The sequence below is a fragment of the Amblyomma mixtum genome, chromosome 3 (assembly GCF_055824585.1).
Source record: "Amblyomma mixtum isolate Tamu chromosome 3, ASM5582458v1, whole genome shotgun sequence".
NCBI classification, from domain to species: domain Eukaryota; kingdom Metazoa; phylum Arthropoda; class Arachnida; order Ixodida; family Ixodidae; genus Amblyomma; species Amblyomma mixtum.
Window position 1 is genome coordinate 395,804,711 of NC_143014.1, and position 72,089 is coordinate 395,876,799.

The 72,089-nt window shown below is 48.5% G+C and overlaps 1 protein-coding gene across 1 annotated transcript; it reads right to left on the minus strand.

Moving 5' to 3' along the window:
• Window positions 1-20,023: 20,023 nt before the first annotated feature.
• On the minus strand, window positions 20,024-54,190 carry LOC149357265 (aurora kinase C-like). Its single transcript, XM_089576551.1, has 5 exons — window positions 54,172-54,190; window positions 51,692-51,747; window positions 44,850-45,630; window positions 24,678-25,075; window positions 20,024-20,050 (listed from the first exon to the last, which is right to left on the minus strand). The coding sequence occupies exons 1-5, from the start codon at window positions 54,188-54,190 to the stop codon at window positions 20,024-20,026; spliced, it is 1,281 nt and encodes a 426-aa protein (XP_089432677.1).
• Window positions 54,191-72,089: the final 17,899 nt, after the last annotated feature.

Genomic DNA, 72,089 nt, shown 5'->3' on the forward strand with positions numbered 1-72,089 from the left:
TTTACGGTGGGCGTTTAAAGTTTTAGCGTTGCAACTATCTATATTTCAATGTGCAGTGGTCGCACGATCGACCAGCTAGAGTCTCAGATACCGTAGTGTGAATGAGTGAATACGTGATAATTCAAACAATGTGCACACGTCGCCAAAAAACTCAACGGTGTCGACATCTGTCTGTGTTTGGCAACTGATTAAGCTGCGTGAAAAGCTATGCTGCACGTGCGGTCATGGATAAAAGTTTGTGGGATTTGTGTTCACTAAAAAAAAAATTTCTGTCAGGCAAAGCAGGTCAATGAAAACAGTTGAAGCCCCCATCCACTGTTATATCAATTTGCTAGCTACCGAGACAATGCAGAACTTTTGCCCTACAACTGTATGAAAACACAGGCGGCCGACCGCGAGGGCAATAACAGGCCTTAATTGTAAAATTAAGATGCCATGGAGCTGCTTTTGTTGCGTGCATAAGCTGTATTTGCCTGTCTGTTTGATAACCACATATGCAGTGAAAATCGGGTCAAATAACTGCATTTTTTTTCTGCTTGCTAAGGTAATACAAGAAAAATGGGCCATACTGAGGAAGGAATCCTTGTATCCACAATTTCAGCCCGAGCCTCCTAGGCCTAGATGCACGTGATGAATCAAGGAAAAAGGTTAAACCTTGGTCAAAAGTTGAATTCATTGAGTATATAGAGTTGTGAGACGAACCGCGGGTACACTTTTAAGAAGCGGTTCTTAACTGAAATTTTTATAGTTTACTAAGCATGTCCAAATCAAGGTTCACCCCTTCAGAAGTGAATATTACAGAGGAATTTTGTGTCGTTAACAATGCGATGCATACCGTATTTTCCGGTGCATAAGATGCACACTTGTATAAGACGCACCCGCCATATATGCAGGCTGTCACTGAAAAAGTTGGTACATAAGACGCACCCGTGGATAAGACGCACCCCAGTTAGGCTAGTGAGGCTTAATTAAACACGCTGGTGCGACCATCGCGAATGCACCGTACCTGTGAGAAATTCTTAAGCAACGCTAAGTGATAGAAAAAGGCATCACTCACGCCATACCCACCCAGGCTTTAGCAAAAAAGAAAGAAAAACGAAAGAGCTCTCCCATATTTATTTTTTTTATTTTATTTATTACATACTGTTGGCCTCTCTTTGAGGCCGTAACAGGATTGGGTGCACATATGCATGAAAAAGTACACAATAAGAGACTGCAGAGAAGAAACTTTCTCCGCAACAACATTTTATTTCTACTTAAAACCTTCAAAGTCTTCATCTTCAGATGCGCTATAAAAAGGTTCGCCCATTTCTGGAGGCGACGTGGCTGAAACATTCTCTTCGCACTACGTACTCAGAGGAAACACAGTTGTCGGCTTGTCTTGATAATGGTGAGAAGCACGATTGTCGCCATCTTTTGGCATTTCACATTACTTTTGCTTGGAGCCTCCGTAATGGCCACCGGTTTGTGATTCCAGAAGTCGTTATCCCTGCTGTTTCATGATAAAGTTCACCTAAATAGAAGTTGCGCACGGTAGTGTCAGTGGAGCTAGAGAACACCAGATGTCCGGGAGCCCATTCAGTCCCACAATCCAAATGAAACTTTGTGCATTTTTATAATGTTGCAGTATCTAAGAGCCGTAAATATTTTTGCCTGCAATTTATTTTTGCCCCTGTGAAAACATTTCAGACTCTGAAGCAGATGTGGAGAAAAAAGTAAAAAAACAGCGTGTCCGTTTCATGCGAATTGTGGATTCCAGTGCGAGTGAAGAAGAACGTGAGGTGATATGCATCCTCCTTTTTTTTACAGAAACCATTGGGCTCATATTCTGGTCGGTGAGACTGAGTAATCTTTTTCTGTTTTGTCCATTTATAGCAACCTAAGAAGAGGAAACACACCAGCAAAGACAGTGTTTTGCAGGCTATTGAAAAAAAAAAACTTAACAAAACACATTCAGAAACAAGTCAGCAGAGGGCACTCTCGGATGCATTAATGAAAATTGAAAGCCTGAAACAGCAGCTTGAAGAGAAAGATGCAGAAGTTCAAAAGCTGAGATGCCTCAATGAGCGACTTCAGGAGAAAGTGATTTCGAGAATAGATGAGCTTGGTAGGTTGTCTTGATTTTTTAGTACTAATTAGTTTCATTGGTTCTTGCTGTCTAGATGTAACTTCATTCCAATACATTTTAGAAATGAGTGGCTACAAAAGAGTTACTGTTGGGATGCTTTGGTAACATGATTGCAACAAGCGTTACCCACACAGACGAAGCTGTTCCATGGGGTTTGGCACTGCAGCTGTGGTACTGAATGCTTTACGAGTGTAAAAACAAAGGCAGACGTATCTGGCACAAATTTGGAAATGGTGCATGTGGTGGCTCAGTGGTTAAGGCGCTCGTCTGCTGAACTGGAGTGCCGAGGTTCGAACCCGACCACGGCGGCCGCGTTTCGATGGAGAAACACAGAAGGTGCCCATGTGCTGTGCGATATCCCCAGGGGATCGAAATCATTCCGGAGACCTCCCCTGTGGCATCTCTTCGTTTTCACTTCCTCTTTTATATCCCTTGCCTTACAGTGTGGTGCGGGTGTCCATCTGTATAAGTGAGACAGTTACTGTGTCACTTCCTTTCCTAAAAAAACCTATTTTCGATGTGGAGACTGTAATGTATGCAATGAAATCGTAATATATGGCACAAAAGTAACTGATGCCCGACTTAGTGATTAGTATCTTTATGCAAGCTGCCCTTCCTAGAGTTTTTATAAAAAGCGAATAAAATTTTGAAGACAAAGCGAAACTCTTAGTCAGTTGTTCCTGCAGTGAAAACATGTCCGAAAAAAAAACTGCACACTCTCGTCTGATTTCTGTCTGAATGTGAGGTCAACAAATAATGCTCAAGTTTTACTCCCTGGATTCGCATAATGAAGCTGAAAAGCAGTGGCCACCACTGATGTGTATACTGGGCAGCAGAAATATCTATAGATATTTTAAACCTTGTGTGCGGGCTGGTTGTCGATGACAAGCAGTATTTATTGAAGATAGGAAGTGGGCATATGAAGACACAAGGGTGTGGCTTGATACTGCACGATATTAAGTCACTGGGAGTGTGACATCAGAGCTGTTTCACTGTGCTACAAAGCTTACATTTGCTACTTCATGCATGTGATATATTCATATGTGTGCACTATAGTGACTAATGTGTATCCCTGTGCTTGTTTCAATACTTTTCTATAATATCCCAGCCCTGAAAAATCTAACTCCGGCTCCTGAGAGGAAGATCTCAGCAGTCTCAGCAGCAGTCGCCACTCCAGCTACAGAGACTGCTTCCATCTACAATACAGAGGACTCTCCTCTGTTTGAAACTCAAGATGACATGGTATACCTGGATGCTTTCTCAAAAGCCTGAAATAATGGATTAATGAATAATAATAGCTGGGAAAAGTTTAATGCAGTTGTCGACTTAGAAAATAGGCATGAATAGATGTATCTCATTGCTTGGAGGTGGTGTTGTGTGTGCTGAAATAATGCACTTTTCATTTGCTTCTGGAAAGCAATTGCAAACTACTGACATCTTCGTTCATTTTTGAAAATAACTGGCATAATTTGTTTTGCAAATTTATTTTGCATTTAAGACTGCAAAAGTTAACATAAATACTCCTTTTCAAGCACTTTGGATGATAGAGTATAATTAGTGATGTGCATAGAATGCATACAAATCTGCTGTTTTATATCTGCAGGTTGACATCGGGGAGGGGATCCTCATCACTAAAAACACTTGGACCAGAATCAAACAGTTGGAGAAAGACAGCATGTTTGTGCAGGAGCTCCTGGTGGCAATTTGGGGCACAGCAGCACTGAGGGGTCGTTCCCTTCAAGGTAGCAATGTCACTATTTGACTATCGGAAAGATGATGCTTTTAAGAAGCCCTTTCCTGTTTTTTTTTTATATATATATACACACACTGCAATATGTCATTTTCACAGGCGAACATAGCCCTAAGTACCCGGACTGTGAGAGGAAGTGCCCGTTAACGCTACTAAAAGTGACAGTAATGCACGGTGAGTACTTACAGCTGTCTAGGGCAGTTTTAATCTGTTCTCTGTCTTGCTGCACTGCTTGCGCATGTTATGAGCGGTACGTGAGAATCCTTTGAACATTGTCTTCCTCAAAGCTTGTGTTTTTCTGCTTATTGTGGCAGCAAATGAAGCACAAGTGCTGAAGCAGATTTTTCAGTTAGCCAGATTCGATATTTCAAAATGCAAAATGAGGCCAGCATTGTTACTGCACTTAAATTTAGGGGTGTGCGAATATTCGATAATTTCGAATATTCGATCGAATAGCACAGTATTCGATATTCGCTTCGAACCGAGTTCTCGGTATTCGAAATTTCGAAGTATTCGTCTCGCGCGAATAGTGTTACGGGGACGCTTGCCCGCTTGCTTTATGTGGTTTCGGTTACGAGTGTTGCCGCATAGATGGCTTTTTTTATCGCGCTTTCAACGCTCGGGGGTCAGTCAATACGCAAATCACGATCAGGCCGGGGTCCGAACCCAGCGACAAACGAAAGAAAAGTGAGGGCGACGCGCTGTTGCGAAAGATCCTGCGTTCTGGCTGTTTTCGAACCTCCGCACTAAGGCTGCCATAAGCCGCGTCGCTGCCACCGGGTCGAGGCAGACGCAATGAAGGAAGAACACAGCCGACAGTCGTCTAAGCTTCAAAACAAGAAACCTCAGTTTATTGTCAGCGAACCCTTTATATATTCTGGCTGGCGGTGACGCTATCGATGAGCTCGGACGCCGCAAGTATTCGAACGCGGGCATCGCTTGGCCGCGTTCATCCCCCCCCCCCTATTTTTTTTCCAATTGAGCTGCGGAAAAGATTATCTGATAGGACAGATACGAAGATAAACACGCAGCCAAGATAAACACGATGTTCTGATCCTTCAGCTTGATAAGCGAAGCAACGCTCCGGCAAACAGCAGCCGCGAGCTGCTAGTGAAATGCAAAAAAAAATAAAATGCATCGTGCGACAGGCCTTGTCAGAGTGACGGCATAGGCCGGGAAGAGCGCCAGTTTGCCGCACTAAACCCGAGGGAGACAGAGCAGAGCCGACGTTTCCATGCGAGCACCCCTCGGATAGCGAAATAGACGCGCCAATCTCCGGCCGCAAGGTGCATGGCGATGCATTTGAGCCATGGGCGGCGCGTCCTGAACGCTCTGTCCCCGACAGTACGGCCAACCTATCGGTGCTGTGGGAGCTGTGGATACGCGATGGTGCGATGCTGCCAGTGCTGCTAGGAGGTCCGGTCAGCCTATGTTCAATTTTAGCATCTTTGGACGCAGCAGTCCCATCGGCGTAACCGAAAAGAAGGCGCAATCCAAGCCAAGAAGTGAGGATCCTAAACTATAGAAACGCAAGCAACGCAAGTGGCAAGTCGGTGCACCGAACGTGATTGCCTAGCTCAGTGTTGGACATTCGACCCGTTCGACCACTGGTCACCGGTATTGCAGAATTCATTATTGTTCTCAGTGCTCTTGCTGCAGTGTAGTGCAGTTACTCCTATGGTTTCAGTTATTGGTTGTACTACTGGCACCGTTCTGTTATACTGTCATTTTTTGTATTTTATCTGTAGTTCCTTATTAGAAAGCAGGCGGTATTTTTATGTGTTACAACTTTTTATTACCAAACCGGTAAAAATTGTTCTTAACTCACTTTAGGTGCTCTCTTAAAATTTTGAAGCACGGTTTTAAATAAAGCCTCAGTGCAGTATGTAATGGCACCGTGTGTTAAGAAAATAAATTGTTTTGGAAATGCCTACTGTCATTCAGCCTTTTTTTAGTGCCAGAAGTACTATTCGAACTATTCGCTTCGAAATTATTCGAAGAAAACTGCTATTCGCTTCGAATTCGCTTGGAATCAAAAAACCACTTTTCGCACACCCCTACAATTGAAAAGGTGGTTGAAAGAATTGGATAGAATAAGTGCTTGTATTTGTTGGAAATATCATTGTGAGGTTATGTACAAAGGATAAGCACAAGTGTATGGCCAATATGCAATCAAACTGCTTCTTCAAAAATGTGCAGTGCATTCATCAATGTGAGGTATGTACAAAGGATAAGCACAAGTGTATGGCCAATATGCAATCAAACTGCTTCTTCAAAAATGTACAGTGCATTCTACTATGAGAGTTTGGAAGTTTACATACAGCGCTGTAGAAGCAAGGCAGCATACTTGCATTGCCAAACTCTTGAGTCTCCTTTTGCATGTATTGTTCATAATGTGCAGTTTCTCTTTATGGAAACAGAATGCTACAGGGAGCACCTGGCCAAACAGGGAATACCGGCACATATGCTTTTCCTGGCTACGAAGCAGATATGGACGAAGCAGATGAACCATTATGTCGTTGAGAAACTTGCCAACATTGAGAAGGTGGCCAACAAGTGCGTATAATTCATGTTGTACTTTGCGTGGCTTTGTACCTAGACGTCCAGTTTTGTCATTAATGGTGCTAGCATGCTTTTCATGAGTCTATCACAACAGTCTGCCCACCTGGAGGGTGACTGTAAGTGAAGTAGAAGGCTTATAATTAAGTCTGTAATTTTCTATTATGAGTATTGGTCAGGTTTGGTGGTCTCGCTTTTGTGCCAAGTGAAACTGGTGCTTTAATTAATTTTTTGCTTTTTCTTACCGTAATCTTGTTTTGGTTTCATTTTGCAGGCAGGAACATAGAGGAGAGCAGTGAAGGCACCACGGCTTTTTTTTTTCTGCCATGAAGATTGCTTCGCACTCATCATCAGCAGCAGCCTGACTACGCCCACTGCTTGGCAGAGGCATCTCCCATGTCTCTTCAATTAACCCTGTCCTTTGCCAATTGTAGCCACCGTAACTCCGCAAACTTCTTAATCTCATCCGCCCACCTAACTTTCTGCCGCCCCCTGCTGTGTTTGCCTTCTCTTGGAATCCACTCTATTACCCTTAAGGACCACCGGTTATCTTGCCTTCGCATACATGCCCTGCCCAATCCCATTACTTCCTCTTGATTTCAACTAGGATGTCATTAACTCGCGTTTGTTCCCTAACCCACTCCAGCCCCACTGCTTTTGTATATTTGTATGCTGCCATGAATAGATTGTTTCCGACTGTTTTCTTGTGTTTATATTGAATGCAAATGTAAACAGTACACCCTCCATTCTAGAACCTACTGTATTCTGCTAGTCAGGCTCACTGGACACAAATTGGTTAGTAGGACAGACCAGTTAAACTGAATCGGTCAGACCTATTGATCACAGTGTCTCACCAGTTAAATTCTCTCACTGAAGCTAATTCAGTCCAATTGCACTCATGTCTGCCCTATTGGGTCCAACTGTGTGCCCCACTTACCACTGCATACTGTGGGTTCGACCCACTAAATCCAGCTGGTGTGTCCCACTAGACCCATTGTACACTGTGGGTCTGACCCATTGGGTGCAATTGGTATGTCCCACTGGACCCATTGTATACTGTGGGTCCGACCCATTGGGTCCAATTGGTGTGTCCCACTGGACCCTACTTATGCAGTGGGTCAGACCCATTGAATCCAGTTGGTATGTCCCACTGGACTCATTGTGTGTAATGGGTCTCACCTACTGGCTGCAATTGGCGGAGGGCTAAAAACACAATTGGGAAGTCGAAATGGCTACAGTTGGTTCCAATTGGAAATTTCCAATTGGATACATTTTTTTTTTGACTGGGAACTGCTGGTCGCCGTGAAGGAATCTATTGAATAGTCCGGGGAACTTTCTTTTCGGTCCTCAGCAGGTGTGTCTCTTGACGATTTTTTAAAGCTTTTAGAATTTTATTTGAGTGTTACTTTTATCCTTTTTTGGGGGGGACGTTAAACCCCATAAACAAAACCAAACCACTTTTATCCTTTTTGACAAACAGCCGTTTCTGCTGCGCAACGAAATTTGCATACGGTCCTGTGTGGCTCCTATTTTATGTGATATTTTTTTAGCTTATGTTGATCGCCTTTTTCAGCACGCTTTTATCGGAGGCCCGATTTTAAAGGTTTTTAGATATGTCGATGATTTTTAATCTTTTTAAAGCCCCTCTTAACTCAACCATTGAGGATTCCATTGGTGATGTCTTAAGAGCTTTTAACAAGCACGGTAAAGGCCTGACCTTTATACATGAACTTCCCCAGAACGGTGAGATACGCTTTTTAGACCTGAGGTTGAGGTTTGGTGCGGGACACACCTGTTGGGCGTATTTCCCACGCGCGAAGAAGGAACTCTTGCCCTATGATTCGTCTCACTCTAAGACCATTAAGAGAGGAGTAGCAATGCTCTGCCTTGAATCCACGCTTCGGAAATCGTGTCCACACGAGATGCACGGCAGTTTCGACCATCAGGTGCGCAGGCTTTTGGCCGCAGGCTTCCCTTGCTCGGTCCTTACGGCAGTAGCCGAAACCCTCCTGAAGAAGTTTTGCCCTCGACGAAACGTGGCTGCAACTGAACGCGCAAAGCCCAAACCTGAGGTGATGCCTTATATTCATAAGGTGTCACATAATCTCAAAAAAGTGGCCAGCAGGCACTAAGTGCCTCTTGTATTCTCCACGCCAAATAAGTTGGCGAAGCTGTGCCCCCGCATCTGCGGTGATGGTGAGCGCAGTTGCAAAAAGCAACATGAAGAAGCCTTCTTCAAATGTGCTTTAGGAGTTGTTTACAAGATCCTCCTGTCCTGTGGAAAGTGCTATATTGGGCAGACAGGGCGTTGCATCAATGACCGTTTAAGGGAGCATGCTCAAAATTTGATAAATCAAGATAAGCTTGCGAATCTAGTTTCGCAGGTAATGGGGTGCAGCTGCGCGTCACGGTTCAAAGAATCAAAGTTTTAGGCAGAAGTTGGTTTGGTTTGGTTTATGGGGTTTAACGTCCCAAAGCGACTAAGGCTATGAGAGACGCCGTAGTGAAGGGCTCCGGAAATTTCGACCACCTGGGGTTCTTTAACGTGCACTGACATCGCACAGTACACGGGCCTCTAGAATTTCTCCTCCAAAGAAATTCTAGCCGCCGCGGCCGGGATCGAACCCGCGTCTTTCGGGCCAGCAGCCGAGCACCATAACCACTCAGCCACCGCGGCGGCTTTTAGGCAGAAGTAAAAGCACAAAATCAAGAGTTATTTTGGAGGCCTTTCATATTCATAAAAAGTCTAGCCAGTGCATCAGCGACCCTTCCAGAAGTTTGTACTCGGCTGAGCGTATGTTCTGGACGACGTCATATAATGTCATGTAACATCCTGGCCCGTTTCTTTTTCGTCTGTCGATTCTCGAAATGTTTCGGTCATATCCCATCCATTTATTTTCCTTTTGTCATTGTCATTTTCAAAGTTATCTACCTTATCTGGTTCCCGCGCTTTCTTCAGTGACATAATGTGAGCTTAGATAAGTGTTAGCCATCTGAAACTGTTAAAGTAGCCCGGAGCCGCCGGATTGTGCGCATGCGTGTGAAGATATAAATGTGTTTCTTGCATATATCAATAAATCAGTTGTTAGTAGCACTCCGGGTTTGTCGTTTCCTTTCTTTGTGTTCGTCTTTTGAGCTGAACGAAGTTTTAACTATGTCCCACCAACTAGCCCAGCACGAAGTTTTGTTAAAAGTTACCATATTGCGCAAGCTCTGTGTGCAGTTTCATTGCAAGCGAGCTAGCGGTTGAGGTGGGAAAATTTTTGAAAGTCTTCACGATAAAAACACACAATACAGTATATACACATAGTTATTGATATAGCATTTGCTTATGTACACCACACTTCCCTTGACAGTACTGCACCTTTATGCAGCACGCTGCATTTTTTAATCTTGATTTTTTTAGGGTGGCTGTCACTGATACTGCCATACAACTGACACTTAGATTTATCATTTTTGTCGATCCATTGTCAATACTGATGTTTTCTTTAATGAACAGCAATTTGCACAAAATTATTTACGCTTCTGCTTCTCGAGTGAGCGCCGTAAGCGGCTGCTAATCAGTCGCACCGCTCACCACTATGCACCATGCTACCTCAACTATCTATAGCCTCTATACCTCAACAGACTCGTCGAAATACAGGAGTGAATAAGCACATTCCGTAAGTACTCAGAAAGTCATGCGGGAAAGCAGCGCGGGAGCAGGTAGTTACCAGTATGTACGAAGCTTGAATGGAGCTAGCGGCCGCCGCACCGGAACTATAGTGCCTAGAATATACTGGCTAGTGTGCTGAGCGCGGGCGGCGCGGTGGCACCCGAGGTGATGCCTGCGGCGGCGGCCGCATAGCGGCGCTGTGGTGCGAGAGGGTGCAGGGTGAGCGCGCGCGTCGGCGGGGCGAGCCGGTTTCTCGCACGCGTCGCTGCGCGTCGCGCCGCTGAGGGTTGGACAGGGATAACCAAACCAAACGCTAACCAAATGTAAGCACACGCGAGCGTAAGCGGTTGATAGAATTCAAACTAAAAAAAAACACGTTTCACAAAACACATAATTCGGTTTAATAGAATGAATGCAATATGTTTAATCAAAGGGGAAGTGCGAGTGGGGGTAATGCTTTTTGGCCAACAAAAAGTACGAAAAAGCGCGTATTCAATTGTAGTGACAACAGATAGACACTGTCAAAGATAGCCAGCAACAGATAGACACTGTGTAGGCTTCACCTACACAAATTAACTCTGAGTGTGATAGAGTAGCACATTTTATATTAGCCACAGCGGCAGGATATCAAACTTACAGCTTTTGATTATATTAGTACGGAAACAGATAAAACACTACGCTATTATGAATCCATTGTAGCCTATAATTTATATAAATTTTAAAAGTTCAAAGTAAAGAGAACTTGTTACGATTATGGCTGAACATATCCATGCTTTTGGTCTTTTCGCTTAAAGCCTCAAAAACCTTCGTGTTCAGACCAAAGGCACCCTTAAATCGTTGCAGATAGTTTTGCAAGCATTTTCGCCCAGGCAAAATCATAATGCTCTGCTTCCGAAGGTGCTTGTAGAGCCTTGTGCTCCGCATCCTCATTAGCAAACATTCTTCAATCCAGGCATCTTCATAAGGCATGCCTCTCAGAGACTTTCGTCTTGCGGCCAGGAAACAAGCTCTCACAGCTAACTGCTGCTTCTTCGGGAGTGACTGTATTTTTGTCTCGAGTGCTTCTTCGCTCAGTGCATTGTTTTGCTCTTTCATTTGAGTCACATGATGCTGAGCGTTGGCCACGCTTTTCTTTGTCTTTCTCAAAGCACGAGAAAAATTGTTGTTTTTTTTGTCAATGCAAGGATCTTTCGTCTTTTTTTCTTCTGTACATGTTCTGCGAGAGCTTTCGTAAATATTTGCAGTGCAAGCATGACTCTCTTTTTCCATCGGTGGTCAGCAAGCATTTCTCTGCGAAGTACATATTTCTGTATGAAGTGTGCTTGCCTTCAACAGGAGTCATGCCACATCCATTACAGAGGCCACGCAGCGCCATTTCTTTGATTAATGTCTCTGCCTCATGGCGGGCTGTAAGCACGCGCTTTTCCTTTTCTCTTCCTCGGAAGTAAATTGTGGCAATTACAGAACCGTGCTCACGCAAAGTTTTTACAAAAGTCACCATTCTTTCGATGAATTGTTTTGAGAAGTCACCAGTTTCGGTCTCGCAACAGACATAAGTTAAAGCGCCATTTGACGCAGCAGGCAACTTCATCCATGTCACCGGAATCAGAATTCCATCGAACGGGTGCCGAACATCACTTGGGCACGGACACTGCAGTATCGCTTCGCTATCACACACCGGTCCTGTAGCAATGTCTGTCTGCTCGGAATCGGAACGCCTCTGGAGTACCTCTGATGCGCCTCCAGGAGCGACGCAATGAGGGTCAACCCGCGTATCATCACCGTCGACTGCAGAGCACAACTCGGGATCCACCAGCTCAACATTTCCCTTCCGTTATTTAGGTGCCGGTCCTTGGTCGCAAATGTTTCGCACCTTCTTTTTCACCGTCTTTTTAGGCACAAGATGAGGTGGCTAATTTTCGAATACTGTAGGGACAGCATCGGGCTTCAGGCGTGAGTTCATTCACGACGCCGTTCACCGTAATCTTGAAAAGATCTTTCGATGCATTCGTTCTCGAAATGTTTTCATCTTACTTTCCCATTCAGCGCATGCCGTGCTGGGTTCGCCTGTGCAGTGAACAAAGATACCTTTTCTTCACCGATAACCGCTTCGACACAACGGAACAAAACACGTCCTCTCTTTGCATTGCCGCTTAGCCTTTAACATTTCAGGGTGTTTTTGCTCACGTTTAGCGTCTTCCAGCTTCACAATCCAAGAGATGATGTCTGTCAAACATTGATTTCACACGAGCAATCGCGCGAGGCTGCCGTATCGGCGCGACAGCAGACGACAGGAGTCCGGCGGCTTTCGCGCACCCTCCCGACCGCCAGCGCCCCTTGCGGCCTCTCCGCGCGGGCATCGCGGCGGGGGCCTCGCCCTCCCGTACGAAACGCTCACGCTGCGCACACTAGCCAGTATATTCTAGGCACTATACCGGAACGTGTACAGCCATTTTGGATTTTTGGATTGGCTTGTTTCAGCTCGTCTCGAGCTGGCCTAGGAGTGTGAGCAAGGTAAGCCATCATTTGGCTAGAGTGTACACACTAATTTGGCACCACTCCCAGGCACCGCCACCGTTCATGCGCCATTTCCTGTCTCAAGAACCAATATCAAGTTCTAAATCTGTGCAACGGCTTCAGCGGCGATATATAGCGTTTATATTTAGATATTACTAAAAGGTCTACACACACGCAATCCCTTAATATGTCCTTTGCTTCTGCGCCATCCTTCTCAAGTAAATAAGTCACAATCTTGCACAAATTGATGAACTACGTTGTGCACAATTGGTGGTTGAAGGATATGCCGTGTTGGCAGCGGCTGACGGGCGGTCTATGGCTCCCGCTTTCGTGCGAAGCTGTGGACGCCGGTCGACCCAGTCGAACATTCTGGCGGCCGGTGGACATAGCCTCGTACGATTGCTGGAGCCTTGGCATAACTGAATAAAAAAAAAGGACATTCAAGAAGAACGCCACGACTGCTCAAGCGTGTGTAAATTTCACCAAACGCCAGAGGCAACTGCCACGGCCGCTCAATGGAGAGCGCACTGGGCAAGGTATATATACCATGGTAGCGAAGGCTCCATAGACGCCCATTGGTCCAAACAATGGCGGCTCATGGGAGCACCCCAGCGCCACTATTTTGGGGGGCAACCTACGTATGAGTGACGTTGAATGACGTCACGCATTCGTATCTTTTGGCGCGAATTATAAAGTGGCCTTTTTATAGAACCTGCATTTTCGAGCCGGTATCACTTAAAGGTTGCCTTTCAGTGCGCACCAACCTTTGCCAGTCAAATTTTCTCGAGTTCCTGCTAGTTATGGTCTTGTTAATGTGCAATTGGGAACCCAATGAAAGTGACTGGCAAAGAAGGTAGCATAGAAAGGCTGCAACAGTTTCAGACGCTGGCTAAGCATGCATGATTCGTAGTGGAAACCTTGGTGAAAATACTGGTGCTAGTACTGTTGAGTATATCAAGGTATGATGCTCAAAGCACAGGCTCAAGTGCACAGTTTGCAATACGGTGTACAGCAATGGTTTTCATATTCATGGTTTATTACAGCAACCAAAGAAATACAGTGATAAAGCACACCAACAAAAAATGCGCGTCACAGGCAGCTCAAGCAGTGGTTTTTTTAAGCTGGCTATTTATCTCAATGGTCACAGTGCGGATAGGAAAAAGCCCTGAAGTTCCACGAACGTTGCGAGGTAGGAAATTGAAAAGTATACAAAACAATGCTACGACAGCTTCCATTGAGGCAAACATGACATGACATAAGTAGGCGCATCAACACATTGACCATGCAGCACACAGGGATTACTCTTCATATTTCATTTCTTCAACTGAAAGAATATAGCAGCTATGTATACACCTGCATGACAATATTAAAAACAAGTTTTAGCATGAACAAATCTGCTCAACGCTAGAGCATTACACCATACATAGGGCCTGCGCACAACCTCGAGACCTCCTTGTCGCTAACCGAAGAAATTTGAAGCAATTCTAATCAAACTAAAATATACATGAAGCGCAGTTTAAAGAAAAGTGCAAGGACATTCAATACAGCCACTCCTTCCTCGAGTAGGCACAGCATCGAGACGCAGCCATCCTGGCCTCAGATACAGAAACAGGTCGAAGTGCTTGGAAGAAACCCTCAGGCCTCGCAGCTGGCACGGCGTCTTCTCCAGGCTGAGGTTGCGGCAGAACTGCACCCACGTTTTGCACCTGGACATGATGCAGCGTCCACGTTATACAACTGCACCCAAATGAATACCATATACTCCAAACGTCAATACGCCAAGATTCCTTTTACTTAAATGCAGTACGTTATAACTATGCCAGAAAATGCTCGCGCCAAGCCTCCGCGCCTCATAGTGCGGTTACGCTCGCCTGATACTACGCGGCAAGCTGCTTTTATATGCTCAAAGAGTGACGAGAGCGATGCAGCGAAATGAGTTTAAAACTACATTGACGGTCATGTATACGTAGAACGGCAATAACTACTGCTGGTCGAATTCAGTTAAGGCACAGTCAATGCGGCGCACATACACATGGTTGAGTTTCGATACTGTCAGTTGCGAGGGGATCCTCAAATTGGCTTCACGGTGCTGCAAAACCCATTAATGTCATGCTCAGAGCTGTTAGGCAGCGCAGTTGGTTTTAAATTGACCATGCGGCAAGTAGAGGGCACGTGGTTGCTCATGAGAGCCCGGTATCAATTTCACGTTGGTGAGAGTTGGCTGCACGAAACTAGCTATAAATAAGACAAATGATTTGTATCTTTTGCACACTTATGACTGCAAGTGCGTGCCCTGCAATTTACTAAAATATCCCGATAACATGAAGCCAAGTGCGTATGAAACAGTTACAGCTACAATAGGCGCGGAAAGCCCGACAAAAGCATATCTAGAGCAGACGACAACGGCAAGAGCTCACCTGCGAAAGTCCAGAGGGAAGCGGTGTAGTCTTGGTAAGACACCCACGGTACAACCCACGCTGTCACAATGTGCCACGGAGCAAGGCTTCTTCACATGCCGCAACCTCATCTTGAAATGCAGAGCTAAGCGCTTGAAATGATGAGCGCGAAGCCTCTTGAAAAGGTTTTGCATTGGCCGTACACCGAAGGAAACGCTGCAGCGGTGCAGCGGGGTGCAGATCTTGCCAAACGGTGACAGAGAAGCGACGAGAAAGGACGACAAAAACTTCTTAAAGGGGTCATTTTGAGACCGGCGAGCTTAATTTGCACGCTTTCCAAGGCGCGCCATATAGCAGGCAGCTGGAGATAAGAAATCGCTTCGTAAGCTGCGGCCGGGTACCGTAACAAGGCCTGCAAAGTCGCGCTGCAAATGCACCGCACACTCATCAACCGAGGGCGCAACAAGAGCGTTGCAAAAAATTACAAAAATCAGCGTAATGTTTTGTAGAAATAGTTTACCTATTTTATAAACGTGGCAATAAAATATTCATTTCTTTTTGTTGTTTTGTAGCATTTTTATTTGTGCTTTTGAATTTCATTATATAAGTGTTTCGGCCGCCCAAAGTGGCTGTGCTGCAGTCGCGCTAAACCGTTTTTGGGTCCAGCCTTCGCCACCATTCTACATCCACCTTGCACTGGGTGCGGCCCGTCGCGTCGCCCGAAAGAGCCGTATCGCGCCTAGTTCTCATCGCCACCGCTCCGGGACGAGTCCGGGCGGAGAGCTGCGCGCAGCGGCCGAGGCAGTGCTTTCGTTTAGGCGTCCGCGCGGTAGGCGCTTTATAATTTTAGCATTTACAAGCTGCGTTTCACAGATTATGGTGGTGCCACGTGCAAGTTTGCTATTGATAGCGTGACAGCGGCATGTCACCATCACTGCGCTTTTCCGAATCGCCCGTGCGTTTACAGCGAGAATCGAGGCAGAAGTGCGCTTCGCCGAGCGGTCACCCATTCGGTGACAGGCGTTTCAACCACTGTAATAACTTATTACATATTATAATCTTGAACTCGGGACAAGGTTTCGGGCCACTTATTGAACATGCACTTTTTGTAAACTTACGTTTGAGGTCATAACATTCAGCATTATAGTTCAGCCTGTTGCTCCGTTTTCGCTGGAAATAGTTTCAAGTGGGTACCACCCCGTACGAGGGTCATCCCAAAATTAAGGACTGCAGTTTTTTTATAAATCGAAAGACATTTTTATTTTAAGCAAATTACAAATCACTTAAAAGGGACACACACCGACGCGGTGGCTCAGCAGTTACGGCGCTCGGCTGCTGACCCGAAAGACGCGGGTTCGATCCCGGCCGCGGCGGCTGAATTTCGATGAAGGCGAAATTCTAGAGGCCCGTGTGCTGTGCGTTGTCAGTGCACGTTAAAGAATCTCAGGTGAAATTTCCGGAGCCCTTCACTACGGCGTCCCTCATAGCCTCAGTCGCTTTGGGACGTTAAATATCCATAAACCAAACCTTAAAAGGGACACCATTATTCTACTTTTCCACATAATCGCCGTTGGAGTCTATGCATTTTTACAGATGCTGCGGCAGTTTTTGTATGCCCATGTCATACCAGCTCGCCGCTATGCCGTTAAGGAAGCGTTTGACCGCATCTTTCACTTCGTCATCATCAGTGAAGCGCCTTCCAGCGTGGTGTTCTTTTAGCTTTGGAAAGAAGTGGTAGTCAATAGTGCCAAGTCCGGACTGTAGGGTGAGTGGCTGATGACGTCCTATACAAACTGTTCTAGGAGAGCGATGGTTTGACAGGCAACGTGGGGGCGAGCGTTGTTCCTCTTCTGCGATTTTGAATCGCCCCTCTGAGTTTTTTAAGGGTCTCACAATATCTATCCGCGTTTACTGTGGTGCAAGGAGCCAACAAGTCTACCAACAATACCCATTTTCGATCCCAAAACACAGTTGCCATGACTTTGCCGGCAGACTGTGTTCGCTTGAATTTTCGCGGCTTGGGCGAAGATGAGTGCCGCCACTCACGTGATTCTTGTTTGGTCTCAGGCGTGAAGTGGAATGTCTAGGGTTCATCACCCGTAACAACAGAATGCAAATATCTCCATTTAATCTCCAGAACGCGGAAGAAATTCGCAGGAGGAGTCAACGCATTGTTGTTGATGGTCGTCTGTGAGCATTCGCGCAACCTGTCTTGCGCACACCTTCCGATATTTCAACTTTGCTGTTAAACTCCTATGAATAGTGCTTCTAGAAACGCCAAGAACCATAATGCAGAGTTCGTCGAGTGTGATCCTCCGTTATTACTGCATCATTTCTTCGACCTTTGCGACTGTTTCATAAAAGATTGACGGCCTCCCGCTTCTTTCTTCGTCGTAAATTTAAGTGCGACCAGCTGCGAACTTCCTACACCACTTGGGGAAGTTTTTAACATCCATGCAAGACTCTCCGTACACTTCCGTCAACTGGCGATAATTTTCGATTGGTTGAACGCCATTTGCGTGAACTTCGCTCCTGGCTGTAGTGACAAACGGGAGCTCCATTTCAAATGGTTGCCGGGCCAAAACTGACAGTCCCTTTCGCGCTGAGTCATGGCTTGTTTGGAAGACGAGGAACAATGAACACAGCAGTATAGCGAGCAGCCACGCATATAGTTTCCCGGCGGCCGCAGCCCTTTGGAGACCTCACTTTTAAGATTACCCTCGTAAATATACTGCTGTCACAAACAGTTGCAAAAGAAACAACAAAAGACAGCCAGTTCAACCAGACGCCAGCAGGCTCAGCCAATGTTTTTCGTTTTATTTTGAAGCCACGTGATGCACCGAAGGAATTCAAGCCTATTTTACAAGCGAAGAACTTTCCTCGAAAGCGGTTTATGAGCAAGTATGATTTTTTCCACCGTAAGACTGATGTTTTCTACCAAATCGGTCAGCAGTGGTCGCATTAGTTTTGCTTATAGTGAACTAGAATATATTCTAGTTCACTATAGTTTTGCTAGAAAGGCTTTGCAGAGGTCCTCGGTGTGACTGCGGTCTTCTCTCTCGCAAATCAACTCCGGACATTGCTTCTGCGGGAACTCATGGTAACCGATCTTCGGATCTTTTCTTGCGTTTGAGATGCACAGCGGCACGCAGCAGTTGCGTGGCATGGTTTCGCATGCGCTTAGGACGCTGTTGACACAGGCACCGATGAAAAGCACGCAGAACTAGCAGAACCACGCGGTCATGCAGAGTAGTTACAGCGAAAACACGCGCCAGCACAGCCAGCGCACTCCTTGCGCGTCGGCGGCTTGTACCGGAGTGGTGGCGCCCCCGCGGGGAATAGTGGCGGAAACTTCAACTTCTCCCAATACGCGCTTCCCCAGCCATTGAGGCGCGACGCGGCGGGCCGCACCAAGTGCGCCTCCATTGAGCGGCCGTGCAACTGCTTACCTTACGCTTCAATGCCGCTTTTGTTACCTACCCCAGTAAACCACATATTTTAGTACTGTTTATCAAAAATCTACGTACCTGCAACACCAAAATTAGAATCCAGACCGAGGTATAGTACGTTTTGCAGACATCCAGCTGGACATTTACGAGTTATTTCATTGTGGACGGTGTAAGTACGCCCAGTCCACGCAGTCTAGACGTCTATATAAAGAGAATATGACTACACATGGACCAATACCCGGGTTAAAATTTCTAACTGGTTTAAGGAACACATTTCCAGTCTTAAACCAGTTAAGACTGGAACCAGTTGCAATACCAGATGCAGCTGGCGCCTGTTGCAATTCCAGATTCAACGGGGACCTACTGCATCCCAGCCACAGACTTCCCTATGGAGGCATCAGGACCTCCAAGCACTGCAGCTAGCTTTAGCGGCGATATATAGGGTTTATATTTAGATGTTACTAAAAGGTCTACACACACGCAATCCCTTAATATGTCCTTTGCTTCTGCGCGATTCTTCGAACGCAAGTAAGTCAGAGTCTTGCGCAAATTGATGAACTACATTGAATAAAATTGGCGGTTGACGGATATGACGTGTTGGCAGCTTCTTACGGGCGGTCGGGGTTCCTGCATTGGTGTTCTGCATGAGCTGATTTATTGATGAATGACACATTTTATTATAGTACGAGGGTCCCTAAAGATAAGAAAGATAAACACAGAAAGAGAAGTGTAAAAAAGTGCATGATGTGATTAATCTGGTGGTTGGGAGAAGGAACAGGGAAGGGCAGGAGGATGAAACAGATCTGAAACGAAAAAGAAAGCACAAGCAGAGAAGTAGAAAGTAATATAAAAAATGTGAAAGATCCCTTCCCTTAGGTGACTAGAAAAAGGAAAGTTATGTTTGTAAACAGAAGGTGTAAAGAAAAAAAGGAAAAGTAGGGACAAAGAAAAACACAGAAAGAGAAGTGAAGAAAAAGTGCATGATGTGATTAATCTGGTGGTTGGGAGAAGGAACAGGGAAGGGCAGGAGGACGAAGCAGATCTGAAACGAAAAAGAAAGCAGAAACAGAAGCAGAGCAGTAATAGAAAAAGTGTGAATGAGATCCCTTTCCTTAAGTTACTAGAAAAAGAAAATTTATATTTACAAACAAACGATGGAAAAAAGAACAGTAAGGGACCGTTATATATACATATAAAAAATGGTAGAAAAGGGGAAATTAGTAATAAAAAGTAAACATGTATTAAAGAGATAAAAGAATAAATAAAGAAGGTAATGCTTGAGTATGTACTGAAAAAGGGTATGTACAATAAACATGTTTCTGTATAAAAATAAAATAAAAAGAGAAAAAAGAAAACACACAAAAGAAAAAGAACCAAACACACTCATTCACACACACAAGCCACAGCGCGCGCCTGCCGAAGGGGCGGACACGAAGATGGTGGTTAGAAAGGTTTGATTGGGTGAAAATAAAACCTTCATGATAATGTCCTTGCCGCATTCCATGCGCCAAACACGATATGAGCCGACAACCAAACACCACGACTCAAATACAGTGCGCGGAAAACAGGTCAACCTGTTTGGATGTGCGGCGGTGTCTGCAAACCGCAAAGAAGAGAGGCCAGATGAAGTGTTGAAACAATAAAGTTCAAGAAACGGTTAGAAAGAAAACGAAAATAACAGGTATGGGACGAAAAAGAAAAAGATAAAAGGTAGACAGTCAGAGGCACACTGGAAAAATTTTGTTGTAAAACTACCAATAGAAGGCAACAAAAGAAAACGAAACATAAAATTAGAAAAGCTCCTGGCCTCTCTTCCTGCAATGATTTGCATCGCGATGTCGTGTGTGGTACCTGCGCGCCGAACCCGCACACAAGTACTCTCAGGTTGAACATTCGTTCGGCGCATTACCTACCGCCCAGGCGGCCCGGAACGTGCGGGAACGCGACGGAATCAAGCACGGACCCTGGGCGAAGACTAGCGGACGGTCCGGTATTATCGCGGTGACTAAAAGAAGATCTCAAGACCTCCCAAGCGGTCAAAACGAGCAGGCGGGGGAACCGCAGCCGAAAAAAGCTAGAATTGGCGGCAGATTTGAAAGCGGTAAACAAAGACGAGAAACGCAAAGAACAGACGATCGCCGGCGCTCCGAAGAAGCGCAGCGCGAGGACCAAAAGAAGAAGATGAAGAGTTGATGGAAAATTTCGCCGCCATCGAAAAGACAGGCGCAGTGAAGAATAAGAAGTACGATCGCATCGCGGCCTGAGCGGCGGCGCCCTGAGGCGCAACGCCGGCCGCGACTTGAAAGAAAAAGAAAAAGCGCGGCTCCCCGCCCGCTCAGCGCCAAAGATCGCGTTTGGCTTGTGTCTTGGCCAATCCCCCGCAGTGGGTACGCGCCATTATTTAGAGGACAACAACAACAACAACAAGGCGCGCCATAATCAGTGCGAGAGCTCAGTCTCGATCGCCACCCGTTCCATAAGAATGGGGCAAGACAGCGCTCCCGCAGGATGCGGCGGACCCTCGCGACCCGCCCTGCGACACTCAGCGCAGGCCACCGCCGCGTCGCCCGCGCGAACCGAGCACGTCACAGCGACGTGGCTTCCAGCACATTTCGTTCAAACAGCTCGCTCGGTGTGCGCCGACTGCCTGCAGCCGCGGCGCGAATGGCCGTAGGCTCCACAAAACGTGCGCATGGGTACGTGCAAGTCCTCTGCGACCGATGCAGAGGACCACCGAACTGCGGAGCGACTGACAAAACGTGTTTTGGCTCCGTCGCGCTGTCTAAAGGTATATCGCCGCGTCGTCTCGCGCGGGTCCACGTCCAGCCCCGGGTTCTTCGCGTTCAGCTGGTCGATTACGGCTCCGTCCGCGACGTCAGGATGTAGGGCGCGTTCACACTACACCAAAGTTCCGGCGAGCGAAGCGGATTCGCTTCGCTGGAAAAAAAGGGGGCTGTTCTCATTACCCCACCCGCGACGGCGGATCCGACGCGGAACTGCGGCTGCTTCTCGCTTTTTCACGAATGCAGCGAGACCTCATGGCAGTTTCTTTTCCGGTATCGGGAATTCGCGAACGAAGCGAGAGCGCGCGTGAGCCCCGCAGAAAGTTCGCGCGCTTTTGTCGCTGGTTGTTCGGCTGCACACTGTCCTGCGCCGTTTTATCGCAGAATGGTGAGAATTTCAGAGGAGGAGGAGATTGTTTCGATTCTTCTCTGCAACTCTGTAATGGCTATGCTGGAAGAGTTGCGGAAGGCAGAAGAAAGACCAGCTTCGCGGCGGAGGCGGTGGTGGTTGCGCTCGTAAGAGCAATATAAAATTTCCACCTCACCTGACAACCTGCGCCAGGCGCTGATCTACGGGTATCGCCTTACGTAATCTCGTGTCTTTTTTTCTGAATACGAGCGCGAATACTGGAGATTTTATAAAAGAATGTTTATAGAAATGAAGTGTTGGCATTTATTTCATTAGTGCGCCTTTCGAGAATATGACCCCATGTATCTACGAAACGACATCAGTAGGCCCAAAGGAAAATTGAAACTCCTTTGCTTGGTCCTTTCCTACAAGGTAATTAGGAAATTTTTTTATGAGCTTTACCTCCCACGAGCAGGGACCAAGTTTCATCTCTAAAACTTCGAAGAACTGACCGTAATTGGTTTCCACATAACCGGCGTGGAACTATAAATCACATCTGTTCCGCTTAAAACCAACCAGTTCCACTAAACGAGATGAAAGGAAGCTGCCTGTTTCGCATAAATTAAGCTGGTCCATCTAACATGAAGTTCAACTCAAATTTAGATGTGTGTATCACAGGACACGCGCGCGTTACTAAAATTGTACAAAATTGAATATTCATCACATGTCACTATGTCAATACAAACATGCATGCTAACTGCAGGGAATAAAAAGTTAATTACTCCATTGGTTAAAGATAAGGAGCTCTGGGAAAAGATCGGCAAAGAACTGGGAGTGAGCGGTACGTACAATTGCTTTTATATCTTGCTTCACGCCGATACACGCGAGAATCGTTTTTTTTTTTTCGGATGCCAGTGTAGTACGTTTCGCGTTGTTCTTTTTTGGGTGCGCCTCCTAGCATCACATGATGTTTAAATAAAGGCATTTTGTATTTGTATTGGTACAGTTCAGATGTGGTAACTGGGCGCTCACATTTTCCTCGGTGTTATGAAGGTACACGCTCGTAAGCGCACACAACCAAGCTGGTACAGGAATCAAACTGATTATTGAGAGGATCCCCCGGCGGAGCCACATCAAGATCCTTGGCTTCACTTTTCAACAATATTTGGGATTCGCCTTTCGCCACACGAAATAAATCGCTAAAAATGCATCGCGCTCACGGTCCGCCCCAGAGCTTGTCACGCAACGCCCAGCGCTGCTACCGTGATGATATACACTCCAAGATATTCGTACGAGCTGAACCTGCATGGGACAGGAGCTGGCAGTGGCACAAGCAAAGTAACGAAAGTACGTCGCGCGTGCTCGCACGAGCTGTGCGTGCATGCGATAGATGCAAACAGCGGCATAAGCAAAATAAGTGCGCCGGTTTTTCAGTGCGTAATGCATGCGTCGTACGATCGCGCGAGTCTGAATGCGTGGTATAAAAGCTAGCAGCGGCGCGAAAACAACCATCCTTCCCGTAGGCTCAAAACGGTAAGACCACGCGAAACGTATACTGTATACGCCAAAACGTATACTCTACTGGCACTCGAAAACAGAGTTCTCAACAGCGGCATGAGCATGCGTCGTACACGATCGCGCAAGGTCCGCATGCAAGGGATAAAAGTTCACAGCATAACGAGAACGCGAAACGTACTACACTGGCATCCGAAAAAAAAAAAAAACGATTCTCGCGTGTATCGGCGTGAAGCAAGATACAAAAGCAATTGTACCTACCGCTCACTCCCAGTTCTTTGCCGATCTTTTCCCAGAGCTCCTCCTTATGTGCCACGTCTTTATAAAGTTCAGCTGCCGCATATATCGTAAAGGATTGGGTGTTCCTTTATAGCGTCTAGTAGCATCTCCACCGGGAAAGCGCTAGCCCGGCCCGCTGCCATGCTTGCCGCCATGCTAGAACTTGTCCGGACATGACGTCAACGGCCCGTCGTCGCTTCCGCGGCGAAGGCGGAAAAATCGGTCCCGCACCGATCACCCTCTCCGCGCCGCTTTCCGCCTTCGTCGGCGTCAAAAGCGGCCGAATCTGGCCGAATCCGCTTCGCTCGCCGGAACTTTGGTGTAGTGTGAACGCGCCCGTACACCAGAAATCCTAACGTGCGGCATGCGGCGCTCGGCCACTCGCACAGTCATGACCGCGCGAGTGACCTAGTTGGTCTGGACCGCGCAGCGCAGGTTTTCCACTGTCGCCCCATCCCGCGCAAAAACAGTTACGCCCGTCGCGGTGGGCCGCAAAACGACCGGGCCGATGCCCGCTTCCTCCGGATTTATATTTTCTTTTAAGGAGGTTACGAGGTCGCTTGGCGCGACCTGCGACTGCGCCGATGAGGTCAGAAAGGCGACGTGGTTTGGGACTTGCCGTGAATGTTGGTTTGCGGCCGCAGGCGACTGCACCTCCGCGGCGTCCAGTGCCGCAGAAGGAGGCGCCCGCCCGCGCAAGACGTCCGCGAAGAAAGGAGCGGGATCCCGGGGAGACAGCTCGAGGCGGGCCTCGGCCCGCGCCAGCCGCTCGCGCATGACCGCGTTCTCCCGTTGGCTGGCGGCCCACATGTCATGGACGGACGGACGGACGGACGGACGGACGGACGGACGGACGGACGGATGGACGGACGGATGGACGGACGGACGGATGGACGGACGGACGGATGGACGGATGGACGGATGGACGGATGGACGGATGGACGGATGGACGGATGGATGGATGGACGGATGGATGGATGGATGGATGGATAGGGGCGGCCCCTTTGAAACGGGGTGGTGACAATTGACACCATGCTCAGCTTTTCTTCTTTATTTTTTCTTTGTTTACTGTGTTGGCAATTCTCATTAAGAATGGCCACCATCTTTACCTACGGTTTCCTACAATTCTAACCCTATGCCACATCTCTGCTTTTCAGCCACCAATCCTCCAATCGCTTTTTGCTGACTTCCAGTGCAGATTTATTTACATGACCATTGTTATCTTTAAACCCTAGGGCCTCAGGAAGAGTGACTGCGCCTGCATCGACATCCGGATGGATACCGTCACATTGGATACCGGATGGATACCGTCACGGAGGACCTCCGCACGACCCCTGGCGTCGGCAGCCAAGGCGCGGAAGTCCGCGCAGTACTTTGCCAGAACAGCCACGAGGTTGACGACCTCGGGCCGCGTGTGGGCCGCGAGATTGTTCGATGTGTCGTTAATCATCAGCGAGAGTCGCTGCTGGATAAACAGCGCGTCGCTGGGATCAGGTAAAGGGTCAAAGCCGAGACCCAGGTGCTGAGCCTGGTCCTCGGCAGTCGCCGCAAGATCGGCAGGCGTCCCAGAGAGCGCCGCCGCGTCTGAAGTCAGGGGTCCATCACTTGTGAACCGGGGAAGGCCAGAGAACAACGCCGCACCATCTGAGGACGGATCGTGCGACTGGGCATAGAAGGCGTCCCTCAGCGTGAATTCTGTCGCCGTACCGGAAGGACAAGAACAGCGGTGAGCCGTATTATTAGAGCATGCAGGGACGAACACAGTGGACGCCCAAGGAGTACTACGCTTGAAGATCAGTTAATCGTTGCTGCAGTAGTTGTAGACCCCTTCTTGAACGCCAGGGAGGTTCGTGACGAACTTGGGATGAGCTGCTCCTGCGACAACATTAGATCCAGGTGGCGAGAAGCAGGTCTAATGAACTGCGTTGCAGCTCAAAAGCCGCACCTCACAAGAAACCAGAGAGGAGAGACTCAGCTGCGCCAGAGCCTTCCAGCAGTGGTCTCCAGAGGAGTTGCGGGAAGTGATTTTCTCGGATGAGTCCACATTCTGCACGCGCTGGGACCAGCAGCAACGTGCGTGGCGCCCGCTCAACAGCAGGTATGACCTGCCATTCTTACAGCTAATGAAGTATGCTTTGCAACACATCGTAGTATTGAGAATATAGCGCAGCCTCGTTTTTTCCTTTTGTCCGATTTGGCGTAGATTCAGTATCGAATACGAAGTAGGTTATTCTCTCCTGCCGAACAGAAGCTTCAGCAGAGTGTTGGATTTGTTATGTTAGCGCTACTTGATTTAAGTTTGGGAGCCGACATATGCTAATGTTTGTTGGAACATCTTTGCTGTCCTATGCACAGGTATCTCCCTGACTACACCCACAACGTGCTCAGCAGTGGCCGGTGTTCAGTCAGCGTCTGGGGCGCCATCAGTAGGTTCGGCCTCGGCGCACTCGTGCGGATCGAGGGCTCTTTCACCGGGCCGAGGTAGTGCGAGATCCTTAGCGGTCACATGATTCCCTACGTCCTGGACGGACTGTTCCCGGATGGCTGCTGCGTGTTCCAGCACGACCGCAGACCCGTGCACAAGGCGCGTGCTGTAAGCGACCTTCTTGAGCGCGGCGCCGTGCGTCAGCTCCCGTGGCCGCCTAACGGGGCTGACCTCAACCCCATCGAAAACATCTGGGGAGTCATGAAAAAGGAACTTTCCTCAAGGCGCCTTTGTGGTGGCAAAGCTGACCATGCAGCTCTGGCATGCCGTCAAAGAGGAATGGGAAACCCTGCGCCGACGTCCAGATCTAGTGGCGGCACTATATGACTCTATGCCAAGACGACTAAGTCAAGTCATCGCGGCAGACGGCAACTTTTCGTCTCACTAAGGTCACTCTGAAGAATGCCAGTGAGATATTTAATCTGCTTTCGCAAATAAATTTCATCACTGACAATAACTTTTGTGATTCGTCTTCCTAAGAAACTGTTCGGGACTGAACTATTGTAAAGAAATTATCGTGAAAGACTACGTATTGTCGACCCCAATTAAAAAAAAATTTGCAGATGTTTTGCTGAACAGAATATCAAGCTTATTGCGAGGACAGTGCCAATACGACAGCTTCGAAAGAGAAGCAGCACCCGTAGAGAAGTTCGCAGTCTGTTATCTCACTGGCGTGAAAAAGCGCCCGTCACGGTGGCTGCTGATGCGGCGTCTTGGACCGCGTTGCCTAAAATCCGGCTATGGTGGATGCAGGGAATTAGCAGTAACATCTAACATGAGGGCAATATAAAAGGACAACCAAAAACAAAACTCCCGACTCGTTTCTTCACCAAGCCGCGGTTTGACGGACTGCGGCTGTCCAACTGATCTGCCACAGCCCGATGTGCTCGATGAATAGGCGATGCGCGCTCCCCTTCGTCGGGACCGTCAACAGCAGAGCACTGAACGCAACACTAGATATTTATCAAGCGCGACAAGCCTCCACGCGTGGGCGAAGTTTGTCATCGCTCGGGGCACACTGACTGCCAGCGAGCGGCGCGAGATAACAGCGCCCCTGTGCTGCCCCGCAGCCGCTCCGCTACCCTGAGCGGTGGTCCATTTTATTTTCCGGCCGATAGTACATGTGAGGTCTACAAACAATTATTGCCATCATACTTAAATACAATCTTTGACTAACGTATAGGCTAGGTCTAAACGACAGCTGTATCAGGGCCGAAGAAGTAAGATAACCCTGCTGAAAAAAAGTTGTATGATGCAATAAACTCAATTTGTCGTATAGGTATCATACAGTTATTATACAAATAATACGCAATTATCATACAAATGTCACACATTTCTGCAATATCATACAGCCATCCTACAGATGTCATAGAATATCAGTAAAATTATAAGATCTTTGTGTGATGAAGCCTCTATGATGTTATTGCATCATACAACTTTTTTCAGCAGGGAACACCTGATAACAAGAAGCGGCGTGGGGGTGGGGGGGGGGAGGAGGGAAATTCAAGTAACAGAGCCAGATAACGCCTGAAAACAAAAGAATGGGTGGGGGAGCGCGCCACTGCTACTGCGTAGGCAATAACCATCCTCCCAGGCCGGCGTAGTCGCTGACCTCATGAACGCTGCCGACAGCTTTGGGAGGCGAGGGTTCCGTTTCAAAACTCGCCTCGTCCCCAAGCGTGCACGCACACACAAAAAAATTCGAGCAAACGAATTATAGCGGGCTGACTTTGCCCGCCAAAAGGTCGGCCGTTTGAAGAGATAGCGTCGCTTTTCGCGGTGAAAACCAAGAGTGGGGCTTAAGCCGCAACGGAAGGATTATGGGTCGCAGCCCATATAGACGCGGACGCTTTATCAGCCCATTGGCCTTCGAAATCATCGGCTATACATAAACGAAAAGCGACGACGCTCTCCGGAAACGACGCAACTAAAGGAATTGTTTTACAGAGCACCACAGGAAAGAGCGTTCGTTTGAGAGCTTGGTGGCTTTCATTGACGCGTCATTCAGTGCAGTTGCCGACATGCAGAGGAGGCAGACGTACGCTGCTCGCTCATGCTCAGTGTAGTAAAATGATTATGATAGATAAAACTGGTTTCGCAACGATATGACACCATGTCCTTTGCAAACAAGAGTGTCTGGGAACTAGCGTATTCGTGCACTGACAGAGCGGATAGATGGTGTTGTATAGATTTTAAGCTGGGCGCTATAAATGGGAATGACAGCTCGTAGTGCGCAATATGTCATGGCATTGCCACGAACGGTAGTTGGCAGAACTCGTCCCGGCTGGTGTCAGGTGGTATCGCGATAGTTCGGAACGTGCTGTACACAGTGCAATGAAATTGTGCTAATGCATTGCAGTCGCGCATGTTGTAGAAGCATTCACTCTCACTGAAATATTAGGGCGACTTAGCACGCAAAGATTCCGTCATGCAGTTATGCCGACAGTCAGAAAGTAGCTAAAGACCCCAGTTGTTAATTAATAATGGTATACACGCATGTGGCCTACTGAAGTAAGCGACAGCGATGGCGCAGCACTTTCTGTCATCCGGCGAAGGTCGCGTGTCGAAGCCTTGAAGTCCTCTGCACGAAAATGCAGGGAGCATACAACGCTCCATTTCGTCGGTAACCAATTATCCGAACGTTGCAGAGCGCCAGTCCACCGTTTTCTGGCTGCAGGGCCATTCAAAAACCTGCCGGGCAATATTAAAAAAAAAAAAACCCATTCGGCTCTTTTCTATCAGCGCATGCTGTCACCGCTGGCACTATTGAACAAATATTCACTCACCGGTGGAACGAAACCTCCGAAGAAATGATTTCTGTGCGTCTCCTGCACCCGGGCACACAGCACTTCATAATGCGGCGCACGCCTGAGCGCGTTCAGCGTTTCGAGAGATGGTTTGTTTACAAGCGCTGGTCCGCGCATGCGCGCGCGCGGTGCTGATAATTATCACAGCACGCCATCACGTGATATGGTCACGAGGGGGGCGGGGGGGCGGGGTTGTCTTCTTTTTACATGCTTTTTACTTTTTATGACTAGGCTTCAAGGTTCTCGCGGACGCTTCTTCAGTTTTTTTTTCTCCATGCGTGTGAGGGCCGCGTCTCCCATCGGGCTATGCTCGCGGTCTACGGGGCGCCGGGTGTAATCCCAGACAGCGTTACGGCCCTCTTGTAGCTTCTGCTGTTCGAATTCCTTTTCATCGCGCTTTTACCGGAGTGGTAAGGGAAACTCTAGTGTCGTCCTATGATGTTTCACGGGCGACTCGCGCGTCTTTTTCCTTCGACCAATGTAAAAGCGTGATGAAAAGAAATGCGAAAAGTGGAGCGCCTAGGCTGCGCTCTGTTCACGTTTCTTTCCATCGCCCCTGTGCGTGAGATTCGGATTTTTGCGTTGCGTTCTTTGTATTGCTTGCGTACTATCGCGCTCAATATGACTTGCAACCTTAAGCAGCGTGGCCGGAACGCTCACCGGAATCATGGTGAAGCCGACAAGCGACGTGCTTGAAAACAAAACGAAAATAATTTTGCTGTTCCACAACTTAGTCTTCTCCTCTGTGCCGTCTGGTCTTGGCCGTATTGATTTTGTTTCATTCATTTTGCCTTCACCTGTCATGCCCGATAAAACCGAGGCCCAAATCGCGCTTCAATCACAGTACGGCTGGAGCGGTTTTGACGATTTCTGCCGGCGTTGGAGGAGCAGTGCACATTGCAGTTGCAAAACTCGGTGCTTCAGCTCATATTTACGCCCCGGCCTTAGCATAAAGACGTCGGCCCCAGCATGAAACAACGCCTGCGCAAGGCTACACGCAAAGGCGCCTGTGAGAATTAAGCAGCTCAGATTTCGATGAGCAGACGACGCGGGGGATGCGCCTGGCTGCTGGAACAGCAGAATCCTTTCCACTTAGCTTTCAGGCGCGCCGCTTGTCGGCCCCACCATGCTTCCGAAAACCCTGCGGCCACACGCTCGCGGGTTGCAAGCCCTTTCGAGCGCGATAGTACGTAGCGCTGACGCTGACAACATGGCGGCGCCCTGCCCGCCCGCTTCACAGCGATAATAGCTTCGTCTCTAATCCCTCGATGCGATATCGCCCTTTAAACTGTTGTATTCGCCTTCATTTTGCCCATTCTTGGCCTCGCATAAAGTTTCAAGTGACAAATATATTTTGTTTTCAGATAGAAGGGCGATATTCCAGCTGTTAAGCCTGACAAAGTAGCGTTTTGTGCAAGAATAGCAGTGTTGTCGGTAACGCGTTACCAGTAACGGCGTTACCGGTAACGCGTTACTTTTTTCGGTAACTTAGTAACGTACTCGTTACCTTTTCGGAATTGTAACGCGTAACGTACTTGCGTTAACATTTTCCGCTAACGTGAGGTGTCACGCTACTAGTTACTTTTTATTTCAATTGTCCCCCTTCGCCTCTTTTTCAGAAAAAAAAAATGCCGACACTGATGTTGAAAATAAACGAAACCTACGGGTGCTCTCGACGACCCTTGTTGCGGCTCGCATGAATGCCAGAAAACACCTGCCCTTGACGACGCACTCAACTAAAAAAAAAAAAGCACGAACACGCATTCACACACTTGTCTTCACCCCCAAACCACACACACACACAACTCTCTAATCAGTGGACGCTTGCCCAGCCACCAATGGACCATTTGCAGAAATCTGTAAGTCAGTTTCTCGGTAAGCTTGTTTTCCAGCCAAAAGGTCTCGTTCCCAGGCGACACTCTCGCATTCTTTGTGGAAGAAGTTCCCTCTTCTGTGTAAACTCAGGAATGTCGTCACTTTACTTCAAGATGGCCCCAAGAGAGCCGTCGAAAGAGTACAATGGTACAGCACAGAAAAAGGGATTGCAGTCGACCGGCTGTAGCACCGAAGTAGAGGAAAAAAGGAAATGGGCCATTGTTAATTTCTGTGCCGGCAGCAGTGAGCTACCTCACACTAAACTTTCTAAAAATATTCTGCTGAACAACACTGTCGCTCCAACTTTCTCCCGTCATAGTAATACCCCCCCCCTTTCTGCCCTAGCCAGAACAAGGAACAACGCACGCCCCACAGCACTGGGACTAAGGACGGCCTCCCTCCTTTTCCTGCCTAGACTCTGTTGCAAGCAGAGTGCGACCATCCGGAGTTTCCATTCGCTTGAAGAATATGAGCGTGTCGTCAGGGTTTGAGACCTTTTATTTGGAAAACAAGCCTTGCAGAGAAGACGAGTTATAGGTTACAGTTACAGCGAAGACGCACTGATTAAAATTTATGGCCATGGAGTAACGGCAAAGTAACGTGCGATACTGTTTTTCGGTATCGGTAACGGTAACGTGTTACCTTTTTTTGTAGGTAACGTAGGGCGGTAACGCGTTCTTTTTTTCTTAGCGTAACGAGTAACGTATTCAGTTACTTTTTTTTTGGTAACGCCTACAACACTGAATTATAGTGCCTAACAATGCGCTGACACCGTTAGACTGGCTTCGTTCTGACTCGTCTTGTACTAGAGTGGCTAAAGCAGCGTCTGTATCTGTTGGTAGGCGTCGCTAGGGAACAACGCGCGGCGTGCGTCGCGTACGTGTAACTATAAAGGTTCCAAACGAGATGCGCGTTGGCTAGGTAGACTTCTCACGTTTGCGGACGTGAAGTCGTGAAACTAAAACAGCCTAATATTCGTGCGCGCCTCTGCGTGCGTGTGCTTGGTTTGTTTTGTGGGGGTTTAACGTCCCAAAGCGACTCGGGCTATGAGGGACGCCGTAGTGGGGGGCTCCGCAAATTTTGATCACCTGGGGATCTTTAACGGGCACTGACATCGCACAGTACGCGGGCCTCTAGAATTGTGTGTGTGTCTGTGTGTGTGTGTGTGTGTGTGTGTGTTGTGTGTGTCTGTGTGTGTGTGTGTGCGCGTCCGTGCGTGTGTGTGCGCGCGCGCGTCCGTGTCTGCCAGAACTGGAAAGCTTTTTCGTCTGTGATGCTTCAAGTAGTCCCCTACTTTGTACGTTCGCCGTGTTAGCGGCTGTCTTATATCACATCTTTTTTGTACAATTCTACGTTCTACTGGTTCGTATTGTCGAGGTATCGAGGTCCTGCCGTGCTCCCACCGTTGTATTGCCGTAGCGCCGGCGCGGCGACGACGGCAGTGCATTCACCTGCGGTTGCTGTGGCCAGCAATCCTGTCAAGGCGGCAAGCAGCCAAACACTCAATCTTTACCCCACCTTGGAACACAGCTGCACCAGCGAGGGGATGAGCCCCGGTACTCGGCTTCTGACCCGAAAGACGCGGGTTAGACCCCGGCCGAGTCGGTCGAATTTCGATGAAGGCAAAACTCTATAGCGGCAGCAGGCGCTAGCAGTGAAATCGGCAAAGCGGACTTTCTGCGCTGCTATTAGCTTTCGTTAGTTGCTCTACCAGTCTCACCAGGTTCCACAAGTCAATATCTTGTGGGACCCATTAGGCGGCAGCGAGCGCATTTTTTCACCGCCATGCATCGAGTGCGAACGTCGGGCGATAATCGCCGACCTGCACTCATTGTTTTAGTGGCAGAAGCTGTGACTCTGATTCCCTGCAGTATCTTGGGGTTACTTTTATCAGGACCGGATTTATGGGTTTTACTGGGAGTCACAAATTCTCTGTGTGGGCCGCCAAACGCAGGGGTGAATGGGTCGGGAGCTCTCGAGTTTCGCTCGGGCACAAGTTTGCAACATATTGGTTGCAAAGCATGTCTGTGCTTTGCAAGAGATGCACTGTGCGAGGAACAAGCTACAAGCGCTGCACAGACTTTTCGCGACCTTTGCTTTTCGCTCTCAATAGGAGCCTATGCGTGGAGGCAATTCGTGTCTTTCGAGTCTGGAGGAGTTGACCTTGTTGACTTGTTTGTACAGCAGCTCGTTTCACAGTTTTCCTTCTTCAAAGCTTCAAGCCAACCCTTTCTGCTATGCTTAGAAGGCGACTCAGTTGTCGTCTGCCTTATCTGTTTGATTCGACTGGTCACGCCCGTGAGGCAGCTGTGTGGAGTTTCCCGTGGGTGGTTGCTGATACCTTTGATTTCCTGACTGTTCGCTACCCGTTGCAATATTTATTCCACCAGTCAAGAAGGCAGATGACAAAAGTGCTAATTGAATCTCTCTTCTCTGTGCTCGTATATCGGAAGCCTACCTTGGCTTTATGGATTCCTGTGCATTGAAGCAAGTTCAGCGAATGCATATTGAGTCAGTTGCAAAAACCTTTTTTTTTTCTTAAACACCATACTTCGACTCTACCCGTCAAGTCCTCGCTTCGCGCCAAGGGGACTTTTGTGCCGTGGTCGAAGAACTGCCGCCTGTGCGGCCAACCAGAGACGAACTATCGTTGCTTTGCGTGGTGGCGTTATGGAGTGTTACTCCGGGACATACTTCAGCGGACAATCTAGAGGGACATTGAGATATCGCCTTACACTATAAGGTTCTTGGCTGTCCTGAGAGACTCCGGGATTAAGTGTGATCTGTTAATGCTGACTAGACTCAAGAACCACCTCGTTCATCTACGTCTCTGTTCACTGAACAATGCGCCCTGGTGCGGGGAGTTTATGCGGCGCATGGCCGGCCGCCTGAATGGTTGGTGGCTCTTGACGCAAGTGTATGTCTCCCACAGTTTTGATGTGCAGATGGAGTGCAGTGTGCGCTGACATGTGAATGTGCGTCTGCATTGTGGAATAGTATGTGCGTTCTTAAAGCATTTGCTAGCTCGGCGGAAATGGTTTCCGTTGCAATAAAGAAAAAAAGGGGATGGTTTCCGTTGCAATAACGAAAGAAAAGTGTTGGCGTTGTGTAATGGTTGGCGCGGTGAGTTGGGGAGTTGAAGGTGAGCGGGTCGAATCGTCTGGCGTCTGGGAAATTATGTTTTTTTTTGCTTTTGCTTTACTTTATTTATTTGGGCTCTTACTAGGCACTACTGATTCCAATATTTGCGTTGGTTTTTGCAACGGGCAGTGCCACATCACAGAGTCAAGAACTCTCGTCAAAAAAAAAAAAACATTCACACAAGGACACAGAAAACACACAAGAACCACGCTGGCAAATTTGTTTCAGAAAGCCACTAGGAATGCATAAGGAAAGTCCACCAGAAAGTCATGAGAAAGGGATATTAGCCTAATATCGAAAGTCAGTTGAGTTTCTAAAAACAGTCATTAGATGTCTTTTTAAGGGTGTGCCTCCAGAGCAGCTCAAAAAAGTGACCAACACAGTACACGTCGAGTTCAACGTCCGACGTCACGCTCGAATCAAAAATGTGGCAAGCAAATGCATCGCAAGAGGTAGTATGTTTCGTCCGCATGAGAGACGCCATACTGAAAACCGTGTCGGCCGGCCAAAAATCGCGGCAGCTCGAAAAAATTTTTTAACCGAAATGAAACATCCGTAATAAACTAATGACGATTTACATGAAATAGAACCGCGAATAAGATTCAACCCTCGGGGCCAGGGGAGCTCAAGCCTTGGAGAGGGCGCGCCTCCTATCCGGAAACCCGGGGCAGCAGTTTTGGGAAGTTGCCAGGACTAACCAGCGAACTGTATCGGAGGTTGTGAACTCAGCCGGTGGACACGTCCCCCGGTACCTCAGGGCCCATACGATCCGTGTTGCTGGTGAGGCGATTGTGGGCTCGTCCGAAACTAGTTTTTATTTATTTTTTCAAGCGCGTTTACAGTGACAGATGTCTGCTCCCTTCCGATCACAACACTGATTTCAACAATGTTTCGAAGTATCGAATATAGAGTGTCTAGTATGTGTATCAAAATCAGTTCCTGAAATGTGTCTTGCCTGCATTGCATTTTCAGGCTATTGGATGTCGGTACTGAACATACTTTTTTGAAGTATCGTGTCCATCCGTGCTCAGTGTGGACTTTAATGCCGAATGACGCGGCGCCCTGGTTTCATTTCCCACTCGCGCTTCTGCGGCTGTTCTTTGAGCGCGCGCTCCCGCCGTGTCGTCGTTCGTTGCTTCGTTTCGTTTCGTAACACGGCATGGCCGCTGTCTATGCACGTGACCATAGGAGATAAATAAAGAGGCGCACTTACAGCTGTGCTTGTTGCCACGTGTCATCAAAAATGAGTGTTGTGCCTTTTGTCTTTTGTTTTGTGCTGTGCATATACGTAAGCAGGCGGGAAATCCAACGCGCCCTGATTTTTAAAATCTCGCTCCGGTCATCCACGAAAATGGCCGTCCGAAATTCTGGCATTCTACTCTAAACAGGATGTGCCCTCGCGATGCACGCCAACGTGTTCAGGCAGCCCTTCATGCCCCCGCCGCTCTTATCAGTGGTCGTAGTGTGTCGGGAACAGCAGGTGGAGCAGGCGACACGTGATCGCCGGCATGGAATGCATAAGCTTGTCTAACAATCGTAGCCGCGGGAACCCCGCACTTGACGTCACTCGCATCGCACTCTAGGCGGCGCTGTTTGTAGGGCGACTCATGTTCCTGTGTTCACAGTCCTGTCTTATGACTGTGCCATCTAATGATGGTGACCGACGGGAAACGCAATGCTGCTGCTTACAAAGCAACATTGGCTAAATAACATCATTTTACGTCAAACATCATCAGGCCTGATGCCCTTTGAGCTGTAAATCCATTTTTATTGGTGAGTGGTGAATGCATGAATTTGACCATTTGATTTGGCTATTGGCTGCAGGCTAATTTCACGGGAGGAGCTAATCAGCAACTCTTTGTCAATTGCTGCTCATAAATATCATGAATACACTTGATGCTGCTCCAATGTTTGCTGCACCTGTGTTGATGTATCGCAAGAAGGCTGGAATTCTGATATTGTGTGCTTGTTACAACCAGAACACCACAATTACCCAAGAAATATAATGATGAAATATTAATTTATTTGTTATGTGCATTGCAAGAAAGTGTGGTAATTATGCATCATGAAGTCCACACAGTAGAAGTAAAGTTACCAGTGATTCAATTCTTAGTAGGTAAAAGATCTGGCCGATTGTGTTTAGACGTTGTATTTGATCTGCCCACCCACTCATTGCCACCCTCGATCCGCCTTCCTACCCCTCTGCATCCTCCAAAAGCTCCACCCGCCACTCATATAACCGCCTCCGCCCATTTTCACTCTGCAGAAGAATTCTCTCCTGTGTGTCAAGCCTCGGCCTAGAGTAAGCATTGATAAGAGTAAAAGCATCAAAGTAACCATAGAGGGAAAATCCAGCAGCTTTCTAATTGTCGCATCATATGACGGGTCGTGCCGCATTTTTTCCTTTTTTTTTTCCCGTGTTGGTCACAGTGACAAAAAAGCTCTGCAAACATTTCAATAATTTTACAGAAAGTACACGTAAATCCAACCACAGGCTGGCTGGGGCTTCCAAACAAAAGGCCTCCGTAAGTCCCGTATTAATCGCAACCACCAGTATTACACCAAAAGCAAAGAAAAAACAAAAAATAAAAAAAAAACAAGAAAAAAAACTTTTGGCTTCCATATGTGCGATGTGACCAGTTCCTTGATTCCGTAAGCATTTCTGCTCACTAGCGCTTTTAGGCTCTCGATTCTGATAGAATTGGCACCTGTCTTGACAGGTGTAGCATGAGAGGGCCCTCACGCAGCTGTCCCCGACTGATGGTTCATTCGTTGTACATTCTCAATTTTCAAGGTGCTTTGCAGTGTAAATGTGTGCCTAAAGGGAAACGGCCCAAACGACATAGCAGTTCTTGGTAATCATTGCCGTGCTTGTTTCATTTCCTTCCCTAATGAAGTGAACTATGAGCAAATAAAGCCTGCACTTGAATTTAAACAACTTCTTTAAACACGTAACCTTAGGAGCCGGTGGCGGCAATAGCAAAAGACGTCTATATTGGTTAAACAGTTTGATTTATTAAGAAACAACATTTTTTTTGGGCCCCTCAATTCAAACGCGTGATTTCAAAAAGAAAACTCTGTAATCGCAGTTTGCAAGCGTGCGGAGAGTATGCGCCAGCCTCAGAAATCAGTGTTAAATTTTTTGTTCCATAATCTATAATGTTCTATTTTTTGTGAGAAAGGCCCTTGACGACGATACCACTGGTAAACGTTGAAGAACGTACCTTAATTTCTGGACTACAGTCCGCGGACTATACATGTTTAAAATGTTAAATTTTGCGTCACCGGGGCGGACTATGGTCTAGAAATTACGGTACTTTGTGCTCGCCCACCGTGCTGAATTAGAGAAGCTTCACCATTTCTTTTTTAGTTCATCACATCATCTTTTTGAATAAAATCTCCGCTATTAAATAACCTTTGCAAACAACGTTCGCCAATCGTGTCCATGCATGCTTCACTCCACGGAAAGGGATGGGACTGACCACCCTCCGTCAAACTTGCTCCGTGCTCTCGGCGTTGACCAAAAATCGTAGCCAGACGCAGATTGTCACTGCCCCATCTTACGCGACTCCTTTGAAATGATCCAAGCGTTCTCCAGCGAGCGGTGCAGTTTAAACAGAATTCGTCAAAAGTTTCCGCTTCCCTTATGCGATCGCGTATGGTTCTTAGACCGCGAAGTGCGAGCTGAAGATAAAAAAAATTGGCAGTGGTTTAGCTCTGCTTAAACCTGGAGGATTGCGAAAGCAACGAGGAGATAGAGAGAGAGGCGATGGAGAGCGCGCGGCGGCGGCGGCACGCAACTCCACTGGAATTTTGCAGCCGCTCTGGCCTGCTCACTCGTTCCGCAGGCTCGAGCGGCTGCCAATGCCAGTGGAGTATATTTCTGCTCGAGTCTTTTGTTTTCCTTGTCAATGAAGTTTTCTTTTACTACGACCGGCACGCTAGCTATGCGCCGCTACTGCGCATGCGCAACTGGCGAGCGCGGCGGCGGCATCTCTGAGTCACCCGCGCAGCGACGGCGGCGGCGCGCCAGCTGTGCGCCGTGCGGCGTCACTGCTCCTCGCGCATGCGCAGTATGGCCTTGCCTCAGCTCCGCGAAATGCCTCGGCGACTCGCGTAGCGTTGCTTTCGCAACAAAAATGGACGGTCGGCGGTTGAGTCCGCCGCTTGGTTCTTCATCTGCATCCGACTATATTCTAAAATCATTCAGTTCTGCAGCCGATGTTTCGATTCTCTTGTTCACGTTTCATTCGTCGGTGACAGGACATTAAAGAACCCCAAGTAGCCGAAATTTATCTTGAGCCCTGCACTTCGACGCGTTTCTCTCTTCTTACATTCTCTCCTTGATTGCAGCCCTCACATAGCGGTTGAGGTGTCCACCGAACGCTTGGTGCTGAGTCCCAACTTCTACGCTGCGAAAGGAAAGACGCATAACTGCCTCAATTTGTAGGTGGACTGCACCGCCTAATCGCACAGCGATTCTGGTGTCCACTGAATGGATTGGAAAAGCTTTACTGAACTCAAAGATCAATGGGGTGGGATTAATGTCCCCCTAACGGAGGGCGACCTTTCCCACCCAGTCCGCAAGATTGGCTTGCGGGTTCCTGTCCCGCTCCTTCAGAAGAATAAGCCAGGCTTCCCGGAAGGGAGCCGGCAGAAGGTCTTTTGGAGGTGGATTTTACTCACAGTCCCATTGGATGCGTTCGTCTGTTGCTATGTTGCCGCAGTGTAAGCAGTTGGGATCGATGGGCTGTGTGGTAATTCTGGAGAGAACATGGGGGTCGTGAGAGTCTTAGCTTGAGCTCTACGTAGGTTTCTGCCCTGTTGTCTGGTAAGGTCCGGGTGAGGTGTCGGGTAAAGTTTCCGCGCCTCGCGGGGTTGATTGGTCATTTCCGGGTAAGTGAAATATTCGTTGATGTGGGACTCCGACACACCCCCGCGCCCCTCCCGGTTTGCTAGAGCCCGGGCATATCGGTTCACCTTCCCGTTTCCCGCATTTCCCTCGTGTGCAGGGACCAAATTATTTTCTACGAGGCTTATCCATCGCCTGTGTTTGATCAGTCCTGCGGCTGCAGAGCAAATCAGGCCTTTGTTGGAATTTTGGGTCGCAATCTTAGAGATGCTAATTATAGTGTCCGCGCTGTCGTCCTTGAGAGCGAAGGCAATGGCTACTTGTTCAGCCTATGTTGCTGAAGTTACGACTGGTCCAGTCATCCAGTTAAAGTTCTTAATCAGAGGCTTCGCTCAAACGGACACCGCTGAAACCCGAGGAGTGCGGCTAGATGTCCTATCGCATAAAATTTTGGCGCCTGGGAAGAAGACAGAGGCGTCGGTTATTAACACTTCAAAAAGCGCTCGTCACTCCTTGGATACGAAAACCAACCGGTCTAGAATTTTGCCTGCCTAGTGCAGCTTTCCAGTTTGTTTCGGTTGTCTTGTCCGCCTTTCATTTGACGCTGATAGTGCGTTAAAACGCCCTTGGTAATCGGAATTGATCCTGACCTCTGCACTACGGCGCGCTTATCTCTTCTCTCATTCCTTCCTTCACTGCGGTTGAGGTGTCCACCGAACGCTTTGTGCTGAGCCCTGACCACTGCTCATACATCGTGCATCTTCGCGTTAAGATCAAGGGATCAAAAGTCAAGCATTTTTGTACTTCGAAACGATTTGTAGGGTTTGTACTCAAAAGGTCTTTTTGCTGATAACTACTGAATAACCTGCTTTCATGCGGGCTTTGTAAATTATACTAGTAAAATTAGCACATGAGTTTTTGTGCGCTTAATAAGCAAATTAATGAGTAGCACGGAAATCGCGTAAAGAAAAATTGTTTGCGCTTCCCTCCTTGACGATCTACTTCTAGGTTCCACCAAACTTTTAATTTATTCTATTCTTAGCTCTATAATTACAGAATAAAAAAACGAGCATTTTTGTTCAATAATGACTGACCACATTCAAAGAGGGCGCACTCCTTTCAAACCGACTAAGAATCTCCTATGACTGGCTACAAATCCAATCTTGGAGCCCTCCACCACACTGGCACAGAAGCGTTGAATTTCTCGAATAACTTTAACCCATTCAGCACGCGAAAATTTATTCTGTGTTCTTCCTGCATTGTTCCAGCGCTGCGATTAGCAATGTTGAACGCTTAACAGACAAATGCTATCATGCCGCCGCAGCGAAGACGTGTTTAGGTGCACAAAAACAACTCCACTTAATAACAGGCGCCTTCACGGCCGGAAAGGTCGTAATGGGAATGAACGTTAATGCTGAAGATTCAAGCGGGGCATTCGTCCTCTGTGTCGAAGTTAGGAGTGTCGTGAGTTTGGCTCTGCGTTCCATCGCAAATGTCTACTCTATTCGCAGGAGAAATGCTTTCCGATTGCCCGTGGCTCCCGTAGCACCCGCAGTCACGAAAGTTGCATTCTAAATAAGAAAAAAAAGTAATCGTGGTCCCTCTGTTTTAGAGGTGAGTAGCTATTTAGATTAATGAACATGATACATCGGCGGAGTGCCAGTGGTGAAGGCGCGAGCTGGGTGTTTTGAACTGTCTTAAACAGGCACTTTAGATATGCGGCTGAGTCTTTTTATTATTAATTTATTTTCAACACCTCAAATGGCCACGTGCAGGGGTTTTACATGAGGGGTGGGCGTTCGTCATGAGAGATTAGTTTTCAATGACGCGCTTGAAGTGCAGCTTGGTAGCTTAGTAGATGCGTGAATTGACTGTGATGGAATTTAGGTTCCCTACTATGCTCTATACATTAAGTGTTTAACGTTCTTTCGATTTTTCCTCCAAAACTCCAAACTTATATGGTATGCATGAGTCATCACCTAGAATGTTTGAGTATTTCGCATAAGATTACTACCTGGGATTATACTACTCTTAGCCTCTGATCCACCTTACTGCCCTACGAAACCGATTTAAAGAGCAACAGCAGTGTTTTTTCTACCTCCTCTGATTTTACTGAAGCCTTTTCATTCCGCTCTACGCAGTTTTCTGATATTTGTGCCGAATTTCGCTGCGGGGAGGACAACTTTTTAAATTTCCCGCTTCGTGGCCTCAATCGGGGAGATTTTGCGGGCAACCTTGTGTGTGTGACGTCACTGGATGCATATACTGGACAGAGTTTCGAGCTGGTTTTTCGTCATTTCGTCAAACTAGTGATCTAACCTCTCACCTACAGTCGCCAGTATGGCCAATCAACGCGGACACGACAGGTTCTATGATAGTATCCCTGACGTCCATGATACAGTCAGTCGTGACGTAATCTTTTTTTGGAAACCCAGTTCCGATTTCGGTTCCCTGGTTTTTGCTCTTTTTAACACTCCACTTGGTATTTTGAAAAACGGTTTTCTCCACCGGAGTGAGGGCACTCTATGGTCTGGGCTGTGATTAGCAACTCAATTTATTAAAAAAAAAACGGAGTTGACCTTTAATCTATTTTCTAGGGTTAGCCGACTTGAATACAACTTTCAAGTTTGGCTGCTTGGCTGTGCCCTGTGATTATTAGTCTATCCGTTAATGACATCACGACCCTCTCGATCGCATTCATAGGACGCAGGGAGTCCTCATACCACTGCTTCCGCGGTGGTGCAGCGGTTATGCGATGAGCCACTGCCCGGCAGGTGAGTGCTTCAAGCACAGCCACCCGCCGGGTTGAGAGACCCAGGTTTCTCTTTCCCAGCTCCCGCACGGCTCATGCACAGGCCACACGAGCATTAGCCAATTGCATCGAATTTATTTCAATTGACTTCGCAGCCACATACCACGGGCGGCAGGTAACCCACAACCCGGCAGGTAGCGTGCCTCGTGCCATAGACGCCAGGTGTGGATGACGTCACTAGGTCACGTGACCTCTCTCGACCAGTCAGAGAATTTCGTGACAGAGAAGCCGTAACTTCTTGGCGAGATGAGAACCTGAATTCTGTCGCATTAAGATTTGTTTTATTGTTTTGTTTTATTGGGGTTTAACGTCCCGAAGCAACTCAGGCTATGAGGGACGCCGTAGTGAAGGGCTCCGGAAATTTCGACCACCTGGGGTTCTTTAACGTGCACTGACATCGCACAGTACACGGGCCTCTAGAATTTCGCCTCCATCGAAATTCAGCCGCCGCAGCCGGGATCGAACCCCCGTCTTTCGGGTCAGGATATCGCATTAAGAGTATCGAACGTTAAAAGTGTTTTGAAACTTAGCGATGGTGTTCTGTTGTTTGCACAACAGCTTCAGTGGGCACCTCTTACTTACGCAAAGTTACTGAGACTCCGGGCACATGTCAGAGTCAGTCAAGCACCTCTCTGAGAGAGAGAATGATGACATAGAGGAAGCGCTGCGTGTGGATGAATGAGTGCTTAAAGATGGTAACATGTACTAAATAAAAAATTACATCATGTAAAAAGTATTACACACGGTCTAAACCGAATGATCACCTGCACAAGTGTGCGCTCAACACTGACATATGCACTCACCGGGGAAATGTTTATGAATTGCAGGGGTTTACCGTCCCAAATGGACTCAGGCTATGAGGGACACCGTAGTCAAGGGCTCCGGAAATTTCGATCACCTGGGCATCGCAGCACAATGCACGGGTCTCTGGAATTTCGCCAGCACCGAAATTCAAATGCCGCGGCACGGTTCGAATCCACGGTTTTCAGGTCAGCAGCTGAGCGCCATTACCCCTGCGCAACTGCGGCAGCCTGAAGGGGAAACCGCAGCGGCTAAGACATTCGGCCCAGTTGTAAAAATATGAACTGTAGTAAAATGGCAGTTTGGGCGAGCTGGTTAAGCATGTTGTAATAAAAACAGCGCAAGGACACAGGACGAGAACGGAGAGTAGACACACACGGCGCTGAACTTGCAACTGCGTTTATTGGAAAAACACGCCGCTTTTCAAGGCAGGGCGTCAAGAAAGCGCGCGCATGCGCTTTCTTCAAAGCCTTTCTTAGTTTGCTCGTTGAACTGAGATGTCAACTGAAGCACTCCAGTGGCTGGAGCCTTGCAATATTAGTCAGGAAATAGCTTCACACAAATTCAAAGACCTCAGCTATTTTTGAAGCGTGGCAACGTCATGTTCGTGTTAGCTGTTCGTATGACCGTAATCTACGCTGGAAGCTCATCTCTTTTATCGTGGATGGAAGAAATCCTTCAAGAGAGCCATTGCCGGATTGTCGTCAAGGCGAGATCTGGTCGTAGTCACTTCTTCGAGGAGTGAAATTGAGTTCCATGGACGGCGCCTTTCCAAAGCTTCATCCGTAGTGGCGAACGGTTATCAGTGCTGCGAGCCCCTTTCTAAGGCAATGGAGGTGAGCAAGGTGCCAGAAAAAATGCGCAGGGAAGTTAAAACCATCACTGCACACTCGATGTCCCCACTTTTTTCCCGCAGTGTGGCCACACTGTCCCCAGTGCAATTGGTCGGTGCTCCTAGAATCACCAGATAAGGTACGCATCTTGGTACAGGAGGTGTCATTGCTCGCGAATTGTTGCTGCTTCCTACCACAGACCACAGCAGGGTGTTTTATGGTCGTTCTCACGCTACAGTAAACAAAATTACCTTACATGGCATGCCACAGAATTTGTTACATACGTGCATCAAATTTAGTCTAATTTCATGCACAAGTTGGTAAACAGGTTTTCACCCACATCTTCTAGCTGCTTGACTATTGACTCGTAGGAAAATTTTGTTAAAAACAAAAGTCAGACATGACGGCGACATTTAAAATACAACGAAAAACATCTGCACTAATACCATGCAGCCATGTCCCTGCCTCTCCTAAGCTGAGCATCAACCGCATCGCTCATCTCTTGTAAAATGTATTTGCGTCTAGTGCGATCACTGCAACACGCCTGTACGTTCACAAAAACACCAACACTGAGGGCTTCTCGTCAAGATTCGATGGGACGCAAAAATCGTCACAAAATGCTGCTTCGGTGTGACAAGCACTGATAACAAAATAATGTAAGATTACCTTTCTGGCGCAACCACTCATCGCAAGTACTGCAGGCAGACATCAGTGGCACACAAACGCAAACAACTTCGTAACGAAAGGTGGCGCAACGAACAAGGACAGTGTTACCGACGACAAGAGAAGCACTTATCGTTGTTTCTAGCGCTCATCTGTCCTTCAAAGAAAAATGGAGGAACGTCTAACCCTGAGCACAGCTTCTTTGGCACACGCTGGGATGACATTCAGTGCCACGCCTAAAGAAATTGATGCCCCAGATGTACGCCTGATGCGGTCTACTTCCCGTCCGAGGGGGAATTCTCCACAGCTCACTCATCGGCCGTGGAAAATGGGATGAAACAAACATGGGAAAGTTTGTCGCACTACCGCTATGTTCGGCACCATTGTAGTCCTGAAGCCGATGTCTAAAACGGCGAAACCCAGCAGTCACTGAGCCTGCCACATTCTAGCGAGGCACAATTGCCGAAGCTACAATCTGACGCACGCATTTCCCTCACAAATACAGTGCATCAATTGCTCAAGTTTTCTTTGCTGATCAGGAGTTATGTAGTGCTTAGAAGTTGTTTTTACAAATAACAAATTCGGCACAAATAGCCAAAAACTGCGCAGAAAGTGCCAGAAGAGCTTTAAAAAAATTCATAAGAGATAGAAAAACTTTGTACTTGCCGTTTAAACATGCATGCGATATGTTTGGCGTTTTCGCTGGAAAAATGCAATAACATTAGACACTTATTGTATAGGGCATAGCAGGCAACCTCTATGCTACCGAACTTTGTTCATTAAGAATGAGGTAAAGAAGGTCTCCAAGTGTTTCGGCCCTTTGGATCATTTTAAATATAGAAGTATATATCAGTGCACGCTCCCAAAGAAGGGTTGCATAAAACACGCTGAAATTTTAGTGAATAACTGAATACAGATTTTGTTAAAAATTACATATGTATCAATTACAAACCTATATTAAAAACATTGCTTTCGATATGTATCGTCGACGAGTGTCCACGATTGGAACGAAGCTAAAAGTCACTCTGTGTGATACAGATTCGTCTTCAATACATCCTTTTTTTTGTCTTAGTATGTTCGTTTTAAATGCTTTGCCTCCTTGTCGCCAGATGCCTTATCCCCAGGCGCATGCAGCATATAGGAGTCTTCTGGGCAAGCACTCATGTACAAGTCCACTAGAAAGGTTCATCTATAAGGCACTACACTCTACATTCTTTGTGATCCATGGATGTGACATCACTTCCTCTAGGCTTGCCCTTCCTTTACGCTCGTTCCGCAGCAGCCTAGAAATGAGATCCTTGGCTTCATTGGAGATATGAGCAGGGAACTGGAGGTCCAGACGTCGGATCCTGTCATAGGTAGTTCTTGCGGAGATCGATTGAAAAGGAGGTTTTCCGACTAGGAACCCATAGATCACAACACTTAGAGCGCAGAGATCCACTTTCTCGTCGTAGACGCTGTTCTCAAGCATTTCGGGCTGCAAGGAATCCATGGTACCGCACAGGGTTTCACGCCTCGAAGACGGAGCATGGACGGGCCAGCCAAAGTCTGCTGACTTGAGCACACCGTTGTAACCTACCAGGATATTCTCTGGTTTTATGTCACGGTGCATGACTTTCTTGGTGTGGAAGGACTGGAGTGCCTTCCAAACTTGGTGGATATAAGTCGCGAATTTTTTGCAGTCAAACATTTTTTCTTTGGTGAGCTCCTTGTATAGATCTCCCTTGGGTGCGCAATCTAGAATAAGGTAAACCCTAGTCTCATCGTGGAAGTAACAATATAGCCTCAGGATATGAGGATGACTGACATGTGACCGAATTTCGATCTCTCTTCGAAGCTGGTGCTCACCATTCTTGCTCTTCAACTGGGACTTGAACGTAATCTTCAATGCAATGACGTATTTACTTTTCTCCTCTTGCACCAGGTATACGTTTCCAAACTTTCCTTTGCCTAAGGGTGTCCCAAACTCGAAGTTGTGGAGGGCGATGCACGGGTAGGCCAGGCAGCCGTCGCTCACCCGGTGGTCTGGGAGCACCCCGGACCGCAGCAGGAGCAGCACCGGCAGGTGGCCGAAGACCAGGCCCGCCACGTCGTGCCACACTGCCGCTAGCACTGAGATGGGCATCTGCACGCCCCGGGCTCCCGCCAGCAGCTGGTGCAAGATGCGTGGATCCTCGAGGTGAGTCAGGATGCGCTTGCCGGTCGTCTCCTCGTCCTGACCAGAGCAGCCAAGCAGCGGCCCAGAATGTTCCGTAGCAGCGCCACCCCTGGACGTTGGGAGCGCGCGATGAAGAGGAAGCGTCCCGAGCCGCGTGGAAGAAAGGCTCGGTCTTCGGGTTGTTGTCGTTGTTGTTGCTCCTGAAGCGGTAGCACATACCCATGGTGGGGGATTGGTCGAGGTTTAACGCAGACCCAAACAGGATAAAATTTCATTCAGATTTGTCTCAAGCGGCCCACAAATAAAAATGGAAGAATCTCTGGAAGTGAACAACGAATTTTGAGAGATGTTGAGGGGATTGGAATGAAAATTGAGATATCAAAAAGGTGAGGGTAAAACAAAATATTTAAAAATAAGCATAACTAAATAAATTTGAGAGAAAAGTAAAGCGAAAGGGTCGTTTCGAGTTTAGAATGAAAAAAATGGCTGAGGCTTAACTTGGTTAAGTCTGGAGAATGCGAAGCATCATCGTGTCGCGTAATATGGAGGCGCACAACCACAGCGACGGCGCGAGGTGGGCCCCCGTTTCTCCACTGTCGTGACGTCATCGTGTCACGTGGTGTGACGTCATGTATCACGTGATTTGGAGGCGCACAACCACAGCGACGGCGCGAGGTGGGCCCCCGTGTCTCCACTGTCGTGACGTCATCGTGTCACGTGGTGTGACGTCATGTATCACGTGATTTGGAGGCACACAACCACAGCGACGGCGCGAGGTGGGCCCCCGTTTCTCCACTGCCGTGACGTCATCGTGTCACGTGGTGTGGCATCATCGTGTCACGTGATTTGGAGGCGCACAACCACAGCGACAGCGCAAGGTGGGCCCCCGTTTCTCTACTGTCGTGACGTCATCGTGTCACGTGGTGTGACGTCATGTATCACGTGATTTGGAGGCGCATAACCACGGTGAAGGGCTGAAGTGGTAGCTAAAGTAGTATGCTTCGCATAAAAACAACTTATTTTCTTCAACGCGGCGCACGCCTTGATATCGTCCGCCTGTATCTACTCGCACCACTTGCGCCCTGCAAGGCCACTGTTACTTACACACCTGCGTAGGTACATCCGCAGGCCAGAAGCTACACCACTCCACGGTATTGCTGCCTCCGCCGCCGCATCTGCCTTCCTTTCTACCTTCTTGGCCCTTATTGGATGTCCGTGTACAATCGTCAGGGTGCTCGACATGCTGTTCAAGTGATCTGCCTTTGATGAGATTCTGCCCCTTCTCGGCATGACTCGCCTGCGCACCACCGCGTACCACACCAGGTTGCAGCGCTCAAATAAACATGAAAACGAAAGGATATTCAGACACAATGCAATGCAATAAACGAAACGCAAAGTGATTGTTTCATGCCTTCCGGCGTTGCCTCGGCTTATGTAATCGAATTAAATCAACTGAATTGGCTATAGCTATTCGCAGGGACTGAATAACAATCTGCAGGGCTTCTCATCATCGCAACATAGTAGGCGACGGCATAGCTCTTCGCGATGCAGCATCAGCTGCTCTTTCAGACACGGTAGATATTGAACATGCTTCATTTGAGAACCTGGACGGACAGACACAGGAAACTCGTGATGCACATGCACAAGCGGAAGCCCTGTTAGCCTGACTCAGAATGAACAGGAAACTCTGAAGACTGAGAATAGGCCATACGTATTGCACGTACAGTCGCGGGTAAAAAAGATTAACACATGTGACGGAACACCAGAGCGCCGGAAAGACAACGCGTGGCGCTGCGGGTGGCGAAGAGGCTGATAACGAAAGTGCCGGGCCGTTCGAATTCTACAGTATTAGGGGGGTTCAGCGGACTGCCACGGACAGCAAAATTACTGGCTAAAAGCAGCGCTATCATCTCTTGTTCCCGCGAGTTCCTTTTGCCAACCATCGCGGACATAAAAAACAGTAATAAAAAGAAGCCATCTTTGCTCATGATAACCGAGCCAAAATAAATGCCGCAAGCACAGTCACGTAGGGTCGGCACTTCAACGCTCGGGCGGTGCACGCTTGATAAAGCTTACTTCCTGCCGTCCCCCCCTAGGCTGCAAACATGGAAACGGCCCGTTAGGCAGGTCTGCGTACCGCAGCGCCGCGTGGTGAGATATACGAATTCTGATCGCCAATGATCTGTGCTAATATTTTTCGCTGGCGACTGTACATGAGCCTCCTTCTACTCGTGCTAGAACCGCAGGTTGCGGACCTTCCCTTTCGGGTCCTACACGCCCGTCTGGAGTTCCCTGTGCTATGCAACATTACATTATTCCCAAGTGCATTCCCGAGTGAAAAGTACATTCCCAAATGCAACGTAATCGGCCCAATATTGCAAATGGATGGTTTCACTCTGTTCTTTTGTAGGACCGCCCTTTGCCAACATATTTCCAGCATTGGGCCGATTGCCTTAGCCGCTGGGGTTTCCCCTTGTTGAGACGCGGGCTCTCAGTTGCCGTCGGGACGCGGGTCCGCTGTCGCCGACCAGCCGGAGCAATGAAGAGACGGGGGGTTTAAGGAGCAGCGTGGAAAAAAAGGTATATGTATTTACATATTTACAAGTAGCGAGAAGCACGATACATGGCACGATGTATCTCAACAGGAAAAAGACACAGACACAGGAGACGGGAGCCCTTAAATAGAGTCGGCACAGACTCCCGCCCCTTTTCGTCCAATCAGGAGTGTCCTGTTGGCTGATTGGCCGGCAAGGCTTGAACGCCAACCCGGGTAGCGTTCCCGTAGCTGTCCGGCCCGAACGCACAACGCGCTCCACGATGACGACGCGCAGGCTCGGAGAGACGCCGGCTTGGACGCCGTCCTTGGGGAGCGTCTCTGTAGCTCACCGGCCGAACGCGCAACACTGGGAGCGTTCCGGTGTTAGAAATTCACGTTCACAACAGCTCGACCCCGCCCGGAAAATCGTGCACGAAGGGAAGAGGTCCGCAGCCACTTCGCGAAGTGCCGAAGTCGGGGCTTGTCTTTGTCCGCCGGCCGTCATCTGCTCGCCAACCGGTCTCTTCAGGTCTGGAAGGGAGGTGGTCTGGACCGGACACAACAGCAGCCAGCAAATGCCCTTCCATCTCCCCAGGGATCTGCCAGGCTTCTATCTTACCAACAATTTCGCTGACAGGCGACAGGTTCAATCGCGAGTGCACTGTCGCATCACAGACTTCTTCGCGAGTAGAAAAAAAGAAGACTACAAAACAGAAGTAACAGCCCGTCCAAATCCCTTCTATTCCTTCCCCTTTTCAGAAGCATCGGCTTAAGCCATCTGCGTTGGCGTTTGCCTTTCCTTTTTTGTACTGAACCTCGAAGCTGAATTGCTGCAGAGCAAGGCTCCAGCGCAGGAGGCGACCATTTTTGCCCGACATGCGTTCTAGCCAGGTTGAGGACAGTGGTCCGTTTGTACGATGAACTTCGTACCAGACACGTAGCAGGCAAGTTTTTGTATCGCCCACACCAGGCACGCGCATTCCTTTTCAGAAGCGCTGTGTGCTTCTTCCCTGGCAGTGAGCTTCCTGCTTACATAAAGGATTGGGTGTTCGTTCCCTTGATCATCGGTCTGGCAAAGCACAGCACCCATTCCCCTGTTGCTCGCGTCACACTGGATTATGAACTGTTTTGTATAATCCGGGGACTTTAACACGGGATCCTTCCTCAGGGATTCCTTTAGAGTTAGAAAGGACTTTTCTTTCACGCGGTTCCAGGCGACGCGCTCTGGTTCAGTTTTGCGCAAAGCGTTGGTGAGAGCGCTAGCGATGTCCGAGTACCGCGGGATGTATTGCGGGTAGTGCCCTACAAGACTGAGAAAGGCTCTCACATCATCCTTTGTTTTCGGTGGAGGGCACGTTGAAATGGCGAGCAGCCTTACCTTAGAGCTACGCATGTCTGTCTCCCTGCGATTGTCTCTCCATTTTCTACGGGAGGAACAAGACGAGAACGATTTGCTTTCTCTTGCTGTCTTGTCCCTTTCCTTACGCCTTGCGCGCCAGACGCGACTTTCCATTTCGCGTGCGTAACGCTTCCGGTGGAACCGTCCTTTCTTTTTCTTTGTTCGTGGTGGCAAGTGACACCTTTCAGAAGTGTTTAATTTCTTGCGCACCCTTCCTTTTCGCTCGGTGTGAGGTTCGCACCTATCCGGTCTTTTGATTTTGCGTCTACTAAATGGAGCTATCTTAGCTCGGGGCTTTCTATCGCGATACCTATGCTTGTCCTGATAACGACAAAACAACAGCCCCTTTCTTTTTAGCACCGTGACACTCTTCAGCCGCGCCCTGCGCGGTCGCAGACCGACAGTAGCTTTAGCAAAACCGAAGGTCTTAAGTGCGCGTTGACCCCTGCGAGCTCCAGACGCCGCGCAACAATGATTCGTACCGCCCTCGGCCGCGCGTCTCCGACAACTGAGCAGTACTTTAAAAGTTGAATGCGAAGGGGGAAAGATCGAATACGAAAAAAAATGCCTGGGTGCCTTCCTTTCTCAGTTCCTGAACACCCTTCCTTTCCTTTTTTTCCCAGGCGCGCGTTCTGCTGCGTTCTTTCACGCGGTGGCAGTGCGCGCTTGTTAGTGGCCCACTGCGCGTTTCACTCCTCGTGCAAAAACTTCTGCAGTGTCGCCACAATGGGGCAGGTGGCTTTTGCGTTCTTTGAAACCATCTAGTCAATTTGGCCTGCGTGCGGTGCCTATCGCATCTGGAGTGCCGTGGTGAAAGTCTTGCACGATTACATTGTCGACGTGCCTTCACCCTTATGACGTTTTTGGCCCGTCCTTTGTCCTTTCTCTGTGGACTACAACTTGGCTTGGCTCTCCTTGCACGCAGCCGCTTTTCGGAAACTGCCCTAGCAGTTCTTTCTTGCACACCTCCCTTTCTCGTGGTGCCCTCACCCTTCACATCCGCTTTTTGACTCAGCATCGAGCCGCCTTTCCCATCTGAATTTAAACTATCGGCTCGCGCTTTCGAAGAGTCACTGCACGTCGTAGCCACAAATTGTTCCGACTGCACTTTACTTTCCGCTGAGTCTAGCAGCCTGCTCTCCTGAGGATTGCTATCCGACCCCATGAAACTAACTACCTGGCCCGCAACTCTATCTGAACCACACTCTTTGGCTAACGTTGCGTTCTGGCCTGGGGTTTCAGCGAAGCACTCAGGTGACTCACGGTCACTCAGATTACAGCAAAGCGTCTCCAATAAATGGCTACTATTGCTCACCAGCCGCATCGAAGGAGCGTCTCCTTTGAATCCTTCACTGCGTTGGCCTGTGAGCTCACTACTCTCTTCCTGAGAGATAACAACTGACTCACTTATAAAAGCAACATCTACTTCTGGGCTTAAACCTTCCCTGCCGTTACTTCCCTGAGCAACGGTTGTGTCCCCAGCTGACCAAGCGGGGTTCCTAGGCTGGTCGCTGACATACAGATGGGAGCGCTGCCCCCTTTTATCACTTCGGACTTTAGCGTCCGCCTCTCCTTTTGGACGGTCGTCCCCTTTTACTGCTCCGGCATTCTTAAAAACTGGCTTCGCGCCTGTTTCGTCTGCTCTATGCCTAGCGGGGTACCGTTGCTTGTACCTGTTGCTTGTACCACGACTTTCAAGCAACACGCGGCGTGACGCATACTCTTCCGCGAGTTCCGCAGCCTTCTCGACAGTGTTTACCTCGGCCCTGTCGAGAATACACCAACGCATTCGATCCGGAATTGTGTCATAAAACTGCTCTAGACACATGCATTCCACGACCTTCCCTGCGTCCCCGTGAACGCCTGCACTCTTTAACCATTCCACTAAGTTTGTTTTCAAGTTATAACCAAACTCGAGGTAAGATTCTTCTTTAGACTTAGTGGCGTTTCTGAAACGCTGGCGAAAAGCCTCGGCAGACAGGCGGTACTTCTTTAGGAGGCTTGCCTTCACGGTCTCATAGTCCTCCGATTCTTCTGCACTCAGTCTCCCGATCGCGTCCGCTACCTTACACGGCAACAGGGTCAATAGTTGCTGTGGCCACCCATCTTTCCCAAGATTGTTTTTTTCGCATGTCCTTTCAAAGTTCACCAAAAAAATACCAATGTCCTCGCCTAGCTGGAAGGGTTGCATGAAATCTTTAATTTTGATTGTTTCCCTTCCTCCTGGGCTGGGGGATGGTGGCTGAGCGACGCCGGCTTCGGCTCTTTTCGACTCCGCGTCCAGTTTCCTTTGATCAATTTCCTGCTGTCGGCGTGCTAACTCGAGCTCCTTCTCTCGAAGCTGAAGCTCGCGATCGCGTTGCTTCTGTTCCAGCTCGCGCTGTTCCTTCTCAGCTGCTTCCCTTTCCTTCTCAGCCGCTTCCCGTTTCTCTTCAGCTGCTTTCCTTTCCTTAATCAATTCCCATGTCTCGATAAGCTCTTCATCGTCCGCACCGCAAGATATTATTGCCTCTATGATTTGCGGTTTCCGCGCGGCCTTCCCAAGTTCAACCCCTAATTCTTTGCTGATCAAAATTAGATCCGGCTTTTGCAAAGATTTCAGGTCCATGATGCGCTCAGACACTCGACCGGTCCCCTATCTCTTCTTAGCAATGCGTACAACAATCAGTACTCACAGCACTGCCAAAGAAAGCCTGCCAGCATTGACGCTAAATTCAAAAGCCTGGCAAAATACCTCAGGGAAGGAAGGTCGGACACTCACAGAGCCGCGATCATGGGGTCCACCAACGTGGGAGCTCTTGCAACTGCGAACGCTGCTAGGCGATGCGAAGAGCTGACTTCGATCCCAGCGCTGCCATCCAGTTGTTGAGACGCGGGCTCTCAGTTGCCGTCGGGACGCGGGTCCGCTGTCGCCGACCAGCCGGAGCAATGAAGAGACGGGGGGTTTAAGGAGCAGCGTGGAAAAAAAGGTATATGTATTTACATATTTACAAGTAGCGAGAAGCACGATACATGGCACGATGTATCTCAACAGGAAAAAGACGCAGACACAGGAGACGGGAGCCCTTAAATAGAGTCGGCACAGACTCCCGCCCCTTTTCGTCCAATCAGGAGCGTCCTGTTGGCTGATTGGCCGGCAAGGCTTGAACGCCAACCCGGGTAGCGTTCCCGTAGCTGTCCGGCCCGAACGCACAACGCGCTCCACGATGACGACGCGCAGGCTCGGAGAGACGCCGGCTTGGACGCCGTCCTTGGGGAGCGTCTCTGTAGCTCACCGGCCGAACGCGCAACACTGGGAGCGTTCCGGTGTTAGAAATTCACGTTCACAACACCCTCCAGGCCGCCGTAGTTGCTCAGTGGTAATGGCGCTCAGCTGCTAACCCGAAACCCGCGGATTCGATCCCTGCCCCGGCGTTTGAATTTCGGTGCAGGCGAAATTCCAGAGACCCGTGCATTGTGCTGCGATGTCAGTGGATGTTAAACATTCCCAGGTGATGGAAATTTCCGGAGCCCTTGACTACGGTGTCCCTCATAGCCTTAGTCCCTTTGGGACGTTAAACTCCTGCAATCCACAAACATTTCACCGGTGGGGGCATATGGCAGTGTTGAGCGCACACTTGTGCAGGTGATCATTCGGTTTAGACCGTGTGTAAATCTTTTTACGTGATGTAAATTTTTTTATTTAGTACAGGTTACCATCTTTAAGCACTTATCCATCCACACGCAGCGCTTCATCAATGTCATCATTCTCTCTCTCAGAAAGGTGCTTGACTGACTCTGACATGTGCCCGGAGTCTCAGTAACTTTGCGTAAGTAAGAGGTGCCCACTGAAGCTGTTGGGCAAACAACAGAACACTATCGCTAAGTTTCAAAAATCTTTTAACGTTCGATACTCTTAATGCGATATGCTGACCCGAAAGACGCGGGTTCGATCCCGGCTGCGGCGGCTGAATTTCTATGGAGGCGAAATTCTAGAGGCCCGTGTGCTTTGTGACGTCAGTGCACGTTAAAGAACCCCAGGTGGTCGAACTTTCCGGAGCCCTTCACTACGGCGTCCCTCATAGCCTGAGTTGCTTCGGGACGTTAAACCCCAATAAAACAAAACAACAAAACAAAAATTAATGCGACAGCATTCAGGTTCTCATCTCGCAAAGAAGTTACGGCTTCTCTCTCACGAAATTCTACGACTGGTCGAGAGAGGTCACGTGACCTCGTGACGTCATCCACACCTGGCCACTATGGCACGTGGCACCCTCCTGCTGGGTTGTGGGTCACCTGCCCGCCGTGGTACGTGGCTGTGAAGTCAATTGAAATAAATTCGATGCAATTGGCTAATGCTCGTGTGGCCTGTGCATGAGCCGTGCGGGAGCTGGGAAAGAGAAACCTGGGTCTCTCAAGCCCGGCGGGTGGCTGTGCTTGAAGCACTCACCTGCCGGGTAGTGGCTCATCGCATAACCGCTGCACCACCGCGGAAGCAGTGGTATGAGGACTCCCTGCGTCCTATGAATGCGATCGAGAGGGTCGTGACGTCATTAACGGATAGACTAATAATCACAGGACACAGCCAAACAGCCAAACTTGAAAGTTGTATTCAAGTCGGCTAACCCTGGAAAATATATTAAAGGTCAACTCCGTTTTTTTTTTAATAAATTGAGTTGATAATCACAGCCCATACCATAGAGTGCCCTCACTCCGGTGGAGAAAACCGTTTTTCAAAATACCAAGTAGGAGTGTTAAAAAGAGCAAAAACCAGGGAACCGAAATCGGAACTGGGTTTCCATAAAAAGATTACGTGACGACTGACTGTATCATGGACGTCAGGGATACTGTCATAGAACCTGTCGTGTCCGCGTTGATTGGCCAAACTGGCGACTGTAGGTGAGAGGTTAGATCACTAGTTTGACGAAATGACGAAAAACCAGCTCGAAATTCTGTCCAGCATATGCATCCAGTGACGTCACACACACAAGGTTGCCCGCAAAATCTCCCCGATTGAGGCCACGAAGCGGGAAATTTAAAAAGTTGTCCTCCCCGCAGCGAAATTCGGCACAAATATCAGAAAACTGCCTAGAGCGGAATGAAAAGGCTTCAGTAAAATCAGAGGAGGTAGAAAAAACGCGGCTCTTGCTCTTTAAATCGGTTTCGTAGGGGAGTAAGGTGGATCAGAGGCTAAGAGTAGTATAATCCCAGGTAGTAATCTTATGCGAAATACTCAAACATTCTATAGGTGATGACTCATGCATGCCATATAAGTTTGGAGGAAAAATCGGAAGAATGTTAGACACTTAATGTATAGAGTATAGTCGGGAACCTAAATTCCATCACAGCAATTCACACATCTACTAAGCTACCAAGCTACACTTCAAGCGTTTCATTGAAAACTAATCTCTCATGACGAACGCCCACCCCTCATGTAAAACCCCTGCAGAGGGCCATTTGAGGTGTTGAAAATAAATTAATAATAAAAAGGCTCAGCCGCATATCTAAAGTGCCTGTTTAAGACAGTTCAAAACACCCAGCTCGCGCCTTCACCACTGGCACTCCGCCGATGTATCATGTTCATTAATCTAAATAGCTACTCACCTCTAAAACAGAGGGACCACGATTACTTTTTTTTCTTATTTAGAATGCAACTTTCGTGACTGCGGGTGCTACGGGAGCCACGGGCAATCGGAAAGCATTTCTCCTGCGAATAGAGTAGACATTTGCGATGGAACGCAGAGCCAAACTCACGACACTCCTAACTTCGACACAGAGGACGAATGCCCCGCTTGAATCTTCAGCATTAACGTTCATTCCCATTAAGACCTTTCCGGCCGTGAAGGCGCCTGTTATTAAGTGGAGTTGTTTTTGTGCACGTAAACACGTCTTCGCTGCGGCGGCATGATAGCATTTGTCTGTTAAGCGTTCAACATTGCTAATCGCAGCGCTGGAACAATGCAGGAAGAACACGGAATAAATTTTCGCGTGCTGAATGGGTTAAAGTTATTCGAGAAATTCAGCGCTTCTGTGCCAGTGTGATGGAGGGCTCTAAGATTGGATTTGTAGCCAGTCATAGGGGATTCTTAGTCGGTTTTGAAAAGAGTGCTCCCTGTTTGAATGTGGTCAGTCATTATCGAATAAAAATGCTCGTTTTTTTATTCTGTAATTATAGAGCTAAGAATAGAATCAATTAAAAGTTTGATGGAACCTAGAAGTGAATTGTCAAGGAAAGAAGCGCAAACAATTTTTCTTTACGCGCTTTCCGTGGTACTCATTAATTTGTTTATTAAGCGCACAGAAACTCATGTGCTAATTTTACTAGTATGATTGACAAAGCTCGTATGAAAGCAGGTTATTCAGTAGTTATCAGCAAAAATATCTCATGAGTGCAAACCCTACAATGCGTTTCGAAGTACAAAATGTTTGACTTTTGATCCCTTGATCTTAACGCGAAGATGCACGATGTATGAGCAGTGGTCAGGGCTCCGCAAAAAGCGTTCGGTGGACACCTCAATCGCAGTGAAGGAAGGAATAAGAGAAGAGATAAGCGCGCCGTAGTGCAGACAACCGAAATAAACTGGAAAGCTGCACTAGGCAGGCAAAATTCTAGACCGGTTGGTTTTCGTATCGAAGGAGTGACGAGTGCTTTTGCAAGAGTTAATAACCGACGTCTCTATTTCCTTCCCTGGCGATAAACTTTTACTGTGTTAGGACATCTAGCCGCTCTACTCGGGTGTCAGCGGTGTCCGTCTGTGCGAATCCTCTGATTAGGAATTGTAACTGGATGACTGGACCAGTAGTAACTTCAGCAACGTAGGCCGAAGAAGTAGCCATTGCCTTCGCTCTCAAGGACGACAGCGCAGACACAACAATTAGCAACTCTAAGATTGCGACCCAAAATTACAACAAAGGACTGATTTGCTCTGCAGCCGCAGGACTAATCAACACAGGCGAACGATTAGCCTCATAGAAAATAATTTGGTCCCTGCACACGAGGAAAATGCGGGAAACGGGAAGGTGAACCGATATGCCCGAGCTCTAGCAAACCGATAGGGACGCGGGTGTGTGTCGGAGTCCCACATCAACGAATATTTCACTCACCCGGAAATGACGAATCAACTCCGTGAGACGCGGAAATTTTACCCTGCACCTCACCCGGAACTTACCAGACAACAGGGCAGAAATTTACGTAGAGCTCAAGCTAATACAGTCACGACCCCCAGCTTCTCTCCAAAATTACCACACAACCCATCGATCCCAACTGCTTACATTGCGGCAATATAGCAACAGACGAACGCATCCAATGAGTCTGTGAGTAAAATCCACCTGCAAAAGACCTTCTGCCGGCTCCCTTCCGGGAAGCCTGGCTTAGGCTCCTGAAGGAGTGGGACAGGAACCATCAAGCCAAACTTGCGGACCGGGTGGGAAAGGTCGCCCTCCGTTAGGGGGACATTAATCCCACCTCATTGATCTTTGAAATCAGTAAAGCTTCTCCAATCCATTCAGTGGACACCAGAATCGCTCTGCGATTAGGCGGTGCCGTCCACCTACAAATTGAGGCAGTTATGCGTCTTTGCTTTCGCAGCGTAGAAGTTGGGACTCAGCACCAAGCGTTCGGTGGACACCTCAGCCGCTATGTGAGGGCTGCAATCAAGCAGAGAATGAAAGGAGAGAGAAATGCGTCGAAGTGCAGGGCTCAAGATAAATTTCGGCTACTTGGGGTTCTTTAACGTCCTATCACCGACGAATGAAACGTGAACAAGAGAATCGAAACATCGGCTGCAGAACTGAATGATTTTACAATAGTCGGATGCAGAGGAAGAACCAAGCGGCGGACTCAACCGCCGACCGTCCATTTTTGTTGCGAAAGCAACGCTACGCGAGTCGCCGAGGCATTTCGCGGAGCTTAGGCAAGGCCATACTGCGCATGCGCGAGGAGCAGTGTCTCCACACGGCGCACAGCTGGCGCGCCGCCGCCGTCGCTGCACGGGTGACTCAGAGGTGCCGCCGCCGTGCTCGCCAGTTGCGCATGCGCAGTACGGCGCATAGCTAGCGTGCCGGTTGTAGTAGTAGAAGACTTCATTGACAAGGAAAACAAAAGACTCGAGGAGAAATATACTCCACTGGCCTTGGCAGCCGCTCTAGCCTGCGGAACGAGTGAGCAGGCCAGAGCGGCTGCAAAGGCCAGTGGAGTTGCGTGCCGGGGCCGCCGCCGCCGCCGCGCGCTCTCCATCGCCTCTCTCTCTATCTCCTCGTTGCTTTCGCAATCCTCCAGGTTTAAGCAGAGCTAAACCACTGCCAATTTTTTTATCTTCAGCTCGCACTTCGCGGTCTAAGAACCATAAGCGATCGCACAAGGGAAGCGGAAACTTTTGACGAATTCCGTTTAAACTGTACCGCTCGCTGGAGAACGCTTGGATCATTTCAAAGGAGTCGCTTTAGATGAGGCAGGGACAATCTGCGTCTGGCTACGATTTTTGGTCAACGCCGAGAGCAAGGAGCAACTTTGACGGAGAGTGGTCAGTCCCATCCCTTTCCATGGAGTGAACCATGGACACGATTGGCGAACGTTGTTTGCAAAGGTTATTTAATAGCGGAGATTTTATTCAAAAAGATGATATGATGTACTAAAAAAGAAATGGTGAAGCTTCTCTAAATCAGCACGGTGGGCGAGCACAAAGTACCGCAATTTCTAGACCATAGTCCGCACCGGTGACGCAAAATTTAACCTTTTAAACATGTGTAGTCCGCGGACTGTTGTGCAGAAATTAAGGTACCTTCTTCAACGTTTACTAGTGGTAACGTCGTCAGGGGCCTTTGTCAGAAACAAATAGCGATTACAGAAAAATTATTAATCGCGGATCTCTGAGGCTGGAGCATACTCTCCGTACGCTTGCAAACTGCGATCACAGTTTTCTTTCTGACATCCCGCGTTTGAATCAAGTGGCCAAAAAAAATGTTGTTTCTTGAAAAATCAACCTGTTTCACCAATAAAGACGTCTTTTGCTATTGCCGCCACCGGTTTCTAAGGTTACGTGTTTAAAGAAGTTGTTTAAAGTCAAGTGCAGGCTTTATTTACTCATAATGCAGTTCATAAGGGAAGGAAATGAAACAATCACAGCAATGATTACCAAGAACTGCTATGTCGTTTCAGCCGTTTCCCTTTAGGCACGCATTTACACTGCAAATCACTTTGAAAAAGTGAGAATGAACAACTAATGAACCATCACTCGGGGACAGCTGCGTGGAGGCCCTCTCATGCTACACCTGTGAAGGCATGTGCCAATACCACCAGAACCGAGAGCCTAAAAGTGCTAGTGAGCAGAAATGCTTAGGTAAACAAGGAACTGGTCACATCGCAAACATGGAAGCCAAAAGTCATACAAACCAAGGAAAGGATAGGGGAATTTTTTTTTGTTTCTTTTGGTGTAGTACTGGTGGTGGCGATTAATACGGGACTTACGGAGGCCTTGTGTTTTTAAGCCACCCGCAGCTTGTGGCAGGATTTACTTGAACTTTCTGTAAAATTATTTAAATGTTTGGAGAGCTATTTTGTCACTGTGACCAACACGAGAAAAAAAAGGGAAAAAAATGCGGCATGACCCGACATATGATGCGAGAATTAAAAAGCTGCTGGATTTTCCCTCGATGGTTACTTTGATGCTTTTACTCTTAACAATGCTTACTCTAAGCTGAGGCTTGAGACACATGAGAGAATTCTTCTGCAGAGCGAAAATGGGCGGAGGCGGTTATATGAGTGGCGGGTGGAGCTTTTGGAGGGTGCAGAGGGGTAGGAAGGCGGATCGAGGGTGGCGATGAGTGGGTGGGCAGATCAAATACAACACCTAAACACAATCGGCCTGATCTTTTACCTACTAAGAATTGAATCACTGGTAACTTTACTTCTACTGTGTGGACTTCATGATGCATAATTACCACACTTTCTTGCAATGCACATAACAAATAAATTAATATTGCATCATTATATTTCTTGGGTAATTGTGGTGTTCTAGTTGTAACAAGCACACAATATCACAATTCTAGCCTTCTTGCGATACATCAACATAGGTGCAGCAAAAATTGGAGCAGCATCAAGTGTATTCATGATATTTATAAGAAACAATGAACAAAGAGTTGCTGATTAGCTCCTCCCGTGAAATTAGCCTGCAGCCAATAGCCAAATCAAATGGTCCAGTTCATGCATTCACCACTCACCGATAAAAATGGTTTTACAGATCAAAGGGCAGCAGGCCTGATGATGTTTGACGTAAAATGATGTTATTCAGCCAATGTTGCTTTGTAAGCAGCAGCATTTCGTTTCTCGCCAGTCACTATCATTAGATGGCACAGTCATAAGACACGACTGTGAACACAGGAACATGAGTCGCCCTACAAACAGCGCCGCCTAGAGTGCGATGCGAGTGAAGTCAAGTGCATGGTTCCCGCGGCTACGATTGTTAGACAATCGAATGCATTCCCTCGGAATACAACCTACGAACAGATTGCCAAACTGTCGCAGCTAGTCGATACTATTAAATGTGATCACAATTTGTTAGGGGGGGGGGGACTTCAACCTGCCTGACATTGACTGGTTACACAGTGATCCCAGAGCTACTGCTTCTGGTAGTTTATATTCTGCTTTTTTTTACTTGATGACCATACGTCTCAGCAAAATGTTTGCATGCCATCACGAAACGATGGCACCGGTCATGTGCTTGATTTATTGTTGTGCAACACTCCCAATTTTGTATCAAATGTGCTCCTCTTGCCTGGTATTAGTGACCACAATGTATTTGTTGCTGACATTAATGTTGAAAATTTGCCCATTATTAAGGAACCCACTAGAAAAGTGTACATACGTTTATAGTAAAGGCAACTTTGATGCTATTAATTCAGCCCTTCAGTGTTTTTATCCAACGTTTGGTACGCTAGCAGACGACGTGAGCACTGAACAGCTATGTAACATCCTTAAAGAAAAGCTGTTTACAGTCAGTGAAACTTTCATCCCGACACGGGTCTTGTCACGCAGGCGATTCAGAGATAAACTATGGTTTAATAAACAACTGCGTATTTTTCTTCGTAGAGTGCGGCATGCGTATCGCAAGACAAAATGAACCGGCTGCGCTAGAGCACGCCTTGAGCTTAATAAACTTGCACGCGAATTCCGAAACAGGCCATTTCGGCAAAGGAATCCTATTTTCAGGACCTTGAACTGAAGCTAATTGACGATCAAAAAGAATTGTGGAGATTTGATAGACGCAATGGTAAAGACAGTGTCTCTATCCCTCCGCTAATAGATCTTGGAGTAATAGTTAATGATGATGCAGAAAAGGCTGAGCTCTTCAGTAGTTACTTTTCTTCAGTCTTCAATCAGAGCTTCTCGCGCACGGTTGATGTGGTTTCCCAGATTGAAGTAGACTTAATGCCAGAAGTCAATTTTAGCGTGATAGGTATTAGAAAACTTCTCAATGGCATTAAAGCAAACAAAGCATGCGGTCCAGACGACTTTCTTGTCGCGTTAATCTCTAAATGTTCATTGATATTGTCCCAATATTTTCTGCTTTTATTCCAAAAGAGTTTGCTTGAAACTGCATTAGCTAATGATTGGAAGATGGCGCTTGTTGTTCCCGTACATAAGAAGGGACCAAAAAACCACGTGGAGAACTACAGACCGGTGTCACTAACAAGTGTAGTGTGCAAAACAATGGAACATATTCTTTATAGTTGCATTATGTCTCATCTCACCAAGTACAGTCTTATTCATCCTAGTCAACACGGATTCCGTCAAGGGTTTCCTTGTTCAACGCAACTGGTTAAATTTACACATGACTTAGCAGTAGCTATCGACAATAGACAACTGATTGATTGTATTTTTCTCGACTTCAGGAAAGCGTTTGACGTTGTTCGTCATGACCTTCTCGTCTCCAAATTGCGAACGTATAAACTTAACGAAAGTATCATTATGTGGATAGCCGAATACCTTTCCCAAAGACGGCAAACCGTGGTGGTTAATGAATGTTCATCTGCTTATGTTGATGTGACTTCAGGAGTGCCCCAGGGTTCAGTTTTGGGTCCTCTTTCGTTTTTGCTTTTTATAAATATTGCTGAAAGTATACAGTCATCTTTCAGAATGTTTGCTGACGACTGTGTGGTCTACAGGGTGATTGATAATGCACGTGATCATGAGCGCTTGCAAAATGATCTGGATACAGTACTGGAATGGTGCACTAAATAAAAGATGTCTCTTAACGTGGAAAAGTGTGTACACGTCACTTTTACAGGAAAGAGGTCATATCAAATAAACACTTATACATTAGGTAGCGCAGATCTAAAAAGCGTTTCAGAACATAAATACCTGGGAGATCTTTTTACGTCAGATCTTAGATGGGCAAAACACATTAACTGCGTAAAGATTAAAGCTGCTCGGGTGTTGGGATTCTTAAGACGCAATTTTAGTCCGCTGCCAAGTAGTCTCAAAGAAAAGTTATATTTTACTAATGTCCGCTCGTTATTAGAATACGCTTGCGTGTGCTGGGATCCGTATACTGCCGAACTTGTTGATGCAATTCAGAAGATACAAAACAGGGCAGTGAGGTTTGTTCACGGTAATTGGAGTAGAAATCTTAGTGTGCGAGAAATTAAAACCAAACTGAAATGGCAGGAGCTGAAGGAGCGCAGGAAAGATTTGAGGTTACAATTTTTTCATAATATATACCACTGTAAAACCGGTATAAGTAGAGATATTCATAAAACCTCCATCTTATATATCAAAAAGGCGTGGCCACTGTCTGAAAGTTCGTGAACTTTCTTTTAAAAGTGACGTCTTGCGTTATTCTTTTTTTGCACGAATGATTAGAAACTGGAACGCTTTTCCACCGAATGTTGTTTCAGTGCTAGCAAATGATGCTTTTTACCAGGTTTTGCGCATGTGATTCCGAAGTGATTTTTGTTGCGATGATGTCCCCCCTGCTGTAATGCCTAAAACAGGCGATGCAGGTAATAAATAAATAAATAATAAATAAATAAATAAATAAACGAAATGCCGGCGATCACATGTCGCCTGCTCCACCTGCTGTTCCCGGCACACTGCGACCACTGATAGGAGCGGCGGGGACATGAAGGGCTGCCTGAACACGTTGGCATGCATCGCGAGGGCATATCCTGTTTAGAGTAGAATGCCAGAATCTCGGACGGCCGTTTTGGTGGATGACCGGAGCGAGATTTAAAAAATCAGGGCGCGTTGGATTTCCCGCCTGCTTACGTACAGTCGCGGGTAAAAAAGATTAGCATAGATCACTGGCGATCAGAATTCGTATATCTCATCACGCGGCGCTGCGGTACGCAGACCTGCCTAACGGGCCGTTTCCATATTTGCAGCCTAGGGGGGGACAGCAGGAAGTAAGCTTTATCAAGCGTGCACCGCCCGAGCGTTGAAGTGCCGGCCCTACGTGACTGTGCTTGCGGCATTTATTTTGGCTCGGTTATCATAAGAAAATATGGCTTCTTTTTATTACTGTTTTTTTATGTCCGCTATGGTTTCTCAAAAGGAACTAGGGGGAACAATAGACGATAACGCTGCTTTTAGCCAATAATTTTGCTGTCCGTGGCAGTCCGCTGAACCCCCCTAACACTGTAGAATGGGAGCGGCCCGGCACTTCCGTTATCAGCCTCTTTGCCACCCGCAGCGCCATGCGTTGTCATTCCGGCGCTCTGGTGTTCCGTCATGTGTGCTAATCTTCTTTACCCGCTACTGTACCTACAGTACAAAACAAAAGACACAATGCTCATTTTTGATGGCACATGGCGACCAGCACAGCTGTAAGTGCGCCTCTTTATTTATCTCGTACGTCACATGAATAGAGAGCGACCATGCCGTGTTACGAAGCGAAACGAAGCAACGAACGACGACACGGCGGGAGCGCGCGCTCAAAGAGCAGCCGCAGACCCGCCAGTTGGAAATGCAACTAGAGCGCCGCGTCAGTCGGCATTAAAGTCCACGCTGACCACACGATACTTCAGAAAAGTATGTGCAGTACTGACATCCAAGAGCCTGAAAATGCAAGACACATTGGCAAGCCACCGCCAGTTTCCGTCAATATTTCTTTAGCAGAGTTCGGTGCGCCATTGTGGCCCATCGCGTACAGGCGGCACGCGCCGGCGTACACCTGCGGCTCAGATAGGCTGCAAGACGCGGACTCCTGGTGTTTCTCACGCCCTGATATCCCTGAAAGCATTCCACTGGTGTAGCGAGGGCGGTGAGTGCAGCCATGGGGTGGCGGTGGAAGCGTTCCATTCGGCTATTCGTCTCGGGGTGGTACACGCTGGTGCGCAGGCGAGTTGCGTCGAGAATGCAAGGGAGCTCAGCAAAGAGAGACGACTCGAACTGTCCGCTGAGGCTCTGGATGATTGTAGACGGACATCTAAAATGGGCCACCAAGGTAGAAAGGAAAGCAGACACGACAGCAGAGTTAGCAGTACCGGGGACTGTGGTTGCTTCCGGCCAACAGGTGTGCAAGGTGAAGCAAGGTAAAAGTGGTTCGCCTTGTTCAATGTTGACTGTGTCACAGCGGACATCTGGTGTAAACAAAGAAATAGTTTTTTATTCCGTTCTCGAGCCGATCCGGAGCCCGAGCCTTTCTGTCACGGGGTTCGCGTTGATTCTACTTCCTCGCGCGCTCCGAACATCCAGAGATATTGCTGCTACTGGACTTTACGGGCCGCTGCTTGATTGCTTTGGTCAGGACGAGGTGATGACGAGTCAACGCATCCTGAGTCACTTCGAGGAGCAACGCCTCTGGCACCGGCCGGTGGGAGAAGCTCGAGACAAGCAGATGACCAAGCCAGGCCTGCTGGCAGTGTGGCACGAGGTAGCGCGCCTGCGGCTCGGCAGCGTCTCGGTACTGCTCTCGTTGCTGCCATACGCGGTGCTGCCCGACCAACCGGTGAGCAAGGGCTCCCTGGCCTACCCGTACACCACCCTCCAGACCTGGTGTCAACACGCCCAGGAATGACCGAGGCAGGAGACTGCTGGTGAACATCGTGCTGGTAGAGGCGGGCCTGGGAGATGCGGCCAGCTACGGCAGTCACGTACGAGTGAGCTACCTGTCACCAAGCATTCACTGGGCCACCGATATCCGTCTTATACGTGGTGTCGAGGCTTGGCCGCCGCACGTCGTCACGTACTACCTCCTACTACACATCTCCGCCTTCGCCATCCACGACTATCTACCGGTAAAGGAAAAGCTGAAGCCTTTCCTGTCTACATTTCTCCTGAGCTCTGACGTGCATAGTCTTGTCCAGAATATCTGGCACCTCGTCCATGGCAACTATGAGGAAGGGATGGAGAGTATGCTGCAGGGACAACAACAGGCCGGTGCTGAACTGCGGCCGCTTCTGGGTGCCCTGCGGGGCCCCGACGAGCGCCTAATGATTCAGTGCCAGCACCGGCTGGCCCTGCGCTACCTCGGCCACATGGAGGTGGCCTCCACGCCTAAGATGATGACCCTGAAGCTGGACGTGCTGCTGGCCAACTCTCGAATCATCTACTCCCTGGAGCTGATCAGCGGGCACGGTCACCCTTACAGCCTGGAGCAGCTACTCGGATGCGTTATAACACTGGTCATAAAATCGAAAGTGCGTGAAGCCCGTGAGCAGCTGGAGCCGCTTCTGCAAGTGCCACTGTCTTCCACGGAGGAGGAGGAGTTTGTCAACTTCTTCTGCGAGCTGGCCGAGCCGACCTGGATTTGCTACGTGGTGCTGCCCTTCCTGCCTGGCGTACGACCCCATGCTGTCCTGCCGCTGACCGGCTGCCTTCAGGAGCTGTTTCAGATGGGGAGGATGCAGCACTGATGCCTTCGCGAGATGCGGGAGAATTTTTCCGCCTCGCAGGAACTCATGCAGAACTTCGCGCGGTCAGTGCCCCTGCCGGAAGCTCAGCTCAATCTAGCGTCAAGCAGGCGAAACCAGCCTGCCACACCAGAGCAGTACCCGGGATTTGTGCCAACTCGTGTGCCGCACAGGGGCATCACGCCTCGCCTGCCAACGCAGGTGGCTGCAGTGAGGGCCACTGTGGGTGCTGCAGAGGCGTCAAAGCCACCCGGTATGCCTTTTGCTCCCGAAAAGACAGCTGTGAGTGAATCGTGTGCCTAAATGTCTGCTCCGGTTGCCAGCTACTATACCCCGCAAAACAAGCCGGAGGAGGATGCAGTATCGATCCTGTGCACGCCTTCCGTCACTCTGTGGGAGGGCCATCTTCAACGGACAACCTCCGCGGCACACCGACCTACTAGCGCACCTGCGTCCCTCTTGAACCGGCGACTCGTGAACCTCCCACCTGTTACTTCCACGCCAGTTGTCCTTCGAAGGGGTTCCGAACAATAACATGCTCACACATGTCCGACGCCCACAGATCTCGACGAGGAGGTGCAGCGAATACCAGCAGATCCATCAGGGCGGAGGGTCACATTTTCCACACCACATTCGAACAGTTCGGAAGCTAGCCCTGACCTTGGCACCACTGGCCAGATCCTAGAGGGCACCTTCATGCAGTCTCATCCTGAGGAGCAGGCAAATGGCGAAGTGAAGGCATGCCATTCAGAGGAGACAAAAATTTACAGTGACCGATCCAGACAGTTCCCGACACCCACGGACACTGACAGCGACAACTCTGGCATTGATCTGCAAGACAGCACTACAAGTCCGGTTCGCTCTCCACAACCGACGCCACAGCAGCCTGATCCCAGTTTGCAGCCCAGAAGTGACGACCGGTATATAGATGGGAACAAGGTACCGGGACCGCTAGCTGGACAGATATCTTCCCCGAGCGCAATGCACTGCTGCTGCCACAGCTCCTGGATCAAGAGGCTGCCGGGTGCCTGCACTCGCCCACTGCAGCCGATTCATCTGTTGCCGGGCTTGCTTAGCGAGGTCCCAAGGAGTCACCATCTGAGCCAGCACCTGCAGCTGCAGCGTCAAGCCTTGCGGAGACTGAGGCGACTTTGGATGAAGAGGACCTCGATGGAACGCCGCTAATGGACAGCTATGAGGACATAATTCCTGAAAGCAAGCATCGGCACATTACCCGCCACATTGAGCCTGATTTGAGCAGGTGCCGTGTGGTTATGGCACCTGAGCAAGAAAAGACGCCAACCTCAGTGAAAACAAAGCTCATGTAAGGTAGAAAAGAGTACGAACAAAAATACAGGTATCGCTACCACGGGTCAATCTCGCAAGAACACGTATGATGATAAAATAGGAGAAAAGAAGCCTCGAATCTCTGAGGCTGACAAACCATACAGAGGCTTTACAAAACTGCTTCGGAGTCCAGGCTGCCTGTAATTCGAAGTTTAAACAGGTCGTCGTCGCCAAACACTCTGAACCGACAGCAGTACGAGTTACGCGGTTCAGTGTTAAAGTAAGTTTTATTTTGAAACCGCAAGTGCGCTTTTATCACACACAGAAAGAAGAAAAAAGACAACCTGAATGTTGGAAGCCAAAGAAAACAGATACATGCCGGCGCCACAGGCGGCCAGGTGAGTTTAGGCACGTTTTGGGGCTTTGCGGCTATAAGCTTTGTGTGCCCGCGTGGCTTCGTTTTTGACGCCCCTCGATTTACAAGCGCGGAACAGCCGAGAAACTCTAAGCACCCTGCAGGTGCTAGTTAACTTTCGAAGGAGCATGCTAAGGCTGGTCAGATGATCCCCGCAGTCGATGAAGGATGATGATGGCACGATGGTCAATGATAGTATAAGGCAGTTGCAAGTATAGAGAGCACCTTGAGTCTCCGTACGCTAGCCTGGCAAAACGTAGCGGGTTAGGGCAGTCAACTTCGAGCATCTTAAGAAAAATGGGTTATTAAGGACGGAAGACAACATACAAGGCAGTTAAGAAAAGGCGATTTGAAAGCTGGCGAAACAGACTCGAAACGCTTTTTCCACTCGGTCCTTTGCCGCTTCATTCACCAGCTCCGCGGAGCTGTACATACTATTTGTGCTTTCGTACAATTTAACCCATTCGTAGTGCACATTGGAAGGTATATGCAAGTGGGCGGGGCCTAAGGCTCGCCAGGGTTGGGCTTAGTTGACCCCGTATCTCTGGAGACGCGCAGGGCACGCGGTTTCGTGCAAAGTAGGCTTTACTTTCCAGCCACTAACGTTAATTGCAAGCGCCCCTGACAATTCGTTCGTTTTTCGGGGCAAAAATGGTCTTGGGCCCTTTGCGACCATGAGAAACCTCCTCGACGCCGCCTGCTGAACCGTGCAACTAACGGCGCTGGTCAAGGAATCACAATCCATTGGCCCCAATGCCTCCAACAGCCTCCGACACGCACGATGCGCCAACCTTGTTCTCACCCCTTGCGACCCCCCTCGCTGCCGTTACATTTATTTTGAAACGGCGGCTCACGGCGGAAGGGGGAAACGACCCGCCGGTGCCTAACCTAACCGATCGCGTCGAACGAACCTGATGCGTCGGCAACAATTTGTTCGCTTGTACCGCAGTTCACCCTGCGCGAGAGGAGTGCTCGCTACATTGTACCTGCCTGTGCGCTGCGCTCACAGCCAGAGTACGCGGACCTACTGCGTCGTCGGTCCCCTTTTGTTCGACAGTTGAGCGTCGTACTAGCAACGCAGATGGAGCCTGCTGTGCTGATCAATCACGTGTGCTGCTGTGCTTGCACTTATGGTAGGGATGGCGAGCTGCTTGAGGCAGCATGGCATAGTCTAGTGAACCATGTCAGTAACATCCCCGATGGGCACAGCCAACTCTGCCCACGCTTTCTACAGAGGTCTTGGCCTTTCAGCAGTTCTGCATCTCTCAGTGCTGGAAAAGTACAGTTCACTCCTCTACTCAGCTTTCTCAGGACTTAAGTGGCCTCTTAGAACATAACTGGTCTACCAGTAGTGATCTTGTCTGCTTAACCGAAAACAGTCAAAGAAAATAATGCCACCCCTATCCCATACTATTCCATTAGAGTTAGCAGTACGTAATGCAGAATTTTTTTTTGTTTCCTTGCGTAACAGCCCAAAAGGATTTGCGTGCTTTTAACCTGGTTCTTTTTCACATGAGGAAGTGAAGGCCATTGTAACAGCACCAGTGCTTCTAAAAAAACATTCACATTCACATCCTGTTGAATGTGTTCGCCCCCAAATCAACCGTATCTACATACAAAGGCATCAGGGCTCTTTAAGTCTGCATACGGATACATACAGAATATCAACTATCATGTCTTAATAGTGCAACACAAAAAGCATAAAGAAATTTTTTTGCAACGCGGTGCAACATCCAGCTTGTTTCATGCCACATTGTTTTAGGCGGATGGACTACTATACATTTCGAAAATTCAAATGGTGCTAAGGGTCAGAAACCTTGGCGCCCTTGTCAACCCCATTATTAAAGATGAAAATGCGATAGTAATTAGGTTCGCTACTGTGCTCTATGCAATAAGCGTCTAATGTTCTTGCGATTTTTCCGGCAAAACTCCAAACTTATATGGTACGCATTAGTCAACACCTGAAATGTTTGAGTTCTTTTCACACGATTATCATATCGAATTATACAACTCCGAGCACCTAATCCACCCTAATCCGCTATTAAACAGATTGAAAGTGGTTTCTTCTGCCTCCTTTGATTTTACAGAAACTTTAACGGTCCGTTCTACTTACTTTCGTGGTCCTTTGTGCCGAATTTCGCGGCGGAGGGAACTAATTTCCAAACATCCCGCTGACCTTGCGTTTGTGACGTCACTGGATGCACGCCCGTCGATATTCGCTTTCCGTTTGCTGGACAGAATATCGAGCTGCTTTTTAAGGCGGAAGCCTTTAATGCCTAATCGCTGTAAGCAGGAGTTGTCGACAGAAATGTTACGCTTTTCAATTGGTCCAAATGGTCGGGACGTCACAGTGCGCGAATTTCAAACGGGGCTAATTGTACTTTGGCTAGTGACCATGAGAAGAGGAAGAGGACGGAGCTGTGCTGACGTGTCTCGCATGGGCTCCCGCCTCGAAGCCACTTTTCGGCAGAAAGAGTCAGCCTTCGGGCTCGAATATTTTGGACGACATCCGGGCCATTGTCCAGTGCCTGCTGAAGCCGGATTTTGCCAATCTACGGACACCTAGGCATATTGCCGGCTGACTGCCGGCCTAGCCATCGAGCTCGACCTAGCTCGTCACCTCTCCGCCGGGAACTGAGCTCCCAGGGACCTGCAAAGATGGAGTACGCCGTGGAAGGCGAGAAAATATCAGCGTCGGAGCTCGAGGACGGAAAATGGGAAACCATTCTTCGGTACCGCGACCGACAACGAGGCCTGAAGAATAAAGGGCCCGCATCAACCGACGACGAGCCTGCGCAGGGGCACGGCCAAGGCAAGTCTAATTCCAATTTTCCATCGCGAAAGAACGGGAAAAAGCTACTTGCACTCAGCAAGAAAGCACTTCTCCCGCGCTTACCGACCGATGACTACAAAATCGTCTGCCGACCACAAGGTTGGAATCTGAGGGACTTTGCGCCCGGACTACTACTCTTCTGCGCCTGCGAGGTGTCCAGGCTGCCGTATGATACGGTGAAGAATGAAGACATTATCAGAGTCAATACGGCCAACAACACCTTCACGCTATGCACGCCCGATCGTCAACGGGCGACTGCATACGCCAAGATTGAAAAACTGAACCTCCAAGGTCAAACCTACAACGTTACGTCGTACGTGGCGGCGCCCGAAGACTCGGTAAAAGGGGTCATTTACAACGCCTACGCGGGAGACTCGCCCGAAGCGGTTCGCCAAGGCTTCGGAAACAGAAACGAAGGAATAGAAGTTGTGGATGCCAGAAGGATCGGACAGTCCAGAACAATACAAATCACCTTTTTTGGAAAGAAGCTACCCAGCCAAGTAATCTATCAGTGCGGCGTCTTTCGGGTCCACCCCTTCAGGGAGCAACATGAAGTATGCTACAACTGCAGGAGGGTAGGACACCGGGCCGACGTCTGCTACAAACCTACAACGAACCTTTGCCGCCGCTGCGGAGAAAATCACTCGCCTCCACCTGAGGGAGAACAGCCAACCTGCCAACCCGTCTGCATCGTCTGCAACGGGGGCCACAACACAGGCAGCCGGAACTGCAAATTCCGGCTGATCAACAGGAACAAACAAGGAACGCCCCATGGCAACCAGGCACCCAAGCAAGGGGACAACGACTCATCACTACACGGACACCAATCTAGGCCCAGGAAGAAGGAACAGGGTGCTACCGGAAAAGGAGGCAGCCACAGCCGGAACAACTCCAGCTCCTTCCCGCCCCTGGGGAACCCTGCAGGGAACGACGAGCGAAGCTCGAGCCGCGGACGCAGCGATAGCCGCTCCAACAAAAAGGTGAGCTGGCCAGCAGAGGCCTCCCAATCTATTGACGCTCGAGAGAAGGAGTTTCAGATACAATCCCGAGACAGAGAAATTGCCAGCCTTAAAAAAGAGTTGGCTGACATTAAACGCCTGTTACAAGCGCATCAGGTACAGAATGCCACTGCGGCTAGAACGCCACCCACCGCGTCCCAGGCTTCGACCAATAGTGCGATGGAAACAGACGCCATTTGCCACACTCCCTCCACCGCGTCCCAGTCTTCGGCCCATAACGCGACGGACACAGACGCCAGAATAGCAACTAAAAGACCGCTTCCTACAAAAGAAGGCGAGGAATCCAAACGAAAGGCCGAGGCTTCGGAAGCCGACACCCCGCAGCCGTCGAAAGCGCCTACCAAACTCAGGGCAGACATCAATACTCTGTCAGAGAGAACTAGCGCTATATCAACAGAACAAGCAACCTTCCAAGGCCTCGTTACTACCAAATTTGCAGAGATAGATATTCGCTTTGCAACACTAGAGGGACAGGTATCCCAAATAGCCACGTGCATGCAGCAAATAATGGATAGGCTTACAACTATCGAGGCCCGCCTACCCCCCATCTTGGATCTGTCCACGACGCCACAACCATCTATAACCCAACATGGCACAACGCCAAAAATTTGAAATTTGGCAATGGAACTGCAGAGGCTTCCGCCGCAAGCGGGCCCACTTGCAGCTCCACATCCAACAAGCACCGTCTGTTACAACCCCAGACGTGATTGCATTGCAAGAAGCTAGCGGCAGGGCTACACTGCCAGGCTATAAAGCATATCTGCCACCTTATTATGATACTAGTAGCGCAGCCGGCTCCTTCACAGCCACTCTGGTGCATAGAAATATCACCGCAATTCAACATTTTATAAATGATTCGGAAGAAGATTACACCCTACTTGAAATAGTACCAAGGCAAAAAGGAGACTCAAATCTCTTCATCCTTAATGTATACAACCCGCCCAGAAACAAAGGCAATGGACTCC

Excerpts from the sequence above, each read along its gene's own strand:
- LOC149357265 (XM_089576551.1), bottom strand. Across the intron at positions 45,631-51,691 it reads GCTTTTCGCCAGCGTTTCAG|CTCCACAACTTCGAGTTTGG; the intron begins AAACGCCACTAA and ends CCGTGCATCGCC. Across the intron at positions 20,051-24,677 it reads TCCGTGACGGTATCCATCCG|ACACCGCCGCACATCCAAAC; the intron begins GTATCCAATGTG and ends TGCGGTTTGCAG.